The sequence below is a fragment of the Meleagris gallopavo genome, chromosome 2, assembly GCF_905368555.1.
Source record: "Meleagris gallopavo chromosome 2, MGAL_WU_HG_1.1, whole genome shotgun sequence".
In the NCBI taxonomy this organism is placed as follows: domain Eukaryota; kingdom Metazoa; phylum Chordata; class Aves; order Galliformes; family Phasianidae; genus Meleagris; species Meleagris gallopavo.
The window spans coordinates 28,606,530-28,657,081 of NC_139405.1; the positions used below are offsets into that span (position 1 = coordinate 28,606,530).

A 50,552-nucleotide genomic window follows, 5' to 3' on the forward strand; every position below is an offset into this window, starting at 1 on the left:
ACAAGGCTGTTTATTTTCACAGAAGGTGTACTGAGACAGGAAGTTTTCATTGATCAGTACTGTGATAAAGTGGAGTAACTGCTGTCTGCGTCTCATCCCAGAGCCATTGAAATGTCTGAGTGGAAGTTAATGAATTTTCACGAGGATTCTAGCAACTGTTCATATTCTGCAGGTCTGGAAGCATTTAGTGTTCCAACTGCAGCAGTTGCCTTAAAATGCCTTAGAAAATAGATAACCTTTTGCCTTAATGTGTCACAAAATGTGACTCAGTGATGCATATGATAGAGATGGAGATACCTGCAGAAACTGGGCCAACCTCAGCCTGAGGGAGTAAAGACAGCTTTTGGGCGACGGGGTGAAAGGAATGAGACGTGAGCTAGGAACGGTGGGAGATGCATAAGTACAGAAGGGAAAGGTGGATGCTGTCATGATTTGAGTAAGGGTAGTCAACGTCTGTGTTTTCCCCCTATCCCTGGAGATCTCATTGAGCAGAAATAGCAGAGGAAGAAGAGGTGCCGGACTGGTGGCTGATGCCTGTGAGAACCAAAGAAAAGGAGGAGGGGATTCTCTCATGATGCCCATGGTAGGACATAGCATAGTCTGATGTGTTAGATAACATTTCTATCAGATCTCAACAGGCTAGAGCTTACAGACAGCTCTCAGTGTTTTAGTAGAGAGTTAGTAATTTCAAGGAGATAGGGTAGCAAGAAGTAGGAAAACAGGATAAACCTGTATTTGTTATGTGCCTGTTCTTACAGTCCATGGCTGGCTGTGGGTTCTTCTGAACATAATAGCTTAATAGATATAATCACAGACCAGCTGACACTTAGAAAAAAAATTGAATTTGAACACATATCATAGGTCTTTATAATGTGTGGTGCAATGTGACACCAACAACCTTTAGTTCATGGAAATCCAGAACTCACACCTTTAGTTCTGGAAGGTGAGAACAGTGATACAGCAGGCAGAGAGCTGCTGGTAGGGGCTCTTTTACACAAGGGAATGCTACCTCAGTCTCTTTAGGACAATTTCGTGAAGCTGGATGAAAATTCAGAAGAGTCTGTTGAATCTCTCTTGACAATTACGCAAATATCTGAAAGGCAGAGGAGGGCTCCTGCCCTACAGCTTGATCTGGAAGAGTTGCCTTTTGTTTATGTTTTACACCTTTTGCCTTTCAGCATGGAATTTTCTGTGTGTTTGTTTTTAAACTTTAGCTTCAAGCTTTCTCTGGTAAAGATATTAATACTGTTATTATCTAGGAATAATGGCTTGGGCAGAGCACAGTGTTCATTAGACTTTGGCTTCTTCCTGTTTCAAGAAAAATCCCATAGAGTATGCTTCTGACCAGCAAACAGACTACAGGCCTCCTCCTCATACCCTACCTAGCTTTGCAGTGGCTTTATCTCCTCTGTATTCATCTTCCTCTTTTGTTCCTCTGTTCCTGAGGAGCAAGGGGGAGCAATGGGTGGGTGGGAGGGAGCAATGGGTGGGTGGGAGGAAGCAAACCCAGCCCTGCTGCAGCACACGTCTCACCCACACTCCCTGTGGTCAACTTCCAGGCTGCCGTATTATATGCAAGTGATGTTAAGGAGGATTCTTGCCTTTTCCCAGCACCCCTCATAGACACACTGAAGCAAGTACTCAGTCTTGCCTTTTCCTTGCAGACCCATGCCAGGTTTAATCTTCTGCTCAGTTATGTTTATTACCTATTGGTCTTGTAAAGCATGAGATACCTACAGGGCTTGCTAAAAGACTGCTTTTGACTTTTACATTGGTAAACACCTTCTGCTGCAGTGCAGCCAATGCAGCATATGCTGCAGGCAAGGGGGTTAGGAATGCATTAGCAACCTTGATTGACATGGTTTTTGACTCAGTTCCCAAGAAAATCAGACTGCTAGGGTGTGAATTTGGTGGGGGGATGATGTTTTGTGGGAACACAAGTGACAAAACAGGGGTTCTATGACTTGAAATGAAACCAAATTCAAGTAGTAATTTTCTTGGATGATATAGTCATCCTAACATAGATACAGTGCTGGAACACAGAGTTCTAAAATGAAACACACACAATACTTCAGCTCACTGGCCAGGGAAATCTGCTACTGCAAATCAGAAGGGTTAGTCTGGAAGAGGAGAGTTGAGGTGGGACTGTCCTGCAGTCTCTGTCAGGTAGCATGTACTAGCAAGAAGGATTCCTGATGTCCCAGTTTCCTGTTGCAGCCCATTGCAAGAATTCCTTCTAATTAAGTAATTATCTCTGTATATACATATGAGAAATTTATTCACATATGAGAAATATTCCAATGGAAACACCTGTAAATTCAAAGTGTTGGGATTTTTCTTTGTTTGTTTGCTTTCTAAGTTGAACTGAAGCAGCTATGTATAAAACACAGCTTTTTATTTTTGGAAGTATTTTTATGAAGTGTTGGGAGTTGCCTCCCTATTGTCTCTCCTAGTTGCTCATCGGAAAGTGTAGAAAAGATGGTGACAGCTCACTGCTCGTATTTTGTTGGTTATGTTATTTTCTGCTTGAAGGAAATTGTAGAAAATAGGCCTTATCCACCTTTTATTCAAATTAGCGTGGAACTGGGAATGATAGCAGAACAAAAACTCTGAATATGTGAATTCTGAAACTGGAGTGAAAGTCTTAAAACTTATCTAAAGTCAATGTGAATTTTTATCCCATAGATTCTTTTTTTAAATTTGCTATGATAAATTTTAGGAAAATTCTTTTGGATGCTTCCCTAAATACATTAAACAGAAGCACATATGTTTTTTCAAATTAGATCTATGCATTTTTCTTTTTCAGGGGGAAAAAAAGTACTTAAATACTTTCACACACTTTTATCTTATTTGAATGTGACAGTGATGTGTGGCACCATGAGATGCCTTTTAATTGTAAGGAGAATGACCACACAGTATGAATGAATATAGTCCTCCTCTGAGAACAAAAATCCTGTTCAAGGGCTGTCAACAGCTTTGCACTGTTTTATGGACTTATGGCTTAGGGCACTCACTGATCACATTTCTGTTTATCATCCAGTTAAGTTTCTGGGTGTATAAGGAAGTATCATAATTAATTCCTAATGCCGTTAAGATCAGAGACAAAAATCCTTTTGTGTGCTTATTTGTGGGTTGGGCCCTGCTTACGCTGATCAAAATAAACGGAGTGCAGAGGAGCACTTGTTTCTACGTACTCCTGGTTGCTGGGCATAACTTAAAAATATGTGCATCCTTGAATGTGAAATTCATCCATGCTCAGGTTGCAGTAGAAAGCACAAGTGTCTGAAGCTGGAGGATATGAGTTTGTTCACAAAGCTGTGTTGTCCTTTCTTGGCAGCCTTCATATTTGCTTCTTATCTGTGGTACACTGGCAGTTAGTGAAAAGTAAAGGAACAAATCAAGACTTGAGCCACAGACAACCTCTTGATTATTTTCTATTCCTCTGAGCCTGGGAATTTTGCCAATCCCATCTCTGGCCCAACTGGAAAGGAAGGAAAAATAGTAAGTTAATTGGTATGTTTTTTAATTGCTGATTAAAATGGGAAATGAACACAAGAGCAAGAGTAAGCAGGATGCCTTAGACAGTTGAGGGAGGGAAACTGCCCTCTTTGACAGGTTTTATGGCTGTCACTTTTTAATAAAAGATAGAAAATTGTTGGCTTAGTTGAAAGGAATATAAGGAGAACTTAAGGAAGGCAAGCTAGACTTTAAGATTCTTTCTTCTGTGCTGTGTTTCTTCAGAAAGTTAATATTTTCTGCTTTAAATTAATGTGAAACACCATGCTAGAAACTGAGATGGGTATCAAATAAACACAAGATAAAGTAAATACCTATTTTTAAATTGCAGATTGAAAGTTCTCTGCAGTTCTGCGATGCAAGTTCTTCCTGTACAGGAGTTTAAATGGAGGAGAGAGTCTGACTGACATTCAGCACCTACGCTGATAATCCTAGCACATGTCATACAAGCAAAATTAAAAGGAGGGTGTTGAATAAGGAACAATTTGTTTAAGGCAAGAGACAAAATTCATGTCAAGAACAAGAAGAATTCAGAGATCTATAACTACTGTATCTGAGAAATCCAGTATTTGTTGGGAGATTTGCTCTAAAACATTAGGAAATCAATTTTCTGGAAAATAATTTTAAGCACTTTTCTGAAGGTATTTTCCACCTAAGTGATACTGACTTTTCTGAGGGAGTTTAATTCTATGCTGTTCATCACTAACTAAAAAGTATAATGTTAGGGGGGCACAAATACTTGAAAGCTGCAAAAGCTGTGGGACAGAACTGGCAGCCTGTTAAAATGTGTAGGTTTGAAGCAAACGTGCAATAAAAAATAAGGTGGAAAGGCACTGAAACTCGAACTGACTTTTATTTAGAAGTTTCTGACCCTATGTATTCTTGTGCTTTTAAACATTATGTGGTTTTGGAAATGCTTGGGAGACTTCCTCTGGCACAGACAGGGAGGAAAAGGCTTTGAGGTTATCACAGTTTATTTACTGCAAAGTGACTGTTCTTTAAAACAACAGCAACAAGATTCAGGATGAATCTTCTATTCAGACCTAAGCAGTAATGACCCAACTCATTTTTTTTTGTGTAAGTATAGAACCTCCATGTCTTTTGTCTGTCTCCTTTGGCTCCCACCACTTTCCTCCTTGCGTACATGTCTTCATTTTCCCTTCCCTCTGTTCCTCTTAATCTATCCTTTAACAATTCCCGTGTTCCCTTAGAGCATCGTGGCTGCCTGCAAGGAGGGCATGGAAGTCACCTGGCATTCAATCTGACAGCCAGGAGGTAGAACTTATTTCCCCAGCTCAAAGAGCACCAGAGCCCAGACTGCTCATGTTAGAGGAGACAGACAGCGACTCACCAATCCATGCACCCAGCTGAGTGCTCACAGCATGGTTCAATGAAGAAGTTCATGCATTTGTACATTTTCAGCTGTGCTTTTTATATCATCAGCTGTGGATTTAGACTCACAGTGATGAGGACCAGAAAGATCATGCATAGATCTTCACTGCAGAGCTCTGAGTGGACCACTGAGTGGGCTAAGCGAGCCCTGTCTAAACACTTGTGGAAACTTGTTTTGAACCCCAGTCTCGTTAACAGCTTTTGAATGAGTATGTTTCTAAGTTGAACTGTTACATCCTTTTCGGCTCCATGTCACTCCTCTTCTTCTTCTCCTTGTTTCCCTGTTACCAAAGCTCCCCAGTCGCACTTCACAACCACAATTATCTTTACCTCTCCAGTTTCTTTACTGCAAGCCTCCTCACAGGAAAAGCTTAGCTCTCACTTACCAGGAGGCTTTCAGAGCGCTAGAAACACTTCATTTTGTTGTTGTGTGTTCAGATTACTCGACATGACTGCTTTTGTCGTGTAGATGTGACCTAAAACTTATGTTCAGGTAGCACTAAGTAAGCAGCAAAGTTATCACCTGTTTAAATAAACCCTTGGCTCCTAATCAACAATTCAACAGAAGAAAAGAAATGGAATAGAACAAAATACGTTTGATTGTTTACTAAAGACATAATGGCCTAGAGACTGAAAACAAAGAGTGGGACTGAGCCAGATGGCAACCGATATAACCTAGACAACCTACGTTTTGAGTCTCTAGGGTACAGAAAACTCCCACTGTGGAATTTTTTTAAACACTAGAGAAATCCGTATGTGCTACTTTTCCAATTACAGTTATTTCCAATAAATGCTGAAACTTCGACTTTAGAAATATCATAGGTCAGTATCAGAAAAATGTTTGTGTATTACATAACACTTGAATGTAACTTGTCCTTGAACAACAGTAGGAGAGCAGGAATGGAGTCTCATGTCATATCCACACAGAAGCCTCCATCAACAGATTTACCATCTGTGTTATTAAGCAATTTATAGAAAACTAAGTCATGCATGAAAGCACAAGTTCATAGCATGGGTGTAGCTGGAATCTTGTGCCATAGTTTATGTCAAGTGTATTGTGGTGCCACGAAGCTTAAAGGGAAAGTTTTGGATGGGGCCAATCAACTGACTACAGATGAGGAAGAAGAAATCATGAGTAGCAGGAGTCGCTCATGAGTGTTGCTGGGAAGAATTACTACTGGCATTTGCATGTTTGTATTCCTCTTGACTGACTTGTCAGGAAGCGGGGGACCGGTTTTTAAGTACCAGGGATAGACAATATCACCAAAGTCATTTGCATTTGTACACAAAATTGCAGCCTTGGGAATGAGAAAAAGGGCTAGACGGTGCCATTCATCATCTAAAGTTTTGGTAAAAATGTGAGTTCTACTCAACTCTTGTAAGACTCCACTTCCAGTGCTGCATCCAGATCTGGGCCCCCAGCATAAGCAGGAAATGGATCATTTGGCCCAGAGGAGTTCCATGAAAATGATCAGAGGCCTAGAATGCCCCTCCTATGAAGAAAGGCTGAAAGCAGCTGGGCTTGTTCGGCTTGAAGAAAAGAAGTGATCTTATAGTGGCCTTCCAGTACCTAAAAGAGAATTGCAGGTAAGCTAGAGGGAGACTTGTTACAAAGACACATAGTGGTAGAACAAGGGGTAATGTCTTTAAATTAAGAGAAATTTAGATTAGACATTAGGAAGAAATTCTTCACTCAGAGGATGCTGAGGCATATATGCACAGGCTGCCCAGAGAAGCTGTGGATGCCTCATCCCTGGGATTTTCAAGGCCAGGTTATATGGGGCTTTGGGTAACCTGGTCTTTGTGGAAAATATTCCTGCGCACAGCGCAGGGGGATTGGAACTAGATGATCCTTATGGTGCCTTCCAACCCAAATTATGCCATGATTCTGAGATTCTGTGACAGAAGTTGATCCTCATTCTTAAGCATCTGTGCACTATAGGTACCACACACAAGGAGGAATAAGAAACTCTGCTAAGTTTAAATGAATATTTTCTATATACTTTCCAGACTGAACAATTGTCCTTCTAAACAAACCTTTGCTTTGGCTTATGCTTAGGTATGGCTGATATTTAAGTGGAAAGAGAAACATGGGTTAGGGTGAAATACGATAGCTTTAAGATGCCTTCTCTTGTTTCTCCTGTTGGAGATGAAGGCCCTCTCTTCAGTTATTGCTGTGTACTGAGTCTCTGAGATGTGTCATATTGCCTAAAGACACATCTTCAAGGAAGGAGGGCTGACACATGTTGCTGTATCCCAGCTGGTGGGTAAGAAGTTTGGAGAAGCAAAAATAAATACATACTTACTAGCAGCAAACAGTAGAGAGGGAGATTTTCTCTTCTACTGAATTAGCACAGTGATCTTTAAGGGAGCTAAATCTACATCTTCCAACTGAAGCCCTTCTCCATGTGAAACTTAAACATGAACTTATATGGATATTCTTCATAAGAAGTATACAACATTTTCTTGCAGAGAAAGCTGTCTTCAGGAGGGCCAATTAGAATTACTGAGCTTGTTCCTCGTTGCTCTAGACTATAGGGCATTTGATCTCTTGTCGCTGCTTCTCCATTCACCCACCTTTTCAGACAGGAGACAGACATTGGGTTCAGACCAGAACCTAGGCAGGATCCCAAATACAAGCTTCAGTTTTCCCCTATTCAATGCTATTTATAGCCTTGGAGGGCAAAAGAGCATGGACAGATCTCTTTCCTCTATAACTTATGTCTCTTTGCAGATAGCAAACCTTTACAACCATGTGCTGATAATGAGGAGCCAGCTAGCCTTAGCCCTGGAGAGATCTACTAGTGGTGCTTCTACCACCCACCTTGGCAGATTTATTTTCCAGGTAGCGTAATTATTCTTATGTGTAATATGCAACTCTCTGAAGTTTAATTTCACGATCATTTTATTTCCTCATTAGCTATGAAATAATTAGTTCCTGTTCTCATCTTAATTTTAATTTTTTGCTGCCTTGGGTGCTAAGGCCTCTGGGCAGCAAAATAGGAAGAAACTAAAAACAGAATTAATCAGAAAAATAGGAAGAAACTAAAAACAGGACTAATCAGGAAAAAAAGAAAAAAAAAATGAAAAAAACAGCATGAGTCATTATATAACCCTGATCTGGAAATTCTTAAAATCTCAGTCTCCTACCTCAAGAAAGTCATCCCATATTCATTAGAGATATTTAAAATCAAATCAAAGATGTGAAATAACTGGGTCAGAAGTACTAGTATGGGTGAGGACCTGGGAGTTCCAACACCAAACAAAGCTTCCAAAAGGATTAGACCTATCCTAGGACTTATAAGCAGAAGTAGCATTTGTAAGAAATGGGCTCAGATTACCAGATTTTAAAGGAAATTTACATACAGTGAGAGAAATTCATATCACAGCAACAAGAACAATGTTGGAAGAAAACATGAGCTTTGAGAAAACCATTAGAAAAGGTTGAAAATGTTCATTCAGACTTGAAAAGAAAAAGAAAATGGTAGTGCGCATAAATTTTCTGACAAGTAAAAGTCTGTTGAAGCATGCTAAGAGGGGTCTAAGTTGTTTCCTGAAGAACCCGGAAAAAGACAAAATAAGAAATCAGTCTACACCGCAGTAAACAGGACTGAGCTGAGTACTGCAGAATGTTTTCAAACTGCAACAGCAATAAAATTCTCTAGATGTAACTTCAAACTTTTGGAGAATTTGAGTCTGCTTAAGGCATGCAGCTCTCAGGGGTGGTCTTGCTACATTTACCAACTCCAGTACAGAAGGACAGATTCAGTAATCTCTTGACATCCCTTTCAGTTTTACATTTCTACATTCTGGTTCAGTTTCTAAGATCTAATACACTCTTATCTTTCTGTAACATTATTTTTATATTGTATAATTAGGATTAGTCAGTACACTGACTGTCTGCAATCCTTCATATGCACCTTAGAAATTAAGCACTGTTGTCAACCTACTAAAATTACCTGGCTGTTCTAATGTGGCTCAAATGTATTAGCATAAAAATGAATGAAACCTTGAAAATAATGGGGAAGGAAAAAAAAAAGGGAAGATTTTACACCATTACAGTTCTGCTCCCTGAGCAACGTTTATTATGGAGGCCACTGGAAAGCAAAGTTGTGTGGAATTTTCAGGTTTGTTATCTCTTTCTCCTTTCCATCACTGAATTTTTGGATATCATAGTGTTAGGACAGACTTTGCTGTGTCCAAACCAGTGCTTTCCAACTGCTTTTCTTCTTGAAAACAAGCATGGATTTCTCTCTTCATACAGCTTCTACTTGAACAATCTGTCCTCCTTTCCTACTTTTCCCTCCCACTCTTTATTTGCTTTCCATCACTTTTCAACTGCATGTATGTATTTTTGTCAGATGACATTTTTTTATTGTGCATTTAGTTATCATGCATTTATGAATGCCATGTCTTGATTACAGTCCTCTGTATTCTGAATTTGGTAACATTTCACTTCTGTGTATCAAATCCCTACTCATTTACCCTGCTGTTCAATAGAAGGAAAAGAAAAAAGAGGAGAATTCTGGGAAAGGCTGTGTTTCTAATGAAGCGCAGATGCTTTGCACCACCACAGATAAAAAGTAGCAACTGGTATCTCAAAAGTATATCATTTATTTTGTTTGTGAGAAAACTGATAAAGCCTCTGACTGTTGGGAAGTTTCATAAGAACAGTCCTCTGAGCCAAAAGAACAAGAAGTTATTTACCATTCATTTCCAATTTTATCCTGATTTTTTAATTTTATTTTAGTGAAAGGTCTACAGATTTCTACAATTCTGCAAAAGTTGAGCTATATCTGTTTCTGAAGCAGAAGAATAAATGGTCCTCTTGAAAACCTAGGATGTGATTGCATATAAATTGTTTTAAATATATAATATACATTAATATATTGCTTAAAACTACGTATGAAGGGGGAAGGGAGTAAAATCAGGCCTGCTAGAGACAAGCCTGGGGGAACGGTAAGGGGATTAGGGGTGAGCCGAGGGGCTCAGCTGAAGTGCATCTACACCAATGCATGCAGCATGGGCAACAAACAAGAAGAGTTGGAAGCCATTGTGCAGCAAGCTAACTATGACCTAGTTGCCATTATGGAAACATGGTGAGACCGCTCTCATGGCTGGAGTGCTGCAATAGATGGTTACAAACTCTTCAGGAAGGACAGGCAAGGAAGGAGGGGGGTGGCGTGGCTCTCTGTATTAGAGAGTGGTTTGATGTCACTGAGCTTGTGGCTGGGGATGAAAAGGTTGAATCCCTATGGGTAAAGATCAGAGGAAGGGCTGACAGGCAGACATCCTGGTGGGCATCTGCTATTGACCACTGAACCAGGATGAAGAGGCAGATGAGACGTTCTACAAGCAGCTGGCAAAAGCTGCGTAATCACCAGCCCTTGTCCTCATGGGGGACTTCAACTTCCCCAGCATATGCTGGGAATACAACACAGTGCAGAAGAAGCAGTCTAGGAGCAGCTGGGGAGAGAGCTGATGAGAGGAGCTGCCCCACTAGACCTGCTGTTCACAAACAGAGAAGGTCTGGTGGGAGATGTGGAGGTCAAGGGCTGTCTTGGACAGAGTGACCATGAAATAGTAGTTCTCTATTCTTGGTGGAGCCAGGAGGAGGAGCAGCAAAACTGCTGTCTTGAACTTCCAGAGGGCAGACTTTGAATTGTTCAGAAGACTAGTAGGGGGAGTCCCCTGGGATTCAGTGTTAGAGAGTAAAGGGGTCCAAGATGGCTGGTCGCTCTTCAAGAAGGAAGTCTTAAAGGCGCAGGAGCAGGCCGTCCCCCTGAGCCGCAAAATGAGCCGGCAGGGAAGATCAGTGTGGATGAATAGGGAACTATTCTTGAAGCTCCAGGAGAAAAAGAGAATCTACCTCCTGTGGAAGAAGGGACAGGCGACTCAGAAAAAGTACAGAGAAGTTGTTAAGATGTGTAGAGAGAAAATCAGAAAGGCAAAAGCCCACCTTGAACTCAACCTGGCCACTGGGGTAAAAAGGAACAAGAAACTCTTTTACAAATACATCAACAGTAAGAGGAAGACTAAGGAGAATCTCCATTCTTTACTGGATGAGGTTGGGAATGTGACCACTGAGAATAAGGAAAAGGCAGAGGTACTGAATGCCTTCTTTATATCTATCTTTAAAGGTCAGACCAGTTATCCTCAGGGCACTCCACTCTCTGACCTGGTAGTCTCGGCTGGGGAGCAAACTAAACTCTGCACGATTCAGGAGGACACAGTCAGAGATCTACTACCCCAACTGGACTGTCATAAGTCCATGGGGCCAGATGAGATTCACATGAGAGTGCCGAGGGAACTAGCAGAGGTGATAGCTGAGCCATTTCCATTATTTATCAGCACTTCTTGTTGACTGGTGAGGTTCCAGAAGACTGGAGACTTGTCAATATGACTCCTACCTACAAGAAGAGTTGTAAGGAAGACTCAGGGAACTACAGGCCTGTTAGCCTGACCTCAGTGCCAGGGAAGGTTATGGAGCAAATTGTCTTGAGGGAGATCACGTGGCATGTGCAGGACAACAGGGGGATCAGGTCTAGCCAGCATGGATTCACAAAGGGCAGGTCCTGCTTGACCAACCTGATCTCCTCCTAAGATCTAGTGATCCATCTGTTGGACAAGTGAAAGGCTGTTGAGATAGTCTATCTAGACTTCAGCAAAGTCTTTGACACTGTCTCCCACAGTATTCTCTTGCAGAAGTTGGCAGCTCGTAGTTTGGACAGGTACACTCTTGACTGGGTAAGGAACTGTCTGGAGGACTGGGCCCTGAGAGTGGTAGTGAATAGAGCTAAATCCAGCCGGTGACTTGTCACTAGTGGTGTTCCCCAGGGGTTGGTGCTGGAGCCTGTCTTCTTCAATATCTTTATTGTTGACTTGGATGAGGGCATGGAGTGCACCCTCAGTAAGTTTGCAGATGACACCAAGTTGGCTGGAAGTGTTGATCTGCCTGGGGGTAGTGAGGCCCTACAGAGGGATCTGGACAAGCTGAATAGCTGGGCTGAAGCCAATGGGATGAGGTTTCAACAAGGCCAAATGCCCGGTCCTGCCACAACTTTGGCCACAACAACCCCATGCAACACTACAGGCTTGGGGCAGAGTGTCTGGAAGACTGTGTAGAGGAAATGGACCTGGGGGTATTGATTGATGCTCAGCTGAACATGAGCCAGCAGTGTGCCCAGGTGGCCAAGAAGACCAATGGCATCCTGGCTTGCATCAGGAACAGTGTTGCCAGCAGGAACAGGGAAGTGATTGTCCCCCTGTACTCAGCTCTGGTGAGGCCGCATCTCGAGTACTATGTCCAGTTTTGGGCCCCTCACTGCAAGAAAGACACTGAGGCCCTGGAGTGTGTTCAAAAAAGGGCAACAAAGCTGGTGAGGGGTCTGGAGCACAGACCTTATGAGGAGCAGCTGAAGGAGCTGGGAATGTTCAGTCTGGAGAAGAGGAGGCTCAGGGGAGACGTTATTGCTCTTTATAACTACCTTTATTGGGAGATTCTAGTGAGCTGGGGGTTGGCCTCTTCTCTCGTGTAACTAGTGATAGGACTAGAGGGAATGGCTTCAAACTGTGCTAGGGGAGGTTTAGGTTGGATGTTAGGAAATACTATTGTGGTCAGGCAGTGGAATGGGCTGCCCAGGGAGGTGGTGGATTCACTGATCCTGGAGGTGTTCAAGGAACATTTGAGCATTGTGTTGAGGGACATAGTTTAGCGAGAACTACTGGTGATAGGTGGATGGTTGGACTGCATGATCTTGTAAGTCTTTTCCAACCTTGCTGTTTCTGTGATTCTGTGATTCTGTGATAAGAGTAGTATGTTATAATGAACTGATGAACTGTCCAGGCATGTGACTTGAAATTTCAGTGAGAAGAGAGAAAAGGTGCTTTACTAAGATATATGAGAGAACATCTGAAATACTTCATGACTTAAGTCATGTTTTATTCATTCAGGGAAAGGATTCAAATAAGATCTACATTTCTGAGTCTTATTTTCTTGGGTTTATTTGGATCACAAAGCCTTTAAAGATTGTTTATGTTATAGCAAATTATGATTTTTGGACTAGAGCCAAAATACTTATTTAATCAAGCATTTCAGCTTTCTCATGAAAGAAAAGGGGGGTACTGCACTTAGCTGCCACAAGCCACCACATGACACTGCTGAAAGACCCTTCCTTGTCGCCTGTCTTAAGCAATCCTTTCAGGAAAGAGGCAAAAAAAGCCAGTGGAGAAATGAGGGCTGGACCAGTGCAACAGAGTGGTCTCTGTTCTCCACAGAGACAGAAGCAAGGTCTGTTCCATTCATAGACATGGCAAGTGAGGACAGAGGGGCTCTTCTGGGTTTGGTGCTGATAGTCCTTGGGTTCTTCCATGCTCTCATCAGCCCCTTTCCATGACTTACAGTGAGGCTGTAGAGCACTTCCTTGTGTCAATTAGAAACGTGAGGGAATGTGACAGGAGAAGGAGCTAAAGAACAAGTCCTGGGACACATTTTTTTTCCCTTAAACTCAACTTATATTTTGTTTTTCCCCCAACTCATGCAGGTTTTTTTGGCTCTAAATGGCAATGTGTCATTCCTCACTAATACCTGAAGTTATCTTTGCCCTCTACTGGCATTCTGTAGAAATACAGGAACACATCAGGCAATAGCTCCGTCACTTCAGTTATTCAAATTCACCAGACAAAAAAGGAGAGTACCCAGAGATTATATGCAGCCAGTGGTGGGACCATGCTCTTGGAGTGGGAGCAGCAAACCTTGTGTGAAAGCTCAGCATTTTCCCTCTACTTCTGCTGTTTACAGCCATAAGTTAACTTGAAAAGTTCAAAAACGTCTCTCAACACCTCAGAGACCTTGAGTAGCCTTCAGCTTGGGCTGTTGGCAACTAGTGGAGGTGCTATATGATCCTGAGACAGAGAAAGAGGCACTGAGGTTCCATCTGAATCAACTGAATCAACTTGTTTTTCTGCTTGGCCTGGGAGAATGTCTCAACTTCAGTACAACCATTTGTCTTGAAACTACCTGATATATTATTTGACTTCGCAGTTTCATTGTATTCTCTAACCCTTCCCATCATCTTGCTGCTTAGATTTGTGTCTGAGATTGTTGTGACCAGAACTTCACACAGTCCTACCAGCAAATAGAACAAAACTCTATTCCCACTTTCTTGGAAACCCTTTCAGTCTATACAGCGATATCTTTATTTAGGACATGAGCCATGATGTTTTGTGTCCCGACCATCATTCTTAACTGATGGTCGCATTTGGGTTCTTTAATGATTCACAGGAATTCTGCATACATCAAGAGCTTCTTTCTTTTCCATCACTGATTTTCCATCTGCAGATCATAAAGAATTTGTGAAACTGAATTACTACCAAAATCAATCCATTACAGTCCTTCACTTTGTAGATGTGCATATCTTTCTGAACTAAAAATACAAATATAAGTGTGTGAGATACTCCATTCAGTTGTCCAAAAGGCCATGTCTTACTTATACAGGCTATCAGAAGTACCAGGGAACATGCAAATACTCCATACAGCAAAGAGCCATGGATATAGGATGTAGGTACTCAGCTACTTACATCATTTGCTTTGTCTTGATCCTTATCTCTAACTTGAGTCTCCAATTCTTTTCAAATTTCAAACCTTTCTCTCAAGATCCTGCTGCAATGAGATGTTTATCTGCTCCTGGCTCCTCTGCAGCATTGAAGTAGTAGTGGATATGAATGTTCACGTTAGCATCAAGCTTCACCAAAGAAAAGACCTAAGTCTTTTAGTAAACTTGCACTAATTACTAGAACTTCCATGGGAAAGGCAACTCACTGGCTGACAAATTACATAGTGAGGTAGTCTAAAAGGGTTACTAAATGAGTCACAATATCATCTTATTTATCAAAGAAAAGTCTCCTGGATTGTTTTTTTCTGGTCTGTAATATGCTCCAAATGTACCCTGCTTCCATTTGATCTAAAAAATGACGTCTTAGGTAACTTAATTCAATTTTAATAACAGCTGGGAAGCTGAAAAGTTTTATTTCTGTTTTTATACAAAGTAACAATTTCTTTCAAATTGACCCTTTAGTCAACAATTTATTCAATTACAAGGGAAGAAAACTATTTTTTCCTCCGCAATTCACAAATGAGGTTTTTATTCACCAGTAGCAAGAGTTCCTGAGATGAAAGCAAAAGAAGCATCTGGTCTATTCAAGTCACCAGCAGAGCTCCCATTGCCTGCAGCATTGTCAGAATTTCACACTAAGGATTAGCCATATCTTAATCTATCCCGATCTTTTATGCAAAAGACCAGTAAAACGGCATTTAAAGTTTTATCAGATTAGAAACACATGTATTTAACAAGGCCTTTTAAAGATAAATTATGTGCCATTAGAAAGCCTGACTCATGATTTCTGAATGTTTGGAGGTTGTTAATCTGCTGAGAGGGATACCTTGTTCAGGCTAATGATCTCACCAGAGCCAATGCCTGGGGAATCGTGTTGGCAGTAGAGAAATGGAAAAGGCAATTTACCTTAATAGTCTGATGTAGCAAAGGTTTGGCAGAACCGATTCATCATCGACTCTTCTGCCATTTAGATCTACCAGCTCCCATTAAAATTATGTATTTTGTTCCCTCTCAGTTGTTGCTACTCAGGCTTAATAGAGAAAATGCTTATACTCCTACAAATTAATTTCCTTTTTCCAACTAATAGGTGCAAAGCAGTACTGTTTTGGAGGAGCTCATCAAGGTCATTTTCCAAGCAATTAAGTTTCTCCTTTTTATCCTTTCTGTTGTGGGAGTGCATTCTCGATTTCTGCCGTTTAGGAACAAAATATAACATGGAGAGAAACAGCTTTATTCTTGGATACTTCTTACCTATTTTTATTGAGCTAACATTGTCTGTTAGCTAAGTACCCTCTTCCTTTCCTTATGTTATGTCCCACAGTGTTTACCTACAGTAATTGTATCCCTGCTGCACTAATTTATCCTTATTTTGCTAGACTAAACAAGCCAATGTTCTTTATCTTCTTAGCTAGCATAGCTGCCTTTTTTTTTTTTTTTAATCCTCTCCTGTGTGCACAGGAGCAGCTAGATATACAGATACTTCTAAAGACTGAATCTCTCCCAAGCTTCGTCAACTTTAAAATTCCCTTTTCATCTCAAGAAATAAAACAAGAGAAAATTGTGTCTATAAACTCTTCATACTATTGCTATTGCTATTATTGCTGTTATATCAATAGCAATGAACTATACAGTATCTCCTTTTCCTACTGTAATCAATGGATGCATTTAGTTCTTTCCTTGTACCCTGAAAATAGATCTAGGCTGTCATATTGTGAGGCCACAGTACTTGTGGCTACAAAAGTCTTGATGCAGACAGTTGATCTAGCAATGAGGTGTCATTTTTCTCCTATAGCTTACATGCCCAGAGAGGCGTTGGAGGCCCATCCCCGGGGTCATTCGAGGTCAGACTGTAACGGGGCTCTGAGCACCTGTAGATGTCCCTGTTCACTGCAGGGGAGTTGGACCAGATGGCCTTTAAGGGTCCCTTCCAACTCAAATGGTTCCATGGTTCTATAGAAATAATGGACAGGAAATCAAGTAGAGCTGTATCAGCAATGAACTTAAGTGTTGTGCCTTCTCTTGTGAATGCAAGGCACTGATAAATCCACAAATTTGGAGAAAAGCCCTAAAAAGAGTAGCAATACCTGGGACTACAGCAGGAGCTGGGAATCGAAGGCAGGCTCAGAAAGTTATTATTTGACCTCACCTAGTGCATGGACTTTAAGGAAATTCATAGAACTCTACAGTGAAAAGTTTCAAAAGCACCAGAAACTCCTCCCCACCAGTGTTCACTTTAACTTCTGTAAATATCTTTAAATGTTTTATTATTATTATTATTATTATTTATGTATATCTATGTTATTATTCAACTTCCTTACAAAATCAAAACAAATGAAAATAATTGGAAATATTTGTGCAAAAGCGAAAAGAATGAGAAAGGAATACCAACCAGTAACAAAAAATCAGCCATTACAGAGGACCACCTGTTCTTCCAATGACTGCCAGTATCTTGAAGTGGCACTGAAAGGCTTCCTTTGCTTCTGAAAAAGCAGATTCTTTGTAACACATAGTACAAGGGCAAGCAGTCTCTTGATGCTAGCCCACACTGAGTCAACCTGGCATTTTTTTTTTTTTCTCCTGGGAACAGATGTTTTTGATTATGACAAGTCCTTTTTTTCTACATATTACTTCAGGATTGAGGCAGACTTTTCAGAAGCAAATATTCAGAACTGTATTTCTTTAAAGAACAGCTGAACATCCATCATGAAGACATTCATCAGGCATTCCACCACTTTGCATCTCTGCTTCAGATGAGATTAGCCGGGACTGGCTCCTAGCATGTGTCTAATTTGGACATTACCTACAGGTTAGTTTTACTCTGGTGAGAGTATTAGAACCCATTCTACCAAATCCTTGGCTTCCTCAGAACTGTCAGTGTAACTGACAGAGACAGTAAATTTAGAGCCCTGGATTTAGCCTGAACTTGTTGGTTCTTGCCGTCTGCAGGAACATGACCTGAACGCTAAGTGATTTAGGACAGTGCTCTGAACAATCAAAGGAATAGTACGTACCCCAAAGGTTATATTATACTGATGAGTATGATTAATGAATTGACCTGTTATTTCCCACAGCATTAGCTAGAGCAATTATCTCCCTTCTTAGATTATATTTATGGAAGTGTAACAGGTCAGAGTGACTTGATGCATGGATGTGGCAAGCAAAGACCTTTTTGCAGTCAGGGTGGCTGGCAAGAATCTTTCCTCTTTTAAAGCTCAAACGTGATATTGTCACTCGTCTCCTGAAACCTTGAGAAATCCAGATAACTGGTGGCTGTCAGTCACCCCACACTCATACAAGGATTATGGTAGGCAAATTATCTGCAACACACAACAGAAGTCTACTCAGAAATGTCCCTTAGAGGTTCTCTTTGGGTCTCTGATGATAAAGCACTGGTATCCAGTTTCACACAAGCAAAGATTTTGATCTGCAGAGGTTGAGCGATATCTTAAAGAAATTTGAAACCATATGTCAGAAAAATTTGCTGCCATCGATCTAAGTAATGATTTTTTGATACAGGTAGTATAGAAATGTGGCTATGTATAAAACAATTCATATTTTTTATACATTTGGGAAACAGGAATGAAAGTTATTCTGAGGAATATAGCATGCTAAAGGCAACTGCCAGCTTCTGCCCTGATATAGCTAAAATCAATCAAATGCATGATCTTTCAGATGGCAGCCAACTGCAAGCCCATCTTTTGGCACTCAGTACCACTTTTCTGATTTGTTATAAGGTCTACTGAAAATCCCCAACAGTCTTACCAAGTTCAGAGTCAATCTTTCAGCACACTGCTCCAGTGCCCTGCTAGGACCCAGCTCTGCCCCAGCCAGGCTCACAGATGCAGGTAACAAGAGTAAGTCTCGCCTGAGTAAACTTGCTAGTGTGATTACCTTTACTTAAACAGTTTGATGTAATGGTAATCTTTTTTTTTTTTCATCAGTTCTCTATTTGTCTTGCAAGCAGGAGGTGGGAAAAGCATTCCCCACTCTCGGACATAAGCCATTTTTGTGAGTGTGAGTTGTAAATATTTTGAAATTTTGTATTATGACTAATTCTCTGGGGCCCCAGACATGTTCCAGTACAACTGACCTATTCCAGCAAATTCCTAATATGCCGCTCAGCACCTCCCAGGCTTTCCTTCAGCTCCTCCTTCCTTCTTTCTGCCTGCCCAGTGCAGAGGGAGGGTTATAGTAGCTATGAAATGCGGAGCTAGCAGAATCTCATTTCTGCCTAAGCTCTGGCCCTGAACCCTGCCCATTCCTCCCCTTCCTTCCTCCCTCCTTCTTTTCACACTGGAATATAAGAAAGTGGCATCCAGCTGCATAGCCTTGCTTGACCTTCTCTATGGCAGGATTACCTAGTTGTCCTCATGATCTAAGCCTGTCCAGTAGTGAGGCAGATAGTGTCTTCACCCTCCCCTCCTGCTCCTCCCTTCCACTGTCAGATTCATAGTGGGCACACAGCCACTGTCAGGGAAATTACCCTGATATCACTGTAACTTCCTAACCTTATAAAAAGTAAGATCCAGTGGTTGCACAGAAGGATGTCGTCACTGGAAAGCAAGGCAAAGCACAGATAGCATGGCTGGGGGAAAAAAAGAAAACAAGACATGATTCTCTTCCTTTGCTAAAGCTGAGGTTTGCAGGATATTCTGGCAAAGTTTGCAGCGCCACCTATACTGAAGGTCCTTCCCTCTCCCTTCATGACGGCACAGAGGAAAAAAAAAGTAAAAAATAAAAGAGACATTGCAATGGCTACTGTCATCATAATAATGAAATGACAGCAGCTTACCAGCTTGTATGCAAAATGCCTCCTTTTCAGTGTCTCTTCAATACAAAATATCCGCTTCGAAGTGCAGAGTATTATCGAGAATTTGGGATTGAGAAGCACCACTCCCTTTGTAAGAAATATACTATCTCCACCCAAATGGAAAGAAAGGGCGATTGTTCCATGGGGAGGGTGACTCAGAGTTTGGTGGCAATACAATGTGCCTTTTGATCACTATGTAAAACAAACAGAGACTACAACTGAGAATGCCAATAGCTGTTACTGCATGAGAGGACGGTTAACATACTGTTGCCAAACACTTGCACAACATTTTTGACTGACAGATGCCCAAGTGCTGCATTGGAATGAGGCTGAAGGAAATACTCTTAATCATTAGCAAATCTTTGCTGCGTCCATGTGTTATTAACCCCATTTCACTGAGTGTTATGCAGAGGTATGGAAAATCAAGGAACTGCCTTTGCTCTGGACAGAACTTCAGTGAAAGAACCACAAATAAACACCACATAAACACCTAGTCCTCTGATGCAAAGCTTAGACACCTTAAATGGTGCAAACAGTCATCTACGATATAGCTCTGCTGTCTTTTGTTGTGTTGAGTAAACAGAACTGAAGTGAAATTTTGTGGAGTTAACATGTTATTTGACAGAAACAGAAACAAATTTACATCAGCCCATCTGCAGTAATGGTTACGTATCTTGTTAGGAAGAAAAGTAATTTCAATCTCAAGTAATAAGTATGTTGTTAGAGGCTTTATTGACAGGGAAGCTTATAAAAAAAAAAGAACAAATCTGCAGTTAGAGGAGAGAGAGTTTTCCTTGTCTCTGAAATGCCACCTTCCAAAATTACAGCCTCAAATTATAATGAAATGAAAACAACATAAAAATGCTTCCACAATGGCATATGCCTTCAAAAATCTTTCGACAAAGTGACTTAGTGGCAACAGACTTAGATATCACAAATTGGAATGATCAGGAGAGACAATAGGAGTTACATGGAAAATAAAGTTTAATGGAGAAAAAAATTAGCCTGTGTGAAAGAAATCAGAGATTTTGAACGTGTGAAAAAGCACTTATAAAGATGAGACTAATAAATCATTCTCTATGATGTCCTTTACGGGCATGGGCAGGATATAAAGGTGAGGACCCCCACACCCATCTGCAGAACTGGAAAGAACTTTCTAAGTTCTGGAATGAACTATGTTGCAGGTTTTAGACATACATATATACATATACACCCAAGCAGCTGAGGTATACCAGGGAATGCCTAGGTACAGTAGTTCTTATCTGGATCAAACAAGCTGTTGGCAGTATCTTGATATCCGTTTAGATTTTAAGTTCTGTGATTCAAAGATACCCTCCTGAAATTCAGGTTTTGTACATTTGCCAGATTCTGACAATTGTTTTCTGCAAAAATTAAATATATATATATTTTTAAAAAGCTATTTTAAATGCACTTCTATTGTCCTCATGTTGTCTTGGCATGAGAGAAGCATAGAAAATATCACTGAAAGATTTCCTCACCATCAGGAAGTGAGTTTAGGTTGGTTGTGGTTGCCATGTGGGCTGAAGGCTACAGAGGCCTCCAGCAAGTGCAGCTGGGTGGCTGATCATCAGCAGCAGTAACTCCAGCTGCTCTTTTTACTGGGCTCCGCCTGAACTCCTGTTAGTGTATAACCTAATATTTAGTCTAGCCATCAGAGCCGGAAGAAACAACATGTCCAAAAAGTGCTCAAAGTAAATGGCTTGAAACCAAGGAAGTTTTTAAAACCCACAGAGAACAGTTGCAAAAAATCCTTTTTTAGTTTCAAAACTTGAGGCAGTTGTCTAAATGACTTTAAAACCCAGTAGTATTAAATCTACTGAAGATGAGCTAACTGTCAAACAACAGTGAAAGGTTAAATTGCCTTGCTTGTTAAATTTGTTCCAATCTACCAAAAATAACAGACTTCTCAAAATTCCTGCTTCATAGACTTCACAACTACACACAAATCTCAGAAATGTTTGTTTGTGAAGGAGCCTCAGTGCTTCAGCTGAAAACTCTAAAGAAATGGGATTATATGGTGGGTTGACCTGAATCTGCACCATATCCTCCCAGGCCAGGCCTGTGAACACCCTTTGTGAAGCTGAGGGGGAAAGAGGGAGGAGTAAAACTCACCTGTCAGCATTGTGGTCCAGGAAGGGGCCAAATCATTAGGGATTTGACTAAGGAGAAGTAATACTTGGTCAGGATTTGGTTGGATAAGGGTTTCTGGGTCAAATCCTATGTGAGGAAGGGTGCATCATACCACAAGCTTGTATTGTTCTCACTCTTGGAGATGCTGTTGCTGGTATTCATACAAAGCCTAGGAGAGAAAGACAGGTTGCTTAATTTCTGATGGCTCACAGAGCTGACAACATGGCTCAAACAGTCCACTATGTTTTGATATTAGGAGCTGATGTAGAGATTTGTCCAGCATACTGTGAGTTCTCCTGAAGCATCCATTCCTGAGAAATGGCTCTAGCTTGCCACTTCTGGCAACAAGAGGCCAGGGACAAACTGTTAGCAATGCAGTTCCCATCAATGAGTGAAGCCTGAAGCAGAAATGGCTAAAGATTTGGCTTTCAGAGCTATGTACAGTGGCTGGGGCTGAACCAATCATTGCTGTCTTTTCCCCATGTTGTTCTACATGCATCAGTGGTGAGACCACAGAGTAGTTGGAAAAGAATCTAGGAATTATTCATTGCTGAGTCACAGTATTGAAACAGCATGGACGTAAGTAAGAACCCAGGCATGCAATATTGTGGTTATGTAGTATGTTCATTCTGAATGCAAGAGTTAACTATTATCAATTCATTACATTTATATAGCTATGATTTGCTACCATCATGTGACAGACCTTAAACTGTTTTTCTTCAGATTTGGGCAGTCTTAGGCTTTGCAAAACATTCAAGGGCAACAAAACTGTTGTGTGCTACTTTGGTTCCTTGTGGACCTACTCACCCACTCACTGCCATTTAAATTATGAGAACTCTGGGTAGGCTGTTTCAATTTCCTTATGGCTTGTCAGCTCAGTATGTTGGTAACTAAAAATGCTGGACATGCTTTGGGCCTGACTTTATCCCTGGGGTCAGGGAGCAAATGCAGTGGGGGCAATGTGGCAGCTGCTCTGCTCCTGGAATATGGAAATTCTCTGAGTTCATTGCAGCCTTTGTAGCCTGAATCACCAGAGTTGGATTTGGATGAAGAGAAAGGACCCTGCGCTTGTGTCTTAACTGACCACTCACACAATTGCAAATTTTGCAATTTAAAAAAAAAAAAAAAAAAAAAGGTTTAATTATAGTAAAGAAAATAGTGTAGCACAAATGTTTTGCATAGTTTCAAATGTCTCCTCCCAACTTTCATATCAGAATTGTCAGAAATGTATTATCTATTCTTTCTGAAGTATGTTCAGATGAGACCCATCTTCTTTCTATAAATGCTTTAGTATTTTCAAAGCACAATGCACACAGTCTGCAAGCTTTTTTCCCCCCCCAGAATCTTTAATACTCTTGGTCCAGGAACTGTATTTTCTTCTTCATTTGTTTTATTCATTATATGATACTTAAGTAAATCATGTTTCCGCAGTTTTCTAATTCCTCCTTCATAGGTATTTGAAGGGATTCTTTCAATCCACCACCAAATGACTTTCTGCATAGTAATGACAAGGTATTACTGTGATGTCCTTTCAGAAAATAGAACGTGTTGTTCATTGGCTAATAGTGGTAGGTTATTTATTAGAAGGCTGCAGTTGGTGATTGATCCTCACACTGTAAGTAGTTAATATTTAAGAAAGTTGAATGAAATCTCTCTGTGTTGTACATGATAAAAACATTACTAAGGAATGAGGAAAAAAACCTAAGCCACTGAGTTAGACTGAGGTTTTTATGACTAAAACCAGCTCTTTGTATTGACTTTGTCTTCATCTCTTAACTGTACCAAACAAAAGAAACTTTTTTTCCATTTGGTGTTTACCTGCATTTCTCATGCACGTTTCAGTGCAATTTGCAGTACCTGAGCATTTAAAGGTCTCAGTCCAGCGAATTTCATGCCTTATTCTATCCTTATCATGGACAGAGAGGTTTATCTGATCTCATTACCTCCCAAAATAAGTTGCATCACAGTGATACAAGTTCCTTATCCATGTACTAGCTTTTGGTAAGAGCAGTGCCCTCTCAGGACATGAAGGCTTAGAATCCAGAAGCAGGTCCATCCCTGGGGATTCAACTGCCTGAGTATAATTTCCTGATATTGTGCACACTCTCACATTTTTGCAGGGGCTTTTCTATCTGTTGAAATACTGGCAGTTTCATTTCAGAGAAAAACAAACAAGCAAACAAACAAACAAAAATCCTCCCAAACAAACAAGCAAACAAACAGAATCCTTGTTTCTCTCCATTGCTTTACAAGAACACAAGATGTGAAATACAGCATGTTTTAGAACCCAGGCACTAACACTGCAAGTCTCACACACAGCCAGCTTGAAAATGCTGGCATGCCCAGTCTGTTTTGCTAGTAGAAAATCCGTAGTTTTAGAAAAAGTTAAAGCTTTTATCATCAAGTCTTTGAACAGAGGAATTTAATGTTAGTTTACAATTCCTAAGTAGTCTGATGCTCTAAATCATTTAATATTATTTCCTCTCTGATTCCAGTTCCCAGTAAGTGTATCCAAGTTTGGAGGTGAGAGGAGTAATGGAAACATTATGGTTTTCATAGCTGTCCTTAAGGGAATCACAGGGCAACAAGAAATGGCATTCAGTGGCAGCCCTGTTGCTAGAATACTGTGGGTCTCAAATTGCTCTGTTTTCAACCACTACTGACTAAGCTATCATTGAACTTGCTTATTACTTTAGATGCTTCTTTCTGGTTCATTTGTCATTGCTGAGTCAAGAAGGGGAATAATAATCTCTATAGCTACATCAGTATCAGTGTGTGATTATTTTATGAAAAAGAATCCTGTCACTTTTATACCACAAAACCTCAAATGGTTTTGCCAGGCAGTTACATACTGTGAATTTGACCTTTATCCTTTCCCAACTCAATATTTCACCTCTTCTTCAATGGGAATATTTGTGCATGTAAGTGGTTGATGGAGAATCATCTTCCCCCAAATCAGCAGCATTATTAGGAATGTTGGTAATGCGTCAGCTCAGCTTACAACTTTGGAAATGGCATCATCCAACCACTGGACAGTAAACAACAATATTTTAAAAATTAAAAACCATGTTATTTGTAAATACACACAGTAAGGTGGAAATAAGAGGAGGGAGAGGCAGAAGAAAGCTTCTTCTTGAGTTCCTGTGGGCCACTTCCTTTTTTCATGCTGGGACATGGATAATTTTTAGCAAGGGATTGAGTACATTCTCTTGTTTTGTACTAAGAAAAGAAGCAAGTGGAATTTTCGAAATGGGTGAAAAGAAAACAAAAAAAGGGTAAACTGAGAAAAGTAACACCACTTTGTTTTTAATTGCTTTTAACATGATAGGAAGGACACTTAAAAGTCTCAAAGAAAGTGATAAGGTGGGGAAAATCTTCTGTGTTCTTTTCAGTACTATTGTGCCTACAAAACTGTCAATTATGTATTTCAGTGCCCCATACTTCTACCTCTTACGGCCTCTTCACCATAACAGTCCCATTCCTCCTCATTGTGCAGGGGTGTGTATGTCCAAGATGATCAATCCAGCATCTCTGATCAATGTGGTTCCTTACAAGCTGTTGTGAAGAGGTTTAACAAATAAATATATACATACGTACAGATTAAATCTTCAGTTTTAACTTCATGGTGTAGACAGAAGAGGTGCCACCAATTAAAAAACTTGTGGCTGTCAAGATTTTTCTTGGTGAGTAGGTGTAGGATTTTTGGGAAGGTATGCAGGTCAGGTTACAATTTGTTTTGTAAGTTTTGTGGGCTGGGTAGAGGAAATGGCCAGTCTGAGAGCCTTAAGAGGCATTTGTGGAGAGACTTTAAATACCCCCAACATACACAGGTTTAGTGTCAGAGGGCAGAACAGGAGCTGGCAGAAGTAAATATAGTGCAGAGAATCATAAATATTTTTTTGTATCTTTATATTCTTTTATATATAAACTCAGAGAATCTTCTTCTGGTCTAAACTTTCTAGTAGTCTCAGAATTTTGTCTGTAGGTTTCAACAAACCCATGCCCGGCTATCCAAGCATTTCCTCCAGCAGAAGACTTTACCAGCAGGTTAACTCTTCTGAACACCTCCTGCCTCATGCAGCAGAACAGGGTAGACCCTTAAAACAACCCAAGAACTGAAGTCTTTGGTGGTGGTGGTAAAACACAGCACATCAAGATACACACACAACAAAATTATTTTTAAATCCAAGTGATAGAGAAATAATATAGAGGATATTTCTCTCTAATAGACTATTCTTTTCACATGACAAGTCTATACCATCTCAGGTGACACATGGCTTATGCAGTCTGCCACAGCTAACACACAGGAGAGAAGAATGGTAGCCTATGGTCACATATATTTCCAATAGATAAAATTAAAGGAACTGATAAAGAAATCTGGATTATTTAAATTCATGATTCAAACACATGCATCTCATCTCTTCAAAGAGATAGAGGAGCCCTCACTTATTTCACTGTAGGACTCAGAATATATGAGGAATTCAAGACAAAAACATGAATCGAGAGTAAAAAAAATTACCTATGTATGGGTGATCTGTTTTTGGTTTTTAATGTTTAGAGACAAATTCAAAGAGAAACATGATATGTTTCTCTAAAGCTGCTGAAATTACCTAATATTGGGAACAAATGATAAAAATAATCTTACAGATTATTTATGGCAAAAAAAGTAAAACAATACACATGTATGAAGACTTCAGGCCATAGGAGCAGACAGTTCATAAGTGAAATATTTGGACAGTGAAGAGCATCTCAGATAAGATGTGGGTTGGCTCACATGCACCATCTGATCTTGCTAGGGATAGAATGGGATAAACCATGAATATGATCAGGTGAGACAGGCTGGAAGTATTGGCAGCATCTTTAGGGGCACACAAAAATGCAGAGTAGCTTTACTTCAGTCCAGCAGAATCTAGCTTTGGAAAGAAAATGGACAACCAGGTTTATAAATAGATGAGAATGAAACCTGGTCAACAGAAAGGACCATTTGCAGATTAAAATTGTTTTGTGGCATTGGGCCACTCACAAACAAGATTGCCTGGATGCATTGCAAAATCAGACCTCTGTGTCCTTTCATATAGCCACCCAGATCAAACACGGAAGATAAAGTATTTTCCCAGCACTAGAGAAGCTTGAGCTTCATCTAGTTAAAATATTTCTCCCAACTTCAGACCATCTATAAAATTTAGTAGTTTGAATAAACAAGTTTTTCCTTGTCTGCCTCTCATGTGGGAGATAAAGACCCTTTGGCTGCTTGTTTGAAATGTAAGTAGAGTTGCAAATATGCCTCTTTTCTGATACAGACCAAAACATTCTTTTGCATTCTTCATACTGTGATCAAACTCATTCACATGGACCTCCTCGGCAATGTTAACACTGAGAATGGCGCAGAGATTCATTTCACCATGAAGTGTTTTTGAGGAGGACAAATTCATTTTCACTGGAAGTTTTACAGTGTATGTGCCCACACAAACAGCCTGAATGGGCACAGACATAATTGTTACTATTCTTCTCTAATGAGCAAGGCTAATCTCTCCTGTGCTGCCGCTTGTATATATGCTGTCGTTGCTGGTTTGGTCATTCCCAGAAGGGACTGAACAAGGGATGCGGAGCTCGCAGCAACTTTTACACCTTGGCTTAAGGCTGTGTGTCTGATACCTGAAGCTAGAAGGCCAGGCTCCACAGGCGTAGGGTGCTGTGTCTTGATTCCTGATGATTGTACATTTGCTTACCTACTCATGGTTGCAGCCAGGTTTCAAACCGGCATTTTTTCACAGAAACAAGTAAATTGCATTACAAATCGTCATGCTTTCTTGTCAGTGGTGGAGTACTTTTTTCTTCCACAGTCAGACCAAATTTTTAGTACCAGGTGTACACAAGAAAGTCTGCTTTTCTTGCTTTAGTGTTTTATATTAGTACTTGATTTTGTTTGATGGTGAGCTGCAGGAGTTGCAGTGATAGATCAAAGAGACCAAGTTTCAGTTATGTCTAATTAGATTTCACTCTCTAAAAAGATTTCCAAGACCAATAAAGCAGGGCTGAAAGTGCCTATTTACCCATGCTTTTTGCTACAGCTGATTTCAAGTGCAAAAAAAATCTGGTGTTCTCCTTTCAGAAATGTGAAACATGGGAGTGCCTACAAACATGACAGGAAACATTTCCTTGGATGCATTGGTCATCTCTGTAAACCACATTTTCCTACTGGTGCTGTGCAGATAGGGTAGAATTCATCCTGGTTGAGTCTGTTTTGCAAAACTAGCTCTTCTTTCATATGAGAACTTGGAAAAGGAACGAGCTTTTCAGGTCCTGTTTGTCTGGGCAGGTTGGGACAGGAAAGGTTGCACAAAGGCAGATTCAGTCCCAGCTGGTCTCTGCATGGAGCCCTTCTGCTACCGGAGCAGCTCTTTGGGCACAGGAGCATCAGTGTTACAGGTTCTTCTGTGTTATGCCCCTGTAGGAGTGGGAAGCATTGGACTTGCTCCTTTTGAGGACTACAGAGATAGCAACAGCCCTTGCCTTGCTTTTAGGAGTGCCTGACAAAAAGACACCAGGGTTGAGAGTGAAGGATGAATGATGTGCTTTTTTTTTCCTTTACTTGTTGTTGTTTACTTTCATTTCAGATTGTTGAGCTGGTCACTGTGTTACCAGGTTCATCTGCTCCTGCTCTCAGACCCAGGCTTGTGCAACCACAGAGTATGTGGGAGTCTGCACAGGCAGGAGCCGTGCTGCAGCAGTTTGAGGTGAGGGAGTCTTTAGTGAGAGCAGCAGCTCAGTGCCAGGACTGTGCCTTATATGGCTGCTCGACGCCTGCAGTGCATCTCTTGGTATACAGCTTATGGTAAAAGCCTTCAGGTGCTGTGTTCTTCCACAGCTGTATATTAACTGCTGTTTGTTGGACTTTGCACACTGAACTGTGCTGAGCGTGGGCCAAAAAGAAGTTGCTTGCTGGGCGTCACAGCTATTGAACAGCCAGCCCTCAGACCTCAGACATGCAAAATGCTGCCAAAATCCCTCCTGCGTCAGCGACTGCCTGAAGTGGCCAGTGCTAGTCAGGAGGCCTCCTCCAGTGGCTGGCTGCATGTCCCCATGCAGGTGGCCCATCTCTGCCATTTGGGAGCAAGGAGGGCAGAGCGCTCACAAAATGTGGCTCCCCATGAAGATTACATGTTGCCAAGGTCAGGCTGCATCTTATATCAGGCCCCTCACATCAGGTCGCTTTGACTGAGAACATGCTCTTGTTTGCAGGGAGAAAACTTAATCTGTATCTGGACTGTGGTGTAACGCTGAGTGCCAGGCTGTGAATGCTGCCAGTGTACTGTTTGTTTTAAACACCACCTATTTTTGTTTTCAGGGCTCCTTTTTTAACCTTTCCAGAAAATGCTGCTGTGGCCACCATCCACTATTCTGCTTCTTTGGGGGCTCACCTACAGTGAATCACTCTCAGAGAAGGGCCTTATTTAATTGCTGGACACTGCTTTTCTGCAAGAAGAGTAAACTGCAAATATTTGCAGCTCTCCAAACCCACAAAAATATTGTTTGTCAGTGCTCAAGAGATCAATGTTTAAACGAAACAGTCTAGTGCAATCAAGAGGATGTTTTTGTTTATTAGTAATATATTTTAAAAGTAAACAAATTAACTTATAGACAGTTATGTAATTACCCTCACACACACACACACACACACACACACACACGTATATATAGATATATGAGAGGCAATTAGAGATGTAAATATGTTAGACAACTCTGGTACAATGAAGTTATGTCTTAAAAAAAAATACATCTTACAGTTGTGATTGTATGAGGTTCATATTGAATATTACTATAAGCAGACATTTTTATAAATAATGTTTGAGGCCTCAAATAAAAATTCTTTGTTTCCTGCCTTAAGCATCTGCCAAATTATCTTTGATTCTTGGGAGACTAGAAAAGTGGAAAGCTTTCTCCAACCCTTTGGTTATATTGCTACCAGATTGCGTGATTGGATTTGTTGATTCTTGGTTCTCCCTCTTACCTGAGAGTGCTTCTTTCTCATCCATTCTTGAGCTCTGCCCATGCCATGAACAGTGGGTTTTCATACATTTTTGTTACTACTGTAAGTTTTGCCATAAATTGTCCCGTGAAAATATCATTGCTGTATCAACATTGCTCTTATTGCATGATAGAGCCCGAGCTGTTTTTGTTTTGTTTGGAGCCCCAAAATCTTTTGATGCAGATATTGCAGTTTCTAGCCTTTTCGTGCTTGTTAAAACATAAATGTGTGTTATGAGACCATCTTAAGGGAAAAAAAAAGGCTGTTGAGTGATACATCCAGAAATGAAGCCACCTAGGGATACTTAATGAGCATCAAGGCTTGTGTGCTCATGGCCAGTTACTTGGACTTTGAAGTCGGGGTAACAAAGCAATGAAAGTATGCTTAAATTAGTTGTTAAATTGTTAAGCTAAAAGGAGATTAATTAAAACATCATAAAACACTGGTCTTGAAAAGGAAATGGAGAAGGCATTGGCTTCTTGTTTTTACAGCAAATATAGTACAGTGAGTTTGTGATGAAGAGTTCAACCACAGCAAATTCCTGGAGGTAAACAACAACAGCAAAACAACAGAAACAAGGGATTTTCTAGTCTGCATTTTACAGTAGCCTTCAGAGGTTTATAGTCACGTTTAAATCAGATGCTAGCAAAAACTTGCTTAATATTATATGTGTGAACATATGGGCTTGTCTGGAAATTGTTCAAGAAAAATGGATGCTTTGTGGGGTGAAATACATCATCACCGTGTCTTATTCATTTTTAATATTTTTTTTTTAATTTTGAGGGAATATATTGATGCTTTAGTAAGTGCTCCTCTAAAACACTGTGTGATGTTCCCTAGCTGGAGGTGGGATGGGCTGCTGTAACAAGTAGGAATCACCTAAAATTAGGTTACAATCTAAAATGTTTCTTTTGTATTTTACTTGCTGCTGTCTGCTGTTTTTCAGAATGAAGGCAATTTTATGCAATATCTCTACTTCTAAGTTATTGCAGGAGAGAGTTAGGAAAATCACAGTGTAGGACTTACTCTTTATTAACAGCAATTTTAAAAGTACTTTGCCCAGCATGATAAATTATGTGTCTCTGCAGAGGCAATGAGGAGTAGAGTAGAAACAAGCCACCCCAACAATTCTGACTTCATTTTCTGTTTTATAACATTTGTGATAGTTAATTGCAGACTGTATATAAAATAATGTATAAAAGGATAAGAGAAATCTCCATATATCCCGAAACTAAGCTGTAGTTGCAGTTGCACCCACAGTGCAACTGGTTATGTTCAGTGCCAAACTGTTTTGGTTTGTTTTGCACCCCAGAAAGGTGCAAAGAAACAGAAAATAGGGTGAAGGCAATTGTTTCAGACTATCTGCACATTTCTTTATAAGAGACAAACTTCTGTTCTGCCAGAAAAAAAAATCAGCTGCTGGAATTATTTTAATCTCTTGTGCTGAACTTTTACACTTTATTTTGAATTTTCCACTGTTGCTGCCTTGAACGTGGCATATCTTTCACATTTCTTGTCCCCGTTTGCTCTCTCTGCGTGTCCAGCCAGCTTATACCTAATTCCACGTTTCTCTCAGCAGCTTTCAAAGAGATGGTGAGAAATGTCCTGATGCAGTCTAGAGGCAGTAAAAATATTTTTATTCACTGATTCTCATAGATTGTTGTGAGCGCTCTGGCCAATGGGTGATATGGAAACACCTAGGATTTATAGATTATTATTCCTAGTAGATTTTTGGAATATGAATATCCTTTTTAAAATAAACTCACAGCATGCACGTATGCCTTTTAGAGTAGAACAGAGCAAGATAACCTTGCACCGAGTTTCTGCGTCACCCTGCTCTTACATTTAAATTCTTTTGTTTTTATCAGTTACTTCTCGCAGTCAACATGAGAATTCATTTTTTAATGGCATTCACTAATAAGTATTATTTATGTGTGATACCCTGAGAATAAGTAATCTCATCCTCTCTGAATCTCTTTGTTTTCTTCTGGTGTTGAGTTTAGCAATTGCAAGTGACATTCAAAGTTTATAGAACAGTTCTTGGTTTTACAGGAACAAAACGTCATGGAAACACCACCTCTCAACTCCATCCCTGGTAGCAATAGTAAATATTTGATCAGAGTGTACTTTCCATTCGGCATCTCTGGGCTGTTTTTTTGGAAAAGTCTTGCATTTGCAATAGTGTGATCACACACTGATAAAGTGGACCTTCCCAAAGTACTTCAGTAAGCTGTTGTAGAAAGAAAAATGAGAGGAAGACATGGAAAGACTTTAATAAGATGCATGAAACTATGAGGTCTTCTTGTCTCTACATATCTTTAAGGCAAATAACAAAGTGGGGCAAGTCATCCTTGCTTTGTCTGATTTTTCCTCTGGATTTGTACTGGACTTCTTATGAAAGTTACAGAAGTACCTTGTTCTGAATCTTACTTTCTTTATGAGTTAAAATCATTACATCTTAGGAGTAATCAAACCTAAGGCTTTTAAGCTATTTGTTGTTCCCACATTAGCATCTGACTAGCAAAGGCACCCCAGTAGGCAACTGTGAGTTTTGCAGGTTCTCAGCTGTGAAGTATAGCACAGCAGAAATCACTGGGCTTGATTGACATTGCTCTTTAACACAGCTGCCTGCTAATCCCACCAGGAAATGTCTCTGAGCCATAACAGATTCAGTTGCTGTATGCCTGCGATATACTTTGGGATCTCTTCTACTAGCTCTTGCTCCTGAATAATACAGGTATGTGCCTTGTAGCCAAAATCTGTTTGGTCCATGACTTCTGGCTGGGAAACCTGGCGCATCTCAAGAGGCGGCCAGGTTGTATGCTTGTGCACTAAGAGCTGTGGATGGAGGAGAAAGGGAAGGGGGAAAATAAGGCTGAAGAGCCTCAATGCCAATTCAGTGTTGCAGGGGGAGGCATTCTGTAGGTCTTTTGTATGGTCTTCTTGCTAGGGAGCTGAAGGAAACCAAAGCATAGCTGAGAATTGAGCTGGTTGCCTTTCACCCCAAATATGGACAAAAACTATATAGGAGCAGCGACATAATGTGCTATTTTCTCAGAGGAATAGAAAAAGACTTACTCTTTTAAATCTGTGCAGAGAAACTGCATTCCAGGGAAAAAGCACTGATAACAATCCACTATAAAACCAAGATTAGAGTCCAGACAAAGAGGACTGGCTTTTGTTCTCTAAACAAGAAATTATCCTGCACAACCCATTCAATAGAGCATCTGACCAGGTAATTAGAGTCCAAATTTCAACTTTCAAGGTTTTGCCGTGTATTACTCTCTCTTTGTTGTTTATTGCACAAGCTCAAGCACTCAGAGATAAACTATTTGCTCTGTGGCCTTGCTGTGGTACACAGAAAACTTTCCATGACTGTACTGCTGAGGAACAGAAATAGCTAGGCATATTCCAGGCAGCTTTTGGAACTCAGTTTGGATCCTGATGAAAAGAGGGATTGTTCAGAGGCTCATCAATATCCTGTACAACTTGTTTGTTTCTCTTTAAATCTGTTATATGGAAGAACATGAAATGCTGGGAAGAGATTTTATTTCATGTCCTCCTGGTACGACTTTTAGAGTCGTACACTGGCATGCAGTTCATGAACAAACTTTCTTCCAGGGTTATGCAGGGGAATGGATTTGTTTCTTTTATTATTATTATTACTTAATTCTTTTACTTCAGTTGCACTGTATTGAAAGATAAAGCTATGATTTTTTTTTTTTTTCAAGCAGTAAAATTTTGTTTTTATATTAACCCTATGTTGGGAAATGTAGTGTTTAACAATTTTTTCATTCTGGAGTTTTCTATATGCAAAATTCTCTTTCGGTATATAGTAAGATCTGGTGCTGATAATTCAGGTACAGAGAACTGAGAGGAAAATGATTGCTATTTTTTCTGCTTCAACCTGTCTGTTGAAATGAGAGCTGAATTAATTCCTCCTTTATCTGCCCAAAATTTCTTAGGTGAATTCTTGTGAGCTTCCTGCTTCATATTCCTTTTACTTCTTTGAAGGAGACCTTCAATTCCCCCATCTCCATCTTCTTTTTTTTCTCTGGGACATAAACCATAGGACTAAAAGATGTGGCTACAGCATGTGGATGTAGAGGTGTATCAGATTTACCTGAAACTGTATTAGGTTACTCCTTGTTCTCCAGGTGCCTACAGTTGGCACTAAAAAACTGGTCTTGTGAATTTTATCTTTAAGAAATAGTGCTTTGTAGTTTATATGCCAAGAGTTAGAGTGCTCATTGCTTAACTTTTATTTCTCCTGATCGTAACAAAATTTCTCAGATAGTATTTTGCATCTTAACAGTGTTTAATAATCTTTCTGGTTAAACTGATTAATCCTGGATGAATTTACTAATCCAGGGAGGAAAAACTGCCAAAGATAAATAGCAGAGTATTTCCTAACTTCTTTTGTGTGAAGACTGTGATTATTTCTTTTCAGGCATATCTTGAGTGAACTTTGACAAAATACTTACCTCATAAATGAACTGTAGTCAGCTGAAGGGATTGAAGGAAACCAAACCATTCTGTGGTTGACAGAGACATGGGATTTTGTATGGGTATAAATCTACTGCTGCATTTGGGCTTCCACATTAGCTGGATTGTAGTTCTACTAATAGAGTCATTGTCTCTATTAGCAGTTTCAATTAATGATTTCGTTATAGAAGAGAATATTTAGACAACTGATGCTAGACAGACTAAACTTCCTTTTCCACTGAAGTACTTGTAGGATGTGGTACTTCTGAAGTGTGTGCACTTTTGTTTAAGTTTGTCAATCTTCTGAAAAACCTGGAGGCTTGAGGCCCTGGATCTATCTAAACCATTTCAGCGTCATTCTTCTACCACTATTCTTGTCTGTAAACTTGTAAAGATGCAAGACTGTTGAAATCCATTGGTCAAGTAGGAAAAGGTTGAAGATTAGATTTCTCGATAAGTGTTCTCTTCCATGCACCTGTTTGTGTGGTCACATTATTTGCCTTGATGAAAAAATCTTTTAAGCACAATATGTATTTTAGAAGATTCTCTCCTCAGGTATCCTGGATCTCTTGCTTGATCATAAATTCATAAATCATGTTCTGCCACAAGCAGTTACCAACCATGTCACATCTCATTTGTGGTCCTTGCTTTCCTGTAACCAGAATTGTAGTGTTTCTGTATTTCATGTGCTGCCATAGCTTGTAAAGAACCCATGGCATGGAAGCATGGCAAAGTAAGGGTAGGCAGTACTATACTACAGCTATACTACAGCTTTTCATACTCTTTCCATATGAAGCACCATCACAGCTAAAGTTTCCAGGAGAAACCTTATCTAGTTTAACATCAATCCTATTCTCAATGAACCACAGAAAGCAGAACCTTAAGCTAAATACACTTAGGAGGAAAAATACTTCAGCACTTCAGAGCTTTTTGAATTGGAAACTTGGAGGTCTTGTTATGATGGATTCAAGATTTCCAGCTGTGACACTGTGACCTGCTGTTTCATTTTGGTGATATCACTTCATAGGATATAAGCAACTTAAAGTTTCCCAGGACATCATAATACCACTTAATAAACAAATAAACTAGGTCTTACATTGCAACTCTGGACTTAGATCGGTTAAAACAGATCAGTTAAAATGCTTCTGAATGCGTATATCTCCTGGCGTGTTCAGATTCTGTGAGCCACTCAGCTTTGATATGGAAAAACATCAGGACAACTTCTGAGTTACCTTCCTCCTAATTCACACTAGAAGACTGAAGAAGGCCCCTCTGATTGTTCAAATGTAATAGTGATGTTTAAGGCAGATTTGGGGAAACTGAGGAAAGAAGTGTTGAGGGATATAAGGCCTCTGTGAGGATGAGGAGAAGCCTCACTGAACGAGCTCCAGAAGGTCCTCTGCTTTTAGTAAATAATTTCCCTTCATGGAGCTGCAGCAAAAAGTCCTCTCTCTGAACGTGTTTGTGTCAGATGAGGAAAAATAAAGTAGGACAGGAGATGTAGTGAATTTACGATTACAAATAAGCACTGTGTTTAGCTGTAGTCCTTTCCCAGAAATGTCACATGTACTTTTGTGGAATGGAGACATTCCTATGAAATTCAAACTAGTTTGTCTCTGTGTTTAGTTGGTGGTGCCAGTACCCTACACAGCCAGCCTCCCTTGTGAGATTCTGCAGGTGCTTTGCAAGCACGTGGAATTAATGTAAACTGCACAGGTAAAAAGTGATGATATCCAAGGTCAGTTATGTACCTAAGCATCATGCTGTTGGGACAGTATTTAAGTTGGTGACCTGGCACTGGATTTGAACTAATGTATTCCATCTTCACAACTAGGAAGAGTGTGGCTGCTTATACTATTTCTTATTTAAGCAGAAGAGCCCTGCAGGGTGAGAAGGAATGGGATGGAAAAAGCCAGTGGCATCAGGATGGGATGGGAAAGAATGAGCTGAAATGAGGTTTTTCTGGTTTGCTTTCTTAATAATAAGTTGCATTTCTGGAGGCTCTTGTGGGGAGTGAAAGGCAAGCATAGGAAGGAGGGGGCTGTATGGAGGCTATAACAATTTTTCCCTCTCCCCTTCCCCAAGGAGGACAGTCTCAGATTTCTCATGTGGTGTTTATTCTAGTTTTTTTTTTTTTTTTTTTTTTACTGCAGTCACTTGTTTAAATATGTCCTGTAAAATATTTTCCTTTTGTCCTCTACATATAACCAAAAGCAAAGAGCAGTGATTTTTGAGAGTTCAGGTGAATGTGAAAGAATGCCTACCAAAAAAAGGGGCAATCCGAGTGAAGAAAGGAGAGTTATTTTCATAACTTATTTCCTTGGGACAAATTGAACAAGAAGGTAGAACAATTTCAGAAGCTAGTACCTGCTACTTTCTCTGAAGAAAGATTTTTATTTCTCTATTTTTTTTTTTTTTTCAAGCATGCTGCATCATGAAGAAATGGATTTGCAGCGTTAGAAAATCCTGAGCCATGTAACTGAGACACCTGAGAAACATCACTGTGTGTGTGTATTGCATAGACAGTGGAAAATCACCAGCGTGTTCCTGAGCAGCCCCACACCTCCAGAGCAAGTCCAGGGTCTGTGGCGGGGGGAGCAAGGGGCTGCAAGTTAACCTTGGCTGAAATTGTAACTGGATGTTCTGGAGACTTTCTGCAACAGAAACTGATTGTATCTTGTGGATAGATAAAAAGTGGATGGACAGAAACATTTCTCTTCTAGCGAAGTTTTGCCCGGAGCTGTAATTTACTGCAAATCAGGGGAGTAACTTTTTCCCCTAAAGATTAGACTGTTACAAGAAATATAGAGGTGCTTTTATAGTAGGATGACTTTTCAGGGCTGTAACCATGGAGTAGCACACTCTGATGCTGATGCAATTAACCTCCTCACTGCTGTAAGAAAGCACGTGCAGTCTGACAACAAATTTCTTCTGAAAATATTCCCCTTTTCAGGCATTGCTACTTTGGTTGTCTATCTCATTCATACACTGACATCCAGCTGGATCAGGAAAATGCTTTGCATGACAGATTTTTAAGTCCTGCCGTGGGCACTGGAATATTTTCATACTTCACCTCTTTACAGCCCTCAGTGGGAAGGAAAAGAGGTACCAGAGAGGTATGATAAAATAATGCTTCTGTTTGGAGAGGGTGGTAGACACCATACTGCAGCTAGATGTTGGATTAAGGCTCCAAGTATGTGGGACAGAGAAGCTGATGCTCTCACACACTTTCCTTCAGAGATTTTCATTAAATGTTTGTTAATTTATTTGTTAATCCCTTCAACAAAGTAGGAAGATTTTCTCTTCAAACCCTTTAAGATGCCTTTTGATTATCTCCTCTAAATTCAGAGACTCAGACAGTGCTTTTGTTAATCCAATTTAAAGACTAGCTCTGTCTTTTAAATTCAGGAAAATTGTAGATGTGAGATGGATACAGACCTGTCTAAACGTGAACAAAACTTGGTGCATAGGCTGCACTGCTTACAGATGCGTATACTGTGAGGTACCGTTTATGCAGGTCTGCATATCAACCAGCAGGCAGATGTGCCCCTTTCAGGTTGTGACTCAATGATTGGCACTGCATCCTTGCTTACCAAGCTCCCTTGCAGGAGTTGCTGTGAAAGGATCACTGAAAGGAGGAGAGGAGAAAAAAAAAAAAAAAAAAAAAAAAAAAATTTACCCAGACATTGTTTACTGATTGCCAGCTGATACAATACAGTTCACTGAATCTCAGGCTATTAAAGTCCTGAAGAAACATTGCTATGAACAAGTTCTGACCAAAATGTTTTCTCATTTCATTTAAACTTTTATAAAACTCTATTCAAAGGACATTCTAATGGAAATAAAGCACTAAGACTTAATCTCTAGTGGAAGTTACCCAAGCAAAACGTCTAATGGAGGCAGACATTTCAAACTGCTTTCACTGATGTGCCAAGATCGGAGGAACTCTTCAGGATTTCAGTTTTACTTCACCCTGAGAATGACATTTTTGGCTATTTTAAATGAGCTGCACTACAATTAAAAAAAAAATTAAAAAAAAAAATCCACCAAACAAACTAGAAACACTCTAAGAAGAGTAAATCCTTTTTCTTCTCTAATACTATTTCTGAGCACATTCACCTGTGTTTTCTTTCCTTTCTTTCATATAGATTGAGGGATCTTCTTCCTATCATCAATTTTTGCCACACAGAGTTATGCAGTAACAAGTACTATGCTGACAGAGGCACACAGAGTGACAGAGAATCCCTTTTGACCATTTTGACCACCTCAGTGACTATTTTGTCAAAACCTGGTTGGTAAACCTGAACAACGTGGCCCTGAAATTGCAGAAGCATTCTGTTGATGAAGTTGTTACAATATCTCCTGGCTCCTGAAGAATAATGCAGGAAAGAAAAGGAAACTGAGGTAGCTTGTGGTTAGTTTAGGTTTTACCTGCATATCTGTAGGGTTTCTTGAATATACTTTTTTTTTTTTTAATACTTCTCTAAAAATCAAGGGCAGAACAGTCTGAAGAGATGTTTCTTATTCAAACTTACACATAAAATTAGTTTGCGCATAAAAATAAATCTCATTCTATTGCCAGAGGTTAATCCTGATTCTGTATGCCCACCAGTCATTCCATTCCAAAAATGCATCTTGCCTTTCCTTTGAACTCATGTTCTGGGTAACTATTTTTTTCTTGGCCCTTGAAGCTGACCCTCACATAACAACACACCATCATCTTGCAATGTATCATGCTGCAGAGAGCTTAGGATGGAGTTAAATGTTATGTCGGTCAGAGAATAAACCAAGATTTTCCCAACAATTATTATTTTTTTCTCTGATAATCACCAGTGACTTTGAAAAAACAAATTGTTCTTGGATTCAAAAGATCATCTCTCAGAGGAGTTAATGTAATGGCTGTGATGCAGATGGCTGAGTGTTCTTTCTTAGTTTAGTCCTTGCTTAACTGTTTTCTTCAAAGTTGAATATGCTTGGATGTATTCTTTGGCATTTGAATGTTAGGAAATGGAAAATTAAAAAAAATAATGTAGGAAATTCCCATCTGGGAAATCTGTTGTGTATTCAAAGCACCTTAAATTGCAATCTTGCACTCTGTGGCCTTGACACATATTGTACCTAAAGATCAAGCCTGTATTTGAGCTTTCCCAAGGCTTTTGTTGAGGGGGCGGAAGGCCTCAAAGGGGATGAATTGAGCCTTGCTTAACTCCGTTGGTCTCAGTAGTTCTGGCATCTTGTCCTTGTGCAGATCTTCCTTTCTGAGGGGACAGAAACATAGAATATTCCTTGACTATAGTTTCATGTCCACTATCATGTTTGCCCCTTTAACTCCTGTGCAGAAAGTAATCACAGCAGTGAGAAAAGGTGCAAAACAGATCAGCTTAGCCTTGCCTTTTAGATGGTCATCTGAAATGGTCTGTTACTTGTGAAAAGATACAAAAGGAAACTGTCAAAAAATCAGTATTGGGAGCACTGAGAATACTGGGAGAGAAACTCTCACAGTAGATGCCTGAAAGTTACTCAGCTCTCTTCCAGAGTAGACGAAAATACAGCACTGCTATCCAAAGCGTAGATCTCACAGAAATCTCAGTGATGATGTTAGTTGTGTGAGCATTTTACGAGCAGCTGAGTGAAAACAAAGCCAACATTTCCCTTCCTAGGGAAGTGTAAGTCTGGGAGAGCAGCAGCCAATGAAAGCCTGCAGAAATAGCATGCAAACTTAATTGAAGTTGAAGCTGGGAGGAAGAAAGAGTTCCCAGGGTTCAGCTGGAAGGAGGCTTGGCAGCAAAGGTGGTGCTTCCTCTTAGTGCTCTGTTTAAGTATTCTGACTCAATAAATGCAGAGGTCAGAAAGAGAGGAAGCTAGTGGTAATACATAAGATCTATATAGGGGTAAGGTAGCATAAAATCCTTCTCTCTGGATAATTGATAGGAAAGATATTAGGGTGCATTTGTGAGATATTCCTCACATGAGACAGATATCCAGGAAGGAATTCTGCTTTCATGGTCTCCTAGATGAGTAGTGCCGTAGCCTGTGCTATAACTAAATGCATCTCTGCTTATACCAAATCACTTATCAAATTTGCTTGTCTGCAGGTTACCAAGAGCATTTGAAAGCAATGTTTTATGTAAATTTTTTTTCTCTGTGGTGCCGTGAGATCCAGAATTAAGCAGTATTCTGGTTTAAGAAGCTAAAATCTTAGCTCTGTCTCTTCTCAATTTTTGTTCATTTTTTTAAATAATTCCTTGCTGTATTTTTGACCCACTGTAGGGTAAAAAGTTAGGCTTTCCCCTGAGTTTCGGCACATGAAGTTAATTAAACAGTTTTACAGGAAATGTGTTACTTCAGTTTTACATATTTGAATATTTAGCAAATCAAAAAAAAAAATCAAAAAGTAAGTTGTGAATTTAATCTTGCTCTTCTGCACTGTTAGTCATGGCTAAGAGCTTTCTGGTGCTATCCAGCAGCCATGAAGTACACGGGCAGTGCAGTTGGCAGACTGGTTTTCAATACAGTGAGTTTTTTAATTGTCATTCACTTTTGTTAATTCAGCAGTTTTAGACTTCTTTTCTAAAGACGTCATTAGACTTCAGCCTTCACATTTCTGTAGGTTATTATGACCTTCAGTTTTTCTTCTCCTGTTTTTCATGTCTTCTCTCCAATGAGATGCTTGTATCACCTGTGGCTTCATGTCCCCGTGGGTCTCAAAGAAGATTATAAGATTTCTGAGGTTAGATACTTTGCATTTCACCTTCTTTGCAGTCCTTGAAAATGGACTCGAACTTTCTCCTTTAGCCTTTCAAGCCATGAACCATATCCTGCATGAGAACAAACTGATACAACTTCACCAAAATAAATGCTTCACGCAAAGCAGTGCTGATTTTATTTTATCCATTCCTGAAATTATTTTGCAGGGCTCCTCTTTGGGATCTTGGGCTTTTGTGAGGGAGCTTTTTGGTTTTGCAGTCTGTTGGTTTTTGCCAGTTGTACATTTCCAGTGATGCTGTTCCCTCCTTCAGCCCTGATCACCACTACAGGCCTGCCAAACCTCAGGCAGAGATATCAAATGTCAGTCAAATGCCACAGCAGAAAGCTGGGTTTTCTGTTGTTGAGCTTAGGGTTGTTTTTCTTCTGGGCTGGGGTGTGTTTTTGGAGCTGGAGTAAATATGTTCCTTTAATACCAGTAAAAACATGCCTTTGTTTCTTGAGGCCTATCTCTTTTTGAAAATTTTGTATTAAACACAGTGAGCACTCTTGAGGTTGGCCCGGAAAAGTTACTGATTTGTTACTTCAGCTTACAAAGGCCCTTCTTCTTTGAATGAGCTCTCTACCAGTGCCACCCTGCTGCGGTGGCAGATTGTCAAAGCATTTACCTGTATCCTGATAGTGTTTTTTTTTTGTTGTTTGTTTGTTTTAATTATTGCTTGGTTTTGTTTTCAAATCTATAAGTAAGTTTCCTTCTGTAGTTCAATAAATTACTTATCTGTAACTAAAAGTACTTCTGGCAGTTCTTTGCTGCTTTCCCTCACATACAACCACAAGTATTATTGTAGGAGAAATAATGAGAAAGTTAATCCTTTACCGCAGGGAAGTATTGTACTCCTACAATACCTAAATCTTGCGAAATAAGTTGTGTGCTGAGCACGATAATCCCACCGCTTGATTTAAGAAAGTGGCACAGAATTTAACATGCAACTCAGCCCTGCAACCTAGCAAGAAGCATCAAAATCTCTGTGCTCTGCAGTGAACTGCCTTGCTTTTCTTGCTGTTGGATTTTTGAAACAAGGAATGTAGGAAAACAGAGAGGAAAATATGGCTAACCAAAATTTTGGATGCCCCTGAGGAACCAATGTGAAGCAGCAGAGAAAAGCCTAATGTGTTTTTAGGGCATGCTAAACAAAGTATTTTTAGAAGATAGGGAAGTATCCAAGCCATTAGATATGGCAAGGATAAAGTTTCAAATGTACAGTTGAGAACACTTAGCTTGACAAAAAGCTTAATTTGAATTCAGTCAGCTGTAGAGAAGGATTAGCACGCTGCTTGGAAGAAAGGAGTGGATTGAACGTTTTCCTGTCACTCCTTACTAAGAGATAAAAAAGACCTTGATAAGTTTAGCCTGGCAGGCAGAAGCTTAAAAGAGGATAGGACAACTGTTTGTAAATGGATTGAAAAGTTGTATATCAAAGAGGGAAAAATTCTATGCAAGAAGATAGTATTAACCCCAGATCAAGTGTTTATTATCTAATCATGAATACATTTAGGATGGAAACTGGAAGATTCCTAAAGACTTCCAGAGAGCTACTTCAGGCAGTACCAGAGGGAGCGAGAAGCCCAAATCACTGGAAGATCGAGCAAGATATGCTTATGGAAGGGATTGTGCAACTAATTTAGAGAATTCCCAGAGATAAGAATCCATGTATCTCTGCCAGGTTCAAAAGAAAACTAGATCATTGCTTGCACTGTATTTATCTTTTGATAATCCCATGCTTAGACTACTGCCCCTTTCTTGTAGGGATCAGCAGAGATTTGTTCCCCTCAAACTGTTCCACAAACTCTGTTTAAAGAATTTCATGCTTATTACAGGGGTCTGACACACCAGTCTCTCTTTTGCTCCCTGCGGTATACAACTGTGTTATGTCTATGGCTACCAATACTGGGCAGGCAGCATATGGGAGGCTGTACCTGGGCATCCATTGCCTGCTGTCCTGGGATTGTAGGATGGTTGTTCATTCCTGCAAAAATGGAGAGATGCTGGTTTTTATTTTTCTTCAAAAAGTTGCTGGTCATCCAGTAGTGCTCCCCCACCCTCTGTTTATACAGACAGCTTATGTCTTTAAAAGCTATTTATTTTGTTGTTTTGAACATTTCACAAGACACATCACTGTTTACTCAGACAAAGGCCTAGAGTACAACTTAGTCCTTGTCATGCTGTACTGAGTCCAAATATATTTTGTCTCAGTTATTCTTCCTTTCCTGTGTATATCTAAAAAAAAAAAAAAAAAAAAAAAAAGATACCATGGGAGAAGAGCACTCTCTGAATTCTTTCCATGTTCATTGTGTCCCAGTCATGGCAGAGCTGTGTGAGGATATAGGGACCCATTTCCTCAGAATACGCAGGCAAGGAGCAGAGCTGGTTACTTTTCTTCTCTGGTGGCTTTTGGACTTTGACTTTTGTCCAGATGAAGTAGCTATGAAACCTGGACAAGTCATACTTTTATCTACAAGTTTACATTGCTCAATAGTGCATAATTAATTCCTTTTTTTTTATGTAGAGTTTGTTTGTTGTTTAAAATCACTTGCTGTGTAGCCAGCTGCTGTGCACACTTTGAGCTGAGGGACGAATCAATCATAGAGTTGTAGAATGACTTGGCTTGGAAGGGACCTTAAAGATCATCTAGTTCCAACCCCCTGCCGTTTGCAGGGTTGCCAACTACTAAATCAGACTTTAGATGAAAACCTTCTACCAACTACAAAGTCTCATTGCTGTACTTTTCCTTGCAACATTTCATATAGTCATACTGTTGTTATTGTGCAGAGAATCCAGCAAGGCTATAATCACCATTAAAGAGGGTTTTTGGTTTATGTTTAGTTTGGGTTTCACTATTTTAGGTCAGATAGGAAAATATTTATGTCAGTTTTTTTAGGACAGGAATCATCTTTTCTGTTTACATTTGTGGAGTGAACACAGCCAGGTCCCTGTTGTGCCTGGTGCTCCTGTACAACAGCACGCAAGTATTTGCTTTCTTACTTTTCTCATCCCTTGTTACATTGGTCAGCAGGTAAGCAGATTTCATCTGACTGAGCCCTGACTCAGCAGAGATGTTTGTCCCCTCTTGTAGCCTTTGCCTCAAAGGAAGGAGGTGTTTGCTGGGATCTTCTATCTTTATGTAGATCTCCTGCACCACTGTAGGAATCTGGGACTGCCTCAATCTGAACAGGCTAAAACTGCTGCTGTGGTTGGAAGCCATTAGGAAATGCAAAGCTGGGTATATATACGACACTGTTTCACCATCAAAGCACCTGAAGAAGACAATATTTCTACATGTAATACAGAGACCTATGTCTATTCCTAGACCTTTCCTCTGAGGATGAACTGCTACTTGTGTTCTGCAAACAGATGCTTGGAGGGAACAAGAAAGGAAGGGGAGGGATGTCTGTGTCATCATAAGGCAGGTAACAGTGTGATAGTACACCTAGGTGCTGTTGAGCTTGTTTCTCAGGCAAGTGCTGATGAAATATTTCTGATTTTTGTTTTTTAAAAAGAAAAAGAAAAAAAGCTTGGCAGTCCAGTATCCGAAGGGTTTTGAAACTTTATTGTACGAGCCAAATATTTCCAGCTGTTGTTGCCTTCAACTTATTTCCCACAGCATCTTGGCCTGGGTCTGCTAATGATCTTTCGTTGTTGATGGCATGAGATATTAGCTGAGCCAATGTTTATGCTCTGCAGAAGGATATCCCTCTAGCCTTACTTCATTAATGATTTTAAAGCTTGTTAACCTGTTTATCTTCAAAGGATGGAAGCTTTTAACACTAAATAACTTGGGCAGAATTTATATAGCTTTGGATAATGAGTGCAAATGGATATCAGTCTCTAGCTTGTGTTATAAACTAGGAGATACCGTGCATAGAGTTCTGTTGCTACATACTGAGGTGAGTAAGGTTAGAGAATGTACATGGGTGTTTTAAGCAGCATCACATCTGCTAACTCCAACCCACTGAGTGTTTCCATCTTCAAAGGAAGCGATTGCTAAGATACTTGATAGTGGGAGATTTGGTGATTGTTTAATGTATTTTCTGTGATCATCTGTGTCTTGCCTTGTGGCACAATGTAACTTATTGAGTGGTTTAATTTAAATGCAAAGCAACAGGAAATATCTTTGCAATTGTGGGATCAGCTGCTTTCTCTTTTGAGACTTTATAAAACTGTATATGCAAAGCAGTTGTAAAGTTTAGATGCATAATTTCTTGTATATCATTCTAAAGTTCTTTCTTAAAGAGTTGATGTCAAGTTGTTCAAAACCGCAGACTGGCTGTTTTTTTGTTATTATTCTGGATTTCAAGTAAGTCTTTAGAGATTTAAAAGTGAAGGGGGTTTTGCTTTAATTTTATTTTCCGCCATTCATGCTGGTTCTGCTTGCATTTTAAATTTCCTTTTGTTCTGGATATGGAAACATCATCACCCAAACTTGGTTGTTAATTGTTGTAAACATTTACTTAGGGCTTTGCAGTTACTAGTGAATTAATTTTCCTAATGCTTGGGAGTGTTATGCGTATCTAAGAGCTCAGAGGTGTTGATGAGACATACCTAAGGCCATAAAGTTGTGTCAGCAGTGTAGATGAGGATTTAATTTGAGAGCCTTCCTTGACTCACTGCAGTTAATGTGCTTGTGTCAGTCTGCGGGCTTTGCGCATGAGCCAGAATTTGCAGTGCTGTAGAGATTACATCTTTTTTCTTTTATTGTTCTAAAACAGCTCTTTCAGGCTGTGTCCATTTTCCTTTGAGAAATGGGTATTTTTAAAAAGGTTGCTTCTAGATAACTGTTATGGTAATTTTGCTTGAAAGAAAGCCTGATTTACAGCTAGAACAAAGCATTAACTATTCCAGTAGCAGTCATACAAGTTAAGACTCCAAGAGATGAAAGTCTTCTCCCACAGACCAGGTGGAGAGAAATGACCTGTTTTCATTTCCACTTGCCTGCCTGCAGAGAATCCCAGAAGCATTTTGTGCTGCTGAATCCTGGGGATGCTTAGCAGATGCCATAAGTCAGAGCCAAGGAGGCAACCAACATCTTGGCGGGTGTGTGCGAATGCAGCTTCAGAACTAACAGATTCATTACTTTAATGAGTTTCTAATGATCCTCTTGGAGCCAGAACAGGCAGATTCTACCCAAGAGGCCTGCTGGCACTCTAGCTCCCAAATGCAGTGCCCTGCTCCTTCTTGGAAGACAAGGAACAAATCCTTCCTTTAATTCTTTGTTTGCTTCGACAAGTTCACTTGGGTTTGCTTTGGTCTCTGCTTCAGAACATTAAACAATACTAAAAATTTGTTAGAAGAGAAATATGATACGGATGGGGAACTGATTTTCCAATCCTTCCAATCCAATACTTTTCCTAGCTGTATCTCTCAGCATCTTTCTCGGATGTTGCTGAATGAGATCTGCAGCTCAAAAATGCAGAGCTCGATTTTGTAGGTGAACGTGTTGTTTTAAGGCTATTTGTTTGAGTGAGGTAACACTGCCAACTAGTGGAATGATTCCTTGTAGGGATAAAAAGGTATCCGGACCAAAAAAAAACCAATTTAATAAAAATACATGTAAATCATAACAGCTGTTACAACAATCTCAGTAGTATGTTTTCTGACAGGAAAAAGATTGTGTTTGTGAAGTAAAGCATTTCAATTGGTGGTACAAAAAGTGTATCATTAGATTAATGACAGGGTGATCTTTGACCGTGCACTAGATCACTATTAGGCTTTTCCTTTTTTACGAATTAACTAATCTCACTCATAGTCTTACCATTTGTGCTAGTGGTTTCAAACTGGGAGAAAAGAGTACATATTATCTTATTTTCGCAGTAATATTTTGGGATTTCTTTCCTAAAACCATACATTTGCAGCAAGACTTGAACAACTCACTCTGGCTCCTGTTTAAAAGTGAAGGCTTATTCTATAACAACGAGGTATATTCTTCCAAAAGAGAACAAAAAGCTTTTTTTCTCCTCCCTCACACTCAGTCTTAATTTCAAATCACCTACTGGAGTTCATGAGATGTTGTGCCACAAGTTTCTTTCAGACAGTACGCTTCAAATATTCACTTAGTTCAGAAAACTCACGCCAGTTAACAACTCAATATCATTAGGTTTTATAAGAAATGTCCCAGATTAGGAAGGCAGCTTTCAAACAGTGCTACAAACTGGTTAGAATTAGGGTAACAACTTTTACTGTGTGTCAGATGGGCATTTTCAGAGTTGGCTGTCTATGCGTACTCTCTTTTCCAAACCTACTGCTTTCTTGATGCACTCTGTTTCTAGCAGCACCCTGATGATGTGGTACTTTATTCTTTTGGTGCTAAGCTATGAGAAATATTCCTGTATTTTTCTGAGTGACTGGCTTGACTACCTGCCTGCCTAACATTTGAAAAGCAAGCTCTCCATGTCTTATCAGTGTTTATAATTATTAATTTTGTGTTCCTAACAATTTTGAGCCTATCTATATTATTCATCATGTTTTATGGCTTCTGCAAATAATAGCGACCTTATATGTTCTATGAAGTCAGCTAATTTGCCTATGCCTCTTATTCCTGGCAAATACAGCACAGTCATCTGTATTTTATTGCATCCAAAGGCTAGCCCAGCTTATTTCTCTGTTGCTTAATGAACTTTGGATCAGCTCTGTGATCTCCTGCATTTAGCTGTGATGCTGAGGTTAGAAGCTCAAATTCTCTTTGCCATAGAAAAATGTGAATTGAGCCTAAAGAAAATACTTGGGGGGCTAGTTTTGTTTTGCAGTAAAGCTCCAAATCTGTAAACTCTGTAACCATGGCTTGTTTATACGTTAATCGGTGACAGTTTTGAAGATCATACGCAAACAACTTTCACAGAAACATCTTTCTAGAATTAGTGCTGAATTTGGAAATCCTCTATGTAGCTTGTTTCTTGCCCCTCTTTAGACTTGTTTTTTGCTTCTAGACTCTCAGCTTCATGATTTGCATACTGCTTTCATTATTCACTTCTCTTTATATTTTAGTTTTTATTTTTAGCTCAGAGACATCAAGTACTGACTGCATTTGTGGATAAGATGTACTCTCTGCATTCTTGCCTTTTGTAGCCTAAAGGCAGCATAACTTCATGATTAAGCCTTAGGTAAGATGTAGAAAGAAAACTGTTCCATGATCTCAGCAGCACTAACCATTAACTGTGCGAGTGGTTATTTTTAAGGAAGAAGGAAGGCGGAAAATGACTAACATCTTTTTCTCACCTGTACTGATACATAGCTTTTATGGAGGCAGGAGAACAGAGGAGAGAAAGATGTACTATTGCTTTCTGTGATCTTTTCTACCTCTAGTTCCAAAGAGAGGAATTCAGAACAAGTCTCTTTCCATCACAGTTTTTGTCTTTCTCCCCTCTCTTGTGACCTTACGTTACCAGAAAGATAAAAGAGAAGGAGGGAGTAAAAGCTGTTCTCAGTTGACCATTCTTCTCCCCATTGTAGCCTTTCTTCTCTGCTTCCTGGCAGAAGAATGCTGCTTTCTTGCTTTTGGGGTTTCTCAGTTGCTAGGAATTCAAAATATTTGTGGCTTTAAAAAAATAATTTTGGAAATTGCATCAGTGCTGAGGCCCTGGGGCTGGAAATGCCAAGCGTTACCTAAGTGGAATACTTGGCAGCCAAGCTCAGCATCGTGTGTTGGGAGACAAACCTGGGGCAAGAGGAGCCAAGCTCCAAGGGTAGAACGGCCCCCCAGCATTTTCTGAGTCAGAGTTAGGCCTTCACGAAAAGCAGCCCACACACAGATTCTGGTGACAGAAGGAAACCAAAGATAACATGGATAGGAGAGCAGATGAGGAGTAACATTTGTTTGGTAGAAAGAAAAGATACTCTTGAAGAAGGACTAAAGCTGTGGGAGGAGTTGTCCCTTCCTCACATGGGCATAATGTGCATTGTTGAGGGAAGTACAAACTAAGGGAATCTTGGCATCTCTGGGAAGGCTTAAGATGTTAATGTTCCTGTTTTCTTCGGCATGTAAAGGAAATACGTTTGTTGTCTTAAAATTGATACTTCAGTAATGCCAACAGGAGAAATTGTAAATTGTGTATATTGATGAGGAAGGTAGTCTGTGCACGTGACATCTATGAGAGAATCTGAAGTAGTCAAGTGTGTCCTAGCTATTTGCTGTATATGTTGTAAATTCATATGCTTTTTAGAGATTTTGATTTTTGATATTTTTGATCAAGGTAACTGTACCCAGTTTGCAGTTCCCTGTGTGCTTGATGTGTAGCAGTTTTGCAAGCTGAAAGGTATCATAAAGGTATCATATCACCAAAAGGTGTTCACAAAGGCTCCCATTAAACAGCTCTCTATCTAGAGCAGCTACATAAATGCTCAAACTAGCCAGCCCCAACTCCCTGATACCTTCAAAAATGGTAGCATGTATGGTACACATTACATACACAGTTGGTTCTATGTGCACTGGGAACAGTATATTTAAAAAAGATGAGTAACGGTGCAGGTAATGGTTCTTAATTACTGTTGTTTTCATTGCAAACTCTGATTGAGCTTTCTGTAAAGGGCTAGCTATGCCTGGATTTGAACATGAACTTGAAATTTTCCAAAGGGTTTTAGTATTCAGGTATTGAAATTTTGCCTGGCTTCCTGCTTTTGCTTTCTTTAGCTGAAGAGACAAGCAAGGAATCAAGAGGAAGGTTCAGTGGTTGAGGAATAACAGAGGAGGGAAATTTATTTTTTTAAGAAGAATACAGCAGAATAAGATCTTTAAAAATAGTTCTTCTAATGAAACAGGCCTGTCCCTGCTACAAATAACTCCATCATACATTGATAACATACTCCACCATACCTTACTACCACACATTACACCCACACTTGAAAGCTATGTTTAAAGCATTTTACTGCAGTGTAAGTCTACACAAGCAACAAAAACTGAGCAGTGCTCCAGTATCCAAATAATCGTTTGCAACATCTACACTGACTTGCTTGTTAAAGTAGTAAAGTAGTGCTCTTGTCAGTATATTGACAAACAAGTTACTTTGTTCTTCCTTCAGAATTTGGATAGTTGCTAATAAAAATCACACTTCTTCAGCCATCCTGACTAGTTCCTGTTTTCTCCAGCAAAAGAATTTTACATTATCAAGAAATTTTATTCAAAGTGGAAAGAAACTGGGTATTGGCCTCTCATGCTGTCCTTGCTAACTGCCACATGGCAGTTTATGCAATGGTTCCTCTGCGCTAACTGAGAAGGTTTGGCTAGAACTGCACAGGATTAGTCACTGTCAGTGATGGAAAAATGTTCAAGGATATATTCATAAATATTGCTCAGTGCCATTTTGCAACAATATATGTGAAAGAATTTTCCTGTTACTATCATAATGTCTTGCAAATAACACCAGCCTGCTGCAGTGCAGTTGTTCATACACAGCTCTGGGGAAAATTTTATTGCCAGTTTTGCAATCTTCTCAAAATCCAAACCAGGAATTTCCCCTGTTGGTTCTGCTAGGTCTCTGATGGCTTGCCTCATGCTGTTCCCAGCAACCTGAGGTTCCAGGGTACCATTTCTTGCTGTATAGAGATGGAGCACAAATGTGTCACATGTGCTTCTCCAGATGTTTAGGAGAATGCAAGTGTAATGCAGACCTGTAACGTAAGTTCTGCTCTGATGCCTTTCCAACCTTCCAGGGATTGGTTAAGGGAAACACTGATCTCCAAAGTTTTCTGTCACTCTTCTACCTCTAGATGAATTCTCTTCTCCACTGTCTACTTCTATGATGAATTAGGGCAGATACCTGCAAAGTATTTTCCTGATAATCTTCTTGACTATCCTCTTCC

The 50,552-nt window shown here is 39.9% G+C and overlaps 2 long non-coding RNA genes across 2 annotated transcripts; one reads left to right on the plus strand and one right to left on the minus strand.

Annotated features, from left to right (window-relative positions):
* Positions 1-1,505: 1,505 nt before the first annotated feature.
* On the plus strand, positions 1,506-41,492 carry LOC146544915 (uncharacterized). Its single transcript, XR_014882051.1, has 4 exons — positions 1,506-3,501; positions 3,848-6,495; positions 7,643-7,753; positions 36,421-41,492. It is a non-coding gene; the product is annotated as an uncharacterized LOC146544915 (long non-coding RNA).
* On the minus strand, positions 37,497-43,181 carry LOC104909649 (uncharacterized). The gene is made up of 4 exons (XR_792498.4): positions 43,013-43,181; positions 42,680-42,729; positions 39,116-39,255; positions 37,497-37,625 (listed from the first exon to the last, which is right to left on the minus strand). It is a non-coding gene; the product is annotated as an uncharacterized LOC104909649 (long non-coding RNA).
* Positions 43,182-50,552: the final 7,371 nt, after the last annotated feature.